Source organism: Dryas octopetala, chromosome 7 (assembly GCF_963921425.1).
Source record: "Dryas octopetala chromosome 7, drDryOcto1.1, whole genome shotgun sequence".
Lineage (NCBI taxonomy): Eukaryota > Viridiplantae > Streptophyta > Magnoliopsida > Rosales > Rosaceae > Dryas > Dryas octopetala.
This window is the reverse complement of record NC_141372.1, coordinates 20,726,149-20,792,411: the sequence shown is the minus strand read 5'-3', so window position 1 is coordinate 20,792,411 and position 66,263 is coordinate 20,726,149. Positions and strand designations below refer to the sequence as shown.

The window sequence follows — 66,263 nt, the reverse complement described above, 5'->3', positions numbered from 1 at the left end:
CCCCAAAAATGATGGGATTAAATAATTCATCTTCTTCTTTCAAGTTAGAAGACATTATCCATGTTTTTCCTTGAGTACACATGAATTTAGCTATTATCCTATTCAATCCTATCATATGCACCAAACGAGGCCTTACAGTTGATTTTGTATACTATTGAATTATAATTTTATTGTTGTATACTATTGGGCATTGCAACTATTATCACATAAGAGATCAGGCTTGGACTCTTAATCAAATGAGGTCTTAAAGACCTCAATCTTATGTATAGACCTTTAAATCTTTATACAATTAAATAAGGATTAGAAGATTTTCCCAAATGAAGACTTGAAGTTCCTCGATATTTATAAGTAAATCAGAATTCGAAGTTTCTTGATTGTTTTTATGAGAACTAAAAGTTTTCATATTTTATCAACACCTGAAATCTTTGATTTATTTTAAGGAGACTTCCATTTAGGTTCTTTAATTTTACAATTTACTGACTAAAGCTTTATGGCTTTTAAAATTCTAATTAAAGTCCAACAATATTTTATTGTAATGTTTTACAATTTTTGCTTTAATTGTTATATTTAATTCATGGTTTAATTCTTAACTTTAAATTACTTCATTTATATGGACTTGCAGTCCTAATTAACATCAAACTTGATGTTTCGTGTACTCATGTAATTAAATAAGGACCTGAAGTTTCTTGGATCTTGCTATGTGATCAAATCATAAACTTGCTAATTTTATTAAAGGACCTGAAGTCCTATGAGGTTTAAATAACCAGATTTTCAAAATTAGACCTATATACATATTTTAGAACTCTGAACCTGACGTTTCGAAAATATGTGGAGTTCATGTTATGGTTTTTGTAGGATTCTAATGATGAAATTCAAAATATTTAGAACCTGAAGTTCTAATCTAAACCCCAAGCTTGAAGTTTCGAGTACATTATTTTGGCCCAAATTCAAAAAATGAATCTCATTAAATACTAGAAGTTTCTAACATCTATGGCCATACATATGAAAGTTCCAATAATCATCTTTGATTATTTTCCTTAGCTTTGATATGAAAGTTTATTGAGAGTTAGTATATAAGATCAAATTTAGTCGGCATACTCAAAGGATCTGCGACTAAAGTAAGTATCACGAAAAAAAAAAAAAAAGAGTTTTAGTTCTAGTCTCCTACAAATCAAATAGTCTTTTGCTTAGTAAAAAAAATAAATAACAGTTGAATATTTACTTCCAAGGGCGCTGCCGCCATGCTAATCCGTTTTGAGCTTCAAATTAATTATTAATGATTCTTATCTAGTTTTTGATTTGATGAAGTTTTTTTTTTGGTTGGTTAGATGTTAGATATATATATGGATACATATATGATATGTGTGCATGACCATTTCAACGTTTTAAGTGCATCTTTCTCCTTGTTCTATTTGGAGAACCATATTAAAACTATCGGCTTATTTAATGTCCATAGATTATGTACTCTCTGTTGTCTTATTTACTGGTTCTCTATTAACATGATCATTTACTTCATAGCAACTATTAATATTTATAGAGTCCATTAATAAACAGGTACTGACAATTTTTTTTCTTAATCAAACACACTCAAAGCTCCATTATTTCTTTGCGGGCCATATTCTATAAAAATCCAACAGCTCATTCTTCTTTTGCGGGCCACATGCTACAAACTTACTAGATCCCTGCGCAACCTTGTTTCACCTGCATCTACACATAATCTGCAGTTTCACCTGCATCTACACATGATCTGCAGTTGCAACTTCAATAAACTGCAGTTTCAGTTCACTTATAGCGTTCCAGAAATTGCAGTTTCAGAACTAAGCTTAAAAAAAAAAATACAATTGCAATTAGTAACTGCAACTGCAACTGCAAGCTTGCAATTCCAAATAAACTACAGTTTCAGAAACAGCAGTTAGTAACTGCAACTGCAAGTCTGCAATAAACTGCAGTTTTACTTGCAATTAGTAACTACAACTGCAAGCTTGCAACTCCAATAAACTGCAGTTTCAGTTCACATACAACGTTCCAGAAATTGCAGTTTCAGAAACTGAGCTTAAAAAAAAAAAAATCAAGAACTTTCTACTGATAAGAAATCAAAGTAGGAGTCTACCACGAGCTGTGATCATGCCCAATCGAGGAGAAGTCGGAGTGGTCAGAACAGATCCAAAAGGCTTCGATCGAGCTCGGAGCAGATCCATTGCTTCTTGGTCGGCATTGAGATTTTCAAGGCCGTTGACAGCAGCGCTGCTCGTGGTGGTGGTGTTCGTCTCAGAGGTGCTTGCTCTGCGAAGAAGAAGAACAAGAAGATGATGAAGAGGAAAGAGAAGAGAGACATAGCAGTGGGAGAGAGAGAGAGAGAGAGAGAGAGAGAGAGAGAGAGAGAGAGAGAGAGAGAGAGAAGAAAGAGAAAGACAAAAAGGAAATAAAATGGCAATTGATCAGATTTCAAAACAAGCTATCTAAGCTGCAACTTACCTTGTTGTTAAATAAAATTAATTTGTGTACTGGAGAGTAAAAACAATAAGTAAAAGGTAGCCTAAGATAATTAATTCATATTTATATAGTCATTGGTACATCTAAATCCATTATGGTATCACTTTTGTTGTTGGTGCCGATCATGATGATGTGTGGCTGGTTCATGAACAGGTAGGAATGTTTTGTATTACTTCAAATATTATAAATCTGAACTGACAGTTTTAAAAAACTTATTTTCAAACCTGAAGTTTGATTGAGTCTTGTGCCAATTATTTGTTTTGTTAAGAACATGACGTTCTTTACAATTTTATGTTTGTGATTTTATCACACAATAGAACAGGTCCATTTAGTTGGATGTCTGAATTCCAATATATATTTTTGATATGAATCTAAAGTTATTATCAATGATTAAATCGAAGCTCGAGATTTGAATCCATATGTTTTTCAATATAAGAACCTGAAGTTCAGATTATACAAGTATAAATCCTCATCTTTACTCATTATGATGGAATTGAAAGACCAAACTTAGTTTTTTAAGAACATCTTCAAAACTTATTCCATTAAATTAATATTGGAACCTGAAGCTAGTTCCTTAATTTAAAGCTTGAACCAGAAGTTCATAAAATTCATGTGGATTCGATTTTTCTTATTCTTATACTTGATTAGAACTTATCATTCTACATTACACAATCAAGTCGGAACCCGAAGTTCCTTGATTTAATTAAATGTTTTATGTTATAAAATTAGAAGTTCTTTGATCTATCATTACAATTAGAACTCAAATTTTTCACAACTTAATAATTTTTTCTTATCAACTTGAAGTTTTTGATCAATTTTAGATTAACCTGGAAGTCTTAATTCATATGATTCATTACAACCTGTAGTTGATAACTTGAAGTTCTGCCTATATTTTATATAGAAACTTGAAGTTTCATGGCTTTTAATGAACTTGAAGTTTCATAACTTCAATTTCAATCATGTTGGCCTATGTTCATATTTGTTCTCTAAATTCTTACATTTTTTTTATTATTATTCAGTAATACCTCATTGTATGATTATTTATCTATTTATTTGTTGTTTGTATCAATTTCTTATTTTTTTTCTCATAAATATGTAACTATTTATTATCATGTTTAATATTTATCTAGAGCAATTGTATAGATAATTAAGAGAACAAATTTAATGAAAAATATGAGACCTTATGGTCTTATATATCTCTAGTCATCAAAGAGTCTATAAATAGAGACCTTATGGGCCGTTTGCTTCACCTTCTTGGATTAAAACTAGTGGGTCTTTGTGAATCCCCTCTAACTTAAATGAATTCTTAGGTGGGCTTAGTGAAACCCATGAGAAAGTGGAGGTTTATCTAAGAAGCTCCTTGGCTTGTACTAGCTCAGACGCACCCCACCCGATTGCATGTATCCCCAGCCCATCCCTCGCTCCTCCCCCCAACCTAGCCCCCCAGTCGCACTCTGCCCACCCAGCTCCGGCCCCATCGCACCCTCCATCCAGGCCTCCCTCTGTATATATATATAGGAGTGCTGTAAAGCTAACTAGTTAGCAAGTTAATACGAAGCTAACCATGTTTTTGGGCCCACTACATCACTACCGAACCATCAATTATTTATGTCCTACATCAAAGATCATCATTGCAAAAAATCAACTAAATCGAAAATCATGTAGTTATCTAATTGGGATCAAATAAATAGACGATCAGTATCTTCGATAAAAGCATAGAAATAGTTGTTATTATAATTAAATGGCTAAATGATTTTCGATTTTGGAGATTTTTTTACAAGAATAATCTTTGAAGTAGGGCCTAAAAAATAAACGGTTCGGATTTTGAGATTACATTGTGCAGTGGGCCCAACATGGTAGTTAGTTTTGTATTAACTTACTAACTAGTTAGTTTTAGAGCATTCTTGTATATATATATATATATCTCTCTCTCTCTCTCTTGGACGAGCTTGGAGATGAACAAGTGCCCGAGTCAATGTGGGTGGCGATGGCAATTGGGTATTCGAGAAATGGGTATTTGGTTGAAGCTTTGCTTGTGTACTGTGACATGTTGTGCAGGCTAATCTGGCTGGGTAGTTTTGCGTTTTCGATGGCCTTGAAGGCGTGTGCGGATTTTCCGAAGTTGAGGGCTGGTAGAGCAGTCCATGCCCAGATTGTGAAATCCGACGAAGAGCCCGATCAAGTGGTGAATAATGCTCTTTCTCCTGGGTTTGTTTGAGGTAATGTAACCATTTTGGATTCAATGTCGGGTTCGACGCACCCATTTTGTTGCAAATGAAAATGGGTGTAGAAAGAAGAGAGGTGCATACATGAAGAGAGAGAGAGAGAGAGAGAGAGAGAGAGAGAGAGAGAGAGAGAGAGAGAGAGAGAGAGAGAGAGAGAAAGAGATGGAAAGAGAGAAAGAAGAGGAGGAAGAAGAAGTGATCGGCATGGTTGTGACTGTGGGTAGGTGGGAGGAAGAAGTGGGTGGTTTAGATAATGTGATTGTGGGTAGGTGGGGAGGAAGAAGACACGGGGCTTATGGGGGAGTTTTGGTTGATTAATTGTTTTTAAATTTTTTAGTTTTATTCTTTAAAGTGTAAAAGATAAATTTTCATTAAAAAAATAAAATGCAGATGGGTGGGGTATTGGTTGATTAATTTTTGTTTAACTTATTAGTTTTATTTTTAATTTGAGTTAAGTGTAAAATATATAGTTTCATTAAAGAAAATTATTTAGAAATACTTTTCTAATTTTCTAAACAAACCTAGAAATAGTTTTTAAAAACATAATATTAATTATCAATTTGTTACTTATGCACTGCACCAAATATAGGACAGTACTATTTTAATTATCCAGTTTGTTAGTTCTACACTTTATCAAACATAAAGGCAGTTCTTAACTAGTTTAGTCCATGCCAAGCCAGTCCCTATAAATAGTTCATGTCAAGACAGTCTTGTGATTTCTCCCTACTTCTCTCTTTCTTGTGCTCTTTTATATTTTCTCTTTTCCTTTTATTTTATAACAAATACATCATTTTTTATTTTTAGCAAATTACATTTAAATAAATAAAACATTTCAATATTACATAATGGTCAATGTAAATTTTATTTTCCTATAAAGGTCAATGAGTTTTGAAATAATATCTCATTTTAATCACTAAACTCTTCCAATTGAGAATGAGATGGACTTTAACAAAGAACACAGGAAACCTGCTTCATCAGACTCCCTTTTACAGCAGAGCGAATGACAACTGTTCGATTCTATCCTCCCAACAGGTGGTTTGCTCATTCTTTTTGTCTTGATCGAGGCTGCAATCCAAGCTCTCATTGTCACTGGTCATGAAGATATCAAAACTTTTGAAAAGAAAAAGGCCATAAGTATAAAGTAGAACCAAAAAGTATTTTAAGCATCAACTGCCTTCCAACTTTTGTTTTTTATACTGCAATCAGTAATACTAAGTTACTAAAATGGTTGAGCAGGTAAAAATGAAAAAAATAAAACATTTATGACTTTGTAGTTGGTCCACAGTTTTGATGTTAGTCAAGAATTGTAATTCAAATGTGCATCCCACATGCATAAGCTTTCTTCCACCAATTGATGACAAAAGAAAACAAAGAAATTGTTTTGAGTTAAGTTTATAGTGTTTTCCCTTACTTACAGGTATTTGAATATGCTCAAAGCTTGATTGCTCATAGTGTATCAGCCAGAATAGTTTCATTCTTCCAATTGAGAATGAGATGGAGTTGAACGAAGAAAACAGGAAGCGTGCTTTGCCAGACTCCCTTTTACAGCAGAGCGAATGGCAACTGCTCAATTCTAACCTCCCAACTGGTGGTTGTGCTCCAATGGATATAAACAAAGAAAACAAGAAACGTCCTTCATCAGAGTCCTTTTTACAGTGGAGCCAATGGCAACTGCTTGATTCTATTCTTTTGATCTTGAGGCGGCAATCCAAGCTCGCATTGTTACTGATCCTGAAGATCTCAAAACTTTAGTAATCCATCTGATGGAGAATACTGGCAGCTTACTCTTTCCTTTTGTGTATTCTACAACAATATCACCTGATTTGGAAACCAGGTGTAAACTTGACAAAAATGTTGGATGCAATGTTAACTAATGAAGTAGGCAGAAAGGCATCGATTACACAAGGGTCTGCATTGATGAGGGTGGTTGCAGCTGTCTATTCAGAAATACCATCTCTTAAATCTATAAGGGAAGCTTCTTTAAGTTCTGGGGTGGCTTCTTTTCACCATGCTCCTATATTTGGGTTTATATGTGGACTGCTTGGGTTAGATAGCAGTACTTCTCAAAGAGCCTACATGTTTATTACAATGAGAGACATTATTTCTGCTGCAACAAGGCTCAATTTGGTAGGACCCCTTGGTGCAGCTGTTCTGCAGCATCGGATTGCTCCTGTTGCTGAAGCTATACTGAATCAATGGAAGGACCGTTCAGTTGAGGAAGCATGCCAAACTGTTGCTTTGCTTGACATTGTGCAGGGTTGCCATGGTTACCTGTTTTCTCGACTGTTCTGTTCTTTAAGTCCCAAATAAATGCATCAACTGGTGGAGCCTGCTTGAACTTTTTATTCTTCATAGGAAGCTGAAAACTCCATCTTATAGGAAACACTGGATGAACTATACGGTTGGCACTGTTGGTACGCTCTATACCTTATGGGTGATTGCATTTTGTTTTGGAGTCACTGAATGAAATCCTCCGTTTCTTTCGGAGGTAAGGAAATACTTGATCCAAAACTTTTATTTTCTGGATGTCATGATTTATTGATTTCCATGGTTTGCTATATATTTAAAAAGGAGACAACATAAATTTTACATCAATAAACATATTTTAGATTTAATGAGAGAAAAAGGATTCATGAGAAAAGCTGGCTTATCAAGGAACAACTTTTGATATTTGAAATGATGGTTCATACAACTGTATGTCCATATTAGAAGGCTGTGTTAATGTTTTATATCGAAAAGTATAAGGATGTAGTACATAGCCTTCTATGCACTTGGAAGGAAACCTATCTGCTCAAGTCTAAACAGTGCTAACTATTAGAGTTGATTAAGGCATTTGCCTGATAACCAAGTTTTCTGTTTTTAGCTTGTTAATTAAAGTGTCGTTGCTTAGTTGGCATTGCCTCATTGGGTAGTGCTTGTATTGCTGTAAGAGCTCATAGGCTCGTGTGTGGCAACGGTCATATTTGATTGATACTATGTCGTTTTGTATAACAGAATTTTGGAATGGAATATAGTTTTTGCTGGTGTGTGCATCTTGCACATGTGAGCATGCCTTTCTCGTGCATCATCTTCTTCCTTCTCTCATTGCTCTGAAATTCTCTCTGTAACCCCAGTACCATTCTTGCTTACATTCCTGGTTACATTCCAGGTACACTATTCAGTAAATTCAACATGGTATCAGAGCCAGGTTGGTTCTGTGACTGGGCGTTGTGCTGTGTGTGTGAGCTAGAGTGAAACAGAGGTACAAAACCATCTAGATCTAGGCATGGCTGGGTCTGGGAGTGGTGAGCTACGAGCTCCCATTTTTGATGGTACTGAGTATGAATTCTGGAAGGTGCGCATGGTGACTATCTTCAAGTCACATGGCATCTGGAAGTTAGTTGAAAAAGGGATTACAATCCCAGAAGCAAAGAAGAGGAAGGAGAAGGCTAAGAAGAAAGGAGACTCCAGCATTGATGAGGAGGATGAACTGGAAGCTTACATGGAGGAGCAGAATATGAAAGATGCAAAGGCATTGGGCATCATTCAAGGGGCTGTATCCAAAGAGATTTTCTCTTGGATTATCAACCAAGACACTGCCAAGGGAGCTTGGGATCTTCTACAAGCAGAATACCATGGTGATGAACAATCCAGGTCAGTTAAATTGCAAAGTCTGAGGAAGGAATTTGAATACATGAGGATGAGGGAGAGTGAAACCTTGTCTGAATACTCTACTCGGTTCTTTGATTTAACTAACCAAATGGAAAAATATGGTGAATGTTTGTCTCAACAAAGAATGGTGCAGAAGGTCTTGATCAGTGTAACTAAGGGCTATGATCCTATGTGTGTGGTGCTCGAAAGAACCAGTGACTTAAACTCTGTGTCTGTAAATGAAGTTTTTGCCTCTCTCAAAAGTTATGAGTTAAGGCTAAGCAGGCATGAAGAAGATGATGAGAAGGTGGAAAGGGCTTTTGCTAGTATGAATGTTGGCTCCAAAGGACAGAACAATCAAGCAAAATCTCAAAATCATGATGGGGGAAAAAGAAACTTCAAGAGTTGGAAGGGAAAACCAAAGAAATGGGATAACAAGTTTCAATCTAATTTGAGACCAGGAGGTGACACTGGGAAGGCAAAGTGCAAAGTGTGTGGTAAAGCTCACTATGGAGAATGCTGGTTCAAGGGAAAAGTGAAATGCTACAATTGTGATAGGTTTGGGCATGTAATGAAAGATTGCCATCAACCACACAAGAAGGGACAGATTGCTAATTATGCAAACCAAGTCCATAAGCCTGCCACCATGTTCTATGCATGCCACAAAGCCTCTGTGGAGAAAGAGCAAGGTGTTTGGTATTTAGATAGTGGCTGCAGCAATCATATGACTAGCCATGAGTCACTTCTGATCAACATTGACAGAAGTATGAAATGCAAAATAAAGATGGGGACTGGAGACATTGTGGAATCAACTGGGAAGGGAGTCTTGCCTGTGCAAACTAAGGGGGGAACAAGGTATATCACAGAAGTTATGATTGTGCCAGGATTAGATGAAAATCTTCTCAGTGTTGGACAGATGGTGGAGCATGGTTATTGGCTGGTATTTGGTGAGTACATGGTGACCATTTATGAAGATAAGAGTATGAAAGCTCCTGTGGCAGCAGTTCAAATGAAAGGGAATAGGTGTTTCCCACTTGTACTCGAGGACATAAGTCCAATGATGGCAAAGAAGGCCACAGTGACTGGTTCAAACTGGAAATGGCATAAAAGACTTGGCCATTTGAATTTCGAGAGCATGCTGCAATTGCAGGACAAAGAAATGGTGATTGGCTTACCAAAGCTCACAAAAGGAGAGCATGTTTGTGAAGGATGTGCTTTGAGCAAAAGTCACAGGGAAGCATTTGATAAAGGGAAGACTGTTAGAGCTATTGATCTGCTAGAATTGGTTCACACAGATGTCTGTGGACCAATGTCAGAAACCTTGGGAGGAAACAAGTATTTCCTCACATTCATTGATGACAAATCAAGAATGTGCTGGGTATACTTTTTGAGACAAAAGTCAGATGTGTTCTCTGTATTCAGAAAATTTAAAGCAATGGTGGAACTTCAGTGTGGTTACAAAATGAAGAAAGTAAGAAGTGACAGAGGGGGAGAGTATACCTCAATGGAGTTTGAGAAGTTTTGTGAAGACTTTGGAATAGAAAAGCAACTCACTGTTGCTTATTCTCCTCAGCAGAATGGAGTGGCTGAGAGGAAGAATAGGACAATTATGGAGATGGCAAGGGCTATGTTGCAAGAGAAGAAACTACCTACTTAGTTTTGGGGGGAAGCAGTTAACACTGCTGTGTATCTTCTAAATAGATGCCCTACTCGAGCCTTGATTGGTCAAACTCCATTTGAAGTTTTCAGTGGAAGAAAGCCAGGAGTGAAGCATCTGAGAATCTTTGGTTCAATGTGTTATACACATATTCCTACTCAATTGAGACACAAGCTGGATGATACAAGTCAGAAAGGAATTTTTGTTGGATATGGAACTAGAGAGAAAGGTTATAAGGTGTTTGATCTCAAAAGCAATAAAGTGATAGTCTCTAGAAGTGTGATTTTTGAAGAGACAGCAATGTGGAATTGGGAATCAAAGTCCACTGAATACATATCAGTTCCTTGGAGTGATGAAGAGGATTCTCCTACTGCAGAAACTGATTCTGAGCATGAAGTCTTGTGTCCAACTCCACAGAGTCCTTTCAATCCAATTGCATCTCCTAATGCTAATCTAAGTCCTAGTACTTCACTTTCATCACCTGCTGCAGCAACTGAAATTGACCCTGCAAGCATATATGACTCTACTCCAAAGAAGTGGAGAAGTCTTGATGAAGTATTTGCTCACTGTAAAATGAGCATTGTGGAACCAGAAACCTATATTGAAGCAGCAAAAGACAAGGCATGGCAGAAGGCTATGGAAAATGAAATTGAAATGATTGAGAAAAATCAAACTTGGCAGCTGGTTGATAGGCCAGGGAACAAACCAATTGTTGGTGTAAAATGGATATTCAAGACTAAACTCAATCTTGATGGGTCAATACAGAAGCACAAGGCTAGGTTAGTAGCCAAAGGTTATACACAAAAACCAGGGATTGACTTCAATGAAACATTTGCCCCTGTGGCAAGGCTTGACACCATTAGAACCTTAATTGCTTTATCAGCTCAAAAGGGTTGGAAGCTCTATCAATTAGATGTCAAATCTGCTTTTCTAAATGGAGAGTTAGAAGAGGAAGTTTATGTAGATCAACCTGATGGTTTCACTATTAAAGGCCAGGAAGACAAAGTATATAGGCTGCACAAGGCTCTCTATGGTCTAAAGCAAGCACCAAGGGCCTGGTACAGCAACATTGACACATATTTGATGCAGTGTGGATTCGAGAAGAGCCCAAGTGAAGCTACTCTTTATGTTAAGAACAAAGAAAACCATGGAACACTCATTGTCTCACTTTATGTGGATGACATAGTCTATACTGGCAGTAGCATGAACATGCTTGAAGACTTCAAGGCAGAAATGATGAATAGGTATGAGATGACTGATTTGGGACTGCTACATCATTTTCTAGGAATTGGTGTAATCCAATTAGAAGGGAGCATTTTCATTCATAAAAAAAAGTATGCTCAAAGTTTGTTAGAAAAATTTGGTTTGAGAGATTGCAAGGCTGTCTCTACACCTCTAGCAACAACTGATAAACTCAAGAAGAATGATGGAAGCAAGCCAGCTAATGAAGAACAATACAGGAGAATGGTGGGAAGTTTACTCTATTTGACAGCTACAAGACCAGACATCATGTTTGCTGCAAGCCTCTTAGCTCGATTCATGCATTGTCCATCAATGAAGCACATTGGTACTGCAAAGAGGGTGCTGAGATATATACAGGGAACTTTGGATTTTGGCATCCAGTACAAGAAAGACACTGCTGCAGTCCTAATAGGGTATTGTGACAGTGATTGGGGAGGAGATGAGGATGACATGAAGTCTACCTCAGGTTATGCATTCTCATTTGGAAGTGGAGCTTTCTCTTGGGCATCTGTGAAACAACACAGTGTGGCACTATCGATCAACAGCAGAGGCTGAGTATGTCAGTGCTGCAGAAGCAACAACACAAGCCATATGGTTGAGATTTGTGTTACACGATTTTGGTGAGGAACAAATGGAAGCAACCCCACTTATGTGTGACAATACATCTGCTATAGCTATGACTAAGAATCCTGTTTTTCATCAGAGGTCCAAACATATTAAGAGGAAGTACCATTTCATTAGAGATGCCATTAATGAAGGAGAGATTGAGTTACTGTATTGCAAGAGTGAGGAACAATTGGCTGACATTTTCACCAAGACTCTTCCTAGAGAAAGATTCTATGAACTGAGGAATCACCTTGGAGTGATATCAGTCAAATCCTTAGAAGGGAGTATTAGAGTTGATTAAGGCATTTGCCTGATAACCAAGTTTTCTGTTTTTAGCTTGTTAATTAAAGTGTCGTTGCTTAGTTGGCATTGCCTCATAGGGTAGTGCTTGTATTGCTGTAAGAGCTCATAGGCTCGTGTGTGGCAACGGTCATATTTGATTGATACTATGTCGTTTTGTATAACAGAATTTTGGAATGGAATATAGTTTTTGCTGGTGTGTGCATCTTGCACATGTGAGCATGCCTTTCTCGTGCATCATCTTCTTCCTTCTCTCATTGCTCTGAAATTCTCTCTGTAACCCCAGTACCATTCTTGCTTACATTCCTGGTTACATTCCAGGTACACTATTCAGTAAATTCAACACTAACAAGATATGAACTTTCAACTGTATCTCTATAATATATAGTGTTTCTTCAAGGTCTGAAACTTATCTGTCATATCAAAAACACATTTGTATGGCTTTATAAATTTTTTCTTTGATAATCGGTGATTACAGTAAAAGAAAACACAACATTAACCATTAATGGGGGTTCCGCATAAGTAAATTGGTTCAAGTTTTGTCGTATATCTGATCGGCTACACATATTTAAGAAATATTTCGATAAAACATGCAGTGATAGGGCGTTGCTAAGTATAGGCAGAGCCGCAGAGGCTTTTCATAGGATGTATCCCACTTGAAGCTGCAGCTAGTGATTTCTGGTTGCATTTTATTTTGGCCATGTACTTGATGTTATCTTCACAAGGTCAATGGATTTTCCTCCAGAAGGTATTGTCGTAGTTATTCAAACTTAACTAGAACATTATTGTAAGCATTTTGTATATCTTTAAAACAGTATCCAGATAATGGTCTTGTGCTTTTTTATAGTATAAATAAGAGCAATGTTTTGCAATGTTAATAATTTGCAGCATGTAATTCAATTAAAGTTTTGCCTTCTCCAGAAGTCTAAGTCTATTGTGTTTGAGTGGTGCTGTGGCAGCTCAAATACAAAAGTTGTGCAAGTGTAGTTCCAATTCTTACAGATCCATGGGATGCAAGAAATAGGTAAGACAACAGTTCTCCAACTGTTTATGATCAATTTTTTCAAGCTTTTGACCCTAGCTGGCATTTTTTTTTTTTTTTTTTATTTTATTTATTTCCAATGTTAGAGAAATGTCTAAAAAAGATGGTCTAGTTTCTTTTCAAGCAAAACTTCTCCCCAGGGTTCTGATGGAAAAAATTGGAAACATAGAGGATGAATATCCCGGAGCTGCTATGATAGAAAAATGGTTATGATAAGGTTTCTTATTGTTGTTCATGATGCAGATCAATGAAAACGCTTAGAAAAATTGGCTGGAAATTGTAACTGGTTTGGTGCAGGGAGTAGAATTATCATGACGGGTACTGATGAACATTTTTTGAAGACACAAGGTGTTGATTGAATATACGAGGCTCCTGGGTTATATTATGATGAAGCTCTTCAACTTTTGGGTTTGAAAGCTTTTAAGAACAGCCGCCCACTTGAAGTTATTTGGAGCTGTGCAGCTATATCGTCGCATATGCTCATGGCCTTCCATTAGTTCTTGTGGTTATAAGTTCCTTTCTATGTGGTAGAAGTACCAACACATGGAGAAGTGCAATAGATAGGCTAAAGAATAAACCAGAAAGAAGAATTATCAATGCGATTCAGATAAGTTTTGACGGACTAGGGGAAACAGAAAAATAAATTTTTGTACAAGGGGAAGAATAGGAATCATGTAACTGAATTACTAGAGCATTGTCAGCTTTACCCTGACATCGGTTTTAGTATTCTCGCTGATAAATATCTCATTACTATTTCCAACAACGAATTGTGGATGCATGATGTGCTCTACAAGAAATGGGGTGGGAATAGTTCGTCGAAAGCTGTTTATGGTCCAGGAAAACGTGGTAGGTTACAGTCTCATGATGACACCTACAATGTGCTGATGAAAAATAAGCTAAGAGTTTAGTTATGTGGGAAAATGTAACCATAAGCACTTTCATTTCATTCAAGTAATCTCCTTAGGTCCAGTGGCATTTTCCTTGTTCTTCATATATTCTTAGGGAATAGAAGCAGTTCAAGGCATAGTTATGAACTTTTTATAATTAGAAGTGGCTCATTGGAACCCAGGAGCCTTCTCAAATTTGTCTCAATGTTTTCTCTAAATTCGTAATGTGCGCCTTCTCCAAGGCCTCAGTTTTCTTTCTAATTCCTTGAGACTCCTCAAATGGAGTGGGTAACTCTTAAGATCTCTCCCACAGAATTTCCAACCAGACGAACTTATTGAACTTGTGCCACAGCAACATTGAACGACTTTGGAAAGGGAATAAAGGTATGACTAGTTAACAATCTACTATTCTTTTTTTCTTTTAACAGTAAATTGTCTGTTTTGTGTGGTGGCTCACTGTTTTGATTTTATATGTATTGAGCATTATTTTGACAAGTTGGAGTTCATCAAATTCTGCCAGTCTCGAAACATTGTTAGACCTCAGACATTTGCAGGTGTTCACAATCTTGAGGGTATAGATCTTGAAGGATGAAAAAATTTAGTTGGATTCATCAATCCCTTGGAGTTCTCAAAAAAGGGTTATTGTCTTGAATCTTAAAGACTGCGAAAGTCTTAAGAGTGTGCAGAAAAGTGTGGGGGAGATGGAGTGTTTGGAGAAGAATGATGTGAGTAGAACTTCTGTAACATAACTGCAATGATCTTTTAAACAATATTAAAGATTTATTTTCTCATGGATGTGAATTGTGATGTGGTTTGGGGGTCTTTAAGTAAATTCTTGTCCAGATCTATGAAAAAAGTGAGTACAGAGCCAATGAGTTGTAGAATGGTAAATGACCCCTCTGCTGTTATGTGGACTTTTGCATTCTTTATTTTCTCTGGCCCTCTTGTCTGAAGTTTAACTATTAGGTCACCCTCACTCTTGTTTCTATTACAGGGACGTTCATTACTATATAAGATAGCTCGTATCTTTGCAGCATAGTGATAGTGAACTTGATCAGAAACATATTTTCAAAAATACTCTAGTTTTACTTGCAAAACTAGCATTCCGATATGAAGTTAATAAGTATTTTCTAAAAGAAACCAAAAGCATTTCATATTTTTGGTAGTAATTCTAGATTATGTACGCTATCAGTACCCTTGCACTGTTACAATTATAATAAAATGATACTTGTACAGTATGGACTGTTGTGTTGTTATAGAGAATTTTAAGGAACACTAAGTTGTTGTAATTTGGTGCAAAATTAACCTTGCATTGCATTCTTAGCAGATTTCATTGTTGCCTTGAGTAACTGAATAATGTGTAACTACTTTGGTCAACAACTTGATGCTAGTACAATAGCTATACTATGAACCTATATCTCTCACATGTGTTTGGTTTCTTATATATTTTTATATACTTTCTTCAGTTTACACAGTTTCATGGTACATACATAAGCTATCCAGAGGAACTACAATTATATCAAGATCATAATGTCTTGTGAAGACCATGCTAACAGGTAAGGTAGCTGCATTTCTTTATGAGCTGTGGCCTGTGGGAACCAATATTTCAATTGAACCATATTACCATCACTTATGAACTGAAAATTAAGTTTTTGGGGAACATGTGTACCCAATGCAGAAACAGTGGTGAACGATGTTTTTACTTTAAAGCACATGAATTTGATGTGCATCCTGAAGCGGTCTCTAATGTGCATTTGAGGGGTGAAATTAAAGATCCACTTTGCTTCGCCATTAACTAGGACCTGATCACTGATTTGAGCGTCATGTAATATTTTGATTCCTTGTTAAATGAAGTTGATGCAGGAGCATCTGCTAGGGTTTCCAAATTTAGTAACTTTCCAATTTTCATGTCCTAGTTTGATTAGGAGTCTAGTTTCTTGATTATTAGATGTTAATCATTAAGGAATTGCCTTTATGTTTTCCTAGTTAGTTTAGGTTTATGCTTTCCTAGTCATCTTAGGTTTATGTTTCCCTATATAAGCTAAAGGCTTAGGTTGTAATAGACAGTTTATGCATTATATTTTTTCTGAGAATTCAGAGATGAGAGTTTCTTTTGGGCTCCTAAACCCTAGAACTCATCTATCAATGTTCCATCTTTGATTCTATAGCTTAAATCTCTATTATCTCTACTGTTTGTTGCTGGAAGATCGACCTGTTCTAGACTTTTGCCCCAATATAGCAGCAAGACAGCAGCCCTTGCTTCTGTCCTGCATCAGAAGTGCATGCATTTTTTTTAATGAAAATTTTGTGTTATATATATATAAGGGGACCATTTTCCCATTTTACCCATTTGAACTTTGCATCCATTTTAACTTTGCTATGTCAGTTATGTTTGTCACATTGTCTTTTAAAAATTAGAGTATTTCTGTCTTTTTATGTTGGTTTTATATTGTTAGAGAAAAAAAAGGCAAATACTTGAGGTGATGTAGGGCAATTTGTTTTTGGGGATCAACTAATATTCTAGGAAAGAGGAAGTGATGCAAATGGTGGTATTTGGCCCTTTGGCAAAAGGAGGAGCTCATGTGACTCGAGTGGGACTATGGTGGCCAATTGTTTTGTCTTTTAAGTTCTTGAATGGCTGGATTACGGTCGGTTTGCCAAGATGAATAAGGGATTTTTTGATGATTGGGTGGGTTTAAATTCGAGATCTCTAGCAATACTCAGATTCATTTATGGTTGAGTTTGGTTGGGTTAGAATATCAAGTAGAATATTAACTAAAATGCCTTTCAAACAAACAAACAAACACCAGCACTAATTGAACGAGAAACAGCCAAGGACAATGATGCTAAGGAAAGAGAGATGGTTTTGATGAGAATACAAGCCACACCGACAAAAAGTGAGTTCAGTAGAGTTTTTTAACAATCTCTCATTCTCAAAACTCAAAAGTGTGTGGTAATGTGAAATCAAAGATTCCTACGGAAAAGACCATTTAAGTGTTTTGAACTTTTACTCCATTTTCAACCAACAAAATTAGTTAAAAATGGTTATCAATGTAGCAAATTTCAAACAATCAAATATAGTAATAATGTAATATACAACACACAATAATGCTAAGTAAAGAGGTATGATTTTTGTAACCATACAAGGCACCAACCTAAAGTGACTTTTTAGTAGAATTTTGATATCTCATTCTCAAAAGTGGTGTAATTTGTAAAATGGGACATTCTTTTCAAACAACTTTCTTCGCATAGAAAGGATTACTTTGGACATTCTTGATAAAAAGTTGAAGAAACATTTTCAAGATTTAAAATAAGCATATGTATCGCTTAATAGAAAATTTATTTCACAAATATGGAAAGTAGGCATGACCTGAGCTATCAAAGTAAATTACATTAGATGTTGGAAAATGGAGTGGTCACAAATGACGTAGCCCATTTTGGAGGGTTAATTAAGTAGCACAAATCAAGGGGTATTATTAAAGTGTGGACTAATGATTATTCCCCTTAAAATGTAGTTAAGTGCTTGATACGTGGCCATAATTTATTGGAAATTAAATCTAGCAGTTAAGAAACATTCAAAACACTAAATAAAAATTTAGGGAGGAAAGTGGATCATTTTAAAATTTAAAGGGCAAATTGAGGAGACCACAATTGACGACCATTAATTGACACCACTAATTGATCGAGGCAACTTGTAACTTTGCCTTTGCCAGGATAGGAGGTGGAAGTTGCCTTGAACTTGATCAGAGGACTGTGGAGGACCCCACTAAACCCTTCTACCATTGACCAAAAGCAAAAGCAAAAGCAGTATAGATATATGTCAACGTCCTCTTGATGATCAGTTACAACAATTACATGAGTGTTATTCTGGAAACCAAGGCTTTTGGGTTGTTCATACATTTTATTGATCAGCTTTGTATCTTTGGAGCATAGTAACGGTGGACTCATCAAAAATATATACTCTTAAAAACAACAAAACTAGCATTCTGGTACTTAATGGGTAATCGTCTAATGATTCGAACCGTTTAACTATTAGATTTTTATTAAAAAAATAATCTTGTAAAAAATGAACTAAGTCAGAACTCGTTTAACTATATAATTATGATCATAAACATTTCAGTGTTTATTGAAACACTACCAATACAAATTACCTAAATTTTATTTTATTTTTGGTACTGTTGTGGTGGGCCTAAGCCCCGAAAAGAAAAGTTATTATACATCAATGCTATATTTTTTAATCAGATTTGTTTTCTATGCAAAAAACCCACTTGAGGTGTGAATTCAGACCCTGTTTAAGTATTTAGGTGGCGGGCCATGCCTAAATATTGTTCGGATGATAGCTCACAAGTTGCAATAAGAAGACAGTAAACCAAGTCATACAAGTGGCCTTGAAAGATATTAATTATTGTAAAGCTCTTTCCACGAAGATGCCTGCAACTTGACTTGAGAGAAACCCCTCTGCTTTTTGTACCTTTGACCAAAAAGAATTTAACATTCCTCTGCATCTCGGTTTCTCATTAAGTCCCAAAGAATTAATCCTACTCTTACCCATTTCTTTTAGGCAATCACCAACACGCAACACAATTAAGCTACCTCCTCACACAACACACAACACACACCACAACTTCACTTGATCAGCTGCTAGTAATTCACAGATCTCCAGGAAAGCTAAAGGAACTTGCAGCCAGCTTCCAAATTGCCAAGAAACCCAGTTTAGCTTAAGCTCCAACTAATTATCTCCCTAATAGCTAACATGCCTAAGCTATTTTTGGTTCTTTAATATACATCTCTGCATATACATGTTTTGCTAATTTGCTCTTTCATTCCTTTCAAACTTAAGCCTTTTCTCTAATTAATATACATCGTCAATGATGTATTGTTAGCTTGATGTCATACTAGTGAATAATATATGCTTTTTTTCAGCTGTACTTAAATGCTTTACTGTCTTCATTACGTTTCTTGTTTCTACCTTTCGTGTGTCATATGTCTTTGGGTCTTGTTGTGTTCTTCTTTTATTTTCATATAAGTTTACTACAAATTTAATTCATAACATTTTCTTACAGTTTGCTGCATCCAAATTTTATGAATCGATTTCCACCATTATAAGTAGCAATTTTAAGTTCCAATCTTTTATTACAGAAATCGGGTGCTTCCAATGTTTTAGTACTTGCAACTTTAAATTCTAATCCCAACGTCCGAAGTCTCTTACACGTCTGACGAGTGACAGGTAAGTTCTAAATATTGCTCTAATTTTTTTCCAATTTATTTTGTCTTACTTTTGTGTGTCTTCTGTTTTCGGTTTTGTTGCGGTTTTCTGTTATTTTCATATAAGTTTATTACAAATTTCATAACAACTTTCTTATATTGGCTGCGACCAATTTTTTGATGTGATCGACCGGATTAGAGTGCTGCTATCTGCACACTTTTTTTTTTTTTTTTTGCACACCCTTTTCTCCTACACATCCTTTATCCTCTTTTAAAATTGAAATTTCTCTTTAACACACACCTCTCACTACTAAAATATCCCTATCTCACCAAATTTCTCATTGCACACCCGGCACACTCATCAAACACCACACACCCCACCAAACAATCAAACAATACACACCTCTCACAAAAAACCAGCAAACACACCCACCACCGTGCGCAGCGCCCCAACCCCACTTCTCTCTCCTACCTCCCTTTCTCTCTCTGGCTTATCAACCCAGCCACTTTCTCTCTTTCCTCACTTTCTTTCTCTCTCCCGAACCCACACTCTCTCTCGCAACTCCACCTCCCAGCAACACCACCTTTCCTGTAAGCTCTGCGAAGCCCAACTGCTTGCTCCAACTCCTTCCAGCCATCGCGTGCAGCACTGAGCTCAAACACTCGCTCGCTCAACTGCTTGGTTGCACCGTCGAAGCTGCCCGCGCTGTTCGACACTGGTATGTCGAAACTAACAGTTTCGTTCGACAGTCATCCGCCGAAGAATGTGAGTTTCGTTCGGCAGGTACCCACCAAACATTCACGACCCGTTCGGTAGGTGCCCACCGAACCAGCTGCAATTTTTTCGAGGTGGAAGCTCGACGGTGCGCGCTGATGGAGGAGCTGTCGCTGATGTCGGCGGCTCGAGGGAAGCTGGGAACTTCTCCGATGTGGAAGAACAGCTAGAGGCACTTCTGATGTTGATGGAGCAGCTAGGCACTTCTTTGGGGTGGAAGCTCGAACGGTGCGACGAGGGAGTGGCGCTGGTGGCAGCTTGGCTCTGTTAGAGACAAGACAGAGAAAATAAGGAGGTGACCGGTGGTGGTCTCACCACCTGGTTCACCGGTATTCGCCGTCGGGCAGAGGAAATCCTAGAGAAAGAGAGAGAGAGAGGTGATCAGTGGGTTGTCGAACATTGGGAGGTAGATGAGGTAGGGTGGTCTTGATGTTGTTGACGGGAGAGTTGCAGACAAAAGAAAATAAAAAGGAGGAAAAAGTTGCAGACTGCCAAATGAAGAAGGAGAAGAAAGAAGGAAAAAAAAAAAAAAGTTGCAGTCTGCAAACACGAAGGAGAGGAAATAAGGGAAAAAAAAATAAAAAGGAAGAAGAGAGGGGTGTGTTGGGAAGGGCTTTAGGGTATTTTTACAAGAGAGCTGCTATTTACACACCTTTTTTTTCTTTTTGCACACCCTTTCTTAAAAAAAAAAAAAAAAAAAAAAAAAAAAAAAAAAAAAACTCAAGGGAAAAGACCTTATACCCTATCCATTTTTCTTTTTGCACACCCTTCCTAAACAGAGAAAAAAAAACACACACACACACCCAAAAATCACACACCCCATCCCCATCTCTCCCCCCCTACACACCCCCTCACCCAAACACCCCATCCTCACCTCTCCTCTCTCCGGCACACACCTCACCCCCGTGAGTAACCACCCCAGCCCCGGCCCGCCCCACTCTCTCTCCTTCCCTCTTACCCCGCCGACCACCGCACCCCCATCCCCTCATCTTTCTCTCTCCCCGAAACCCAACCCCAGCCCCAGCCCGCCCCACTCTCTCTCTTTCCCTCTCCCTCCTCCGGCCACCACCAGTCACCCCACTGGTCGGAAAATACTCCCCAGATGCCGGCCATCACTCTCTAGAACACCCCTTACCGGCCAGCCACCCACACCCACACCCACAAAAAAATTGCAGCGGGTTCGGCGAACCAGTGCCAAACCCGGTGGTTTCGTTCGGTAGGTACCTACCGAACAATCCTATTCTATTCGGCGGGTACCTGTCGAATGAAACCACCGGGTTCGGCATTGCTGTCTGCTTGGGCGGTGGTGCATGCAGGGAGGAGGGGGAGGAGGGATTGGGAGGTGGCAAGAGGGAAGGGGGTGCAGTGGTCGGCGGGGTAAGAGTGAAGGAGAGAGAGTGGGTGGTGCATGCAGGGAGGAGGGGGAGGTGGCAAGAGGGAAGGGGGTGCGGTGGTCGGCGGGGTAAGAGGGAAGGAGAGAGAGTGGGGCGGGCCGAATAGAAAGGGTGGGGGGTGGGCTTCGACGGTGAGGTGTGTGCCGGAGAGATGGGGATGGATGGGATGTGTACCGGGGGGGGGGGAGATGGGGATGGGGTGTGTGGGTGAGGGGAGGGCCAAATGGTCTTTTTTCTTGAATTTTTTTTTTTTTTTTCAGAAAGGGTGTGCAAAAAGAAATTTAGAGGTGTGCAAATAGCCGCCTTCTTTTATAATAGGGTAAATTTGTAAATTCATTAATTAAGTGATAGGGGTGTGCAAAAAGAAAAAAAAGGGTGTGTAAATAGCAGCACTCCCGGATTATGAGTGGACAGCAGATTTACATGTTTAAAATAATGTTAATAAATATACATGTGTTATATAATTAATATATGTAAATTAATAACACTATGTGGTACTGTTACAGTCACACTAATAAATTACTCATAAACATTTAATTATTAATAATTTCGTTATTTATAGTGTGTTTTTTTTGGTTAATGCAGTTTTGCCTTTAATCAATTTTCTTAGTGTTATAATTAAGCTTATAATTTTAGTATATACACATGCGTATAGCTAAATTATATGCTTATTATATTATTATATCAGTATGTGTGTATATATATATATATGTATATCAGGCTCCATCTATTGAGGTATACTTCAATTTATTTATGTTGAGGTATGACCTTGTTGGAGCCCACATATATATATGTATATACTTATTGCAGCAAATACTATGGTTCTTTTAGTAAATTCTTTTACATATGTTATAATTAAACCATATCGTTGCATATGTTCATGACCTTCTATTAGCTCTTGTGGTTATAGGTTCCTTGTGGTTATAGGTTCCTTTCTATGAGGTAGAAGCACTAACGTATGAAAAAGTTCAATAAATAGGCTAAAGAATAAACATAAAGAAGAATTATCAATGCGCTTCAGATAAGTTTTGATGGACTAGGGGACACAGAAAAATAAATTTTCTTACATATTGCATGTTTTTATAAATTTTCTTACATATTACATATTAAAAAATATTTTTTACAAAAAATGAACGAAGTCAGACTATATAATTAAGATCATGATCATGTCAATGTTTATGAAGAAGATTACAAATACAAATTACATCAATTTTATTTTACTTTTGGTACTGTGGTGGGCCTAAGCCCCGAAAGAAAAGTTATTATGCATCAATGCTATATTTTTTAATCAGATATGTTTTCAAAGCAACCACTTGAGGTTGAATTCAGACCTTGTTTAAGTATTTAGGTGGCGGGCCATGCCTAAATAAGAAGACAGTGAACCTTGGCCAGAGACCAAATCAGTGGGCCTTGAAATTTATTGTAAGCTTTTTCCAGGAAGATGCCTGCAACTTGACTTGAGAGGAACCCCCAATGAAGTTTTGACCAAAAGAATTTAACATTCCTCTGCATCTCGGTCTCTCATCAAGTCCCAAAGAATTAATCCTACTCTTACCCATTTCTTTTAGGCAATCACCAACACACAACACAATTAAGCTACCTCCTCACACAACTTGATTTGATCAGCTGCTAGTAATTCACAGATCTCAAAGAAAGCTAAACCAACTTCCAAATTGCCAAGAAACCCAGGTAATCATCTAGCTAATAGACTGGCCTAAGCTATTTTTGGTTTTTTACTTTACATCTCTGCACATACATGTTTTCCTAATTTGCTCTTTCATTCCTTTTAAACTTAAGTCTTTTCTCTAATTAATATTATTGGTTAATGATGTATTGTTAGCTTGATGTCATACTACGGAATAATATATGCATTTTTCAGCTGCTACTAAATGTTATACTGTCTTCTATATATGAATGCACCACCCATCATGTTCTGATCGAGGTATATATAGTCTTTTGAGTTTAGAAGGATGACAATAACCAAAAAGTTAACACACACACACATATGAAGAGTGAGTGTGTGTGTGTGTTTGTTTGTGTATTAGATTCCGGAGCAAGATGAAGCAGAGCCACAACAACAACCATAGAAACCAAGAAAGCAACTGATGTTCGCAACTTCATAGTACAATTATACAACTGTTTCTAGAATTAATCGATCAAAGTAGTTCCAATGGCGATGAGCACACTTGGAATGTCTACATCTTTCCCTTCTTCAACTCCTCAATGGAAATATGATGTTTTTCTGAGTTTTAGAGGTGAGGACACCCGAAAAGGTTTTACAGACCACTTATACACTGCATTAGAGCAACAAGGAATTATAACTTTCAAAGATGACCCTGAACTTCGAAAAGGGAGATCTATTGCTCCAGAACTTATGACTGCAATTGAAGAATCAAGGTTTGCTCTCATTATTCTCTCAAGAAAATATGCTTCATCAACGTGGTGCTTGGACGAACTTTTAAAGATTCTTGAATGCATGGAAGCAAGAAAAACAGTGATGCCAGTTTTCTATGATGTCGATCCCTCAAATGTACGAAAACAAACCGGGAGTTTTGCAAAAGCCTTCACTAAACCTGAAAAAAGGTTTAGGGATGACACAGAGAAGGTGAAAAGGTGGAGATCAGCTTTAACTAAAGTGGCAAAAATCTCTGGGTGGAATTCAAAGGATTGGTATGTTTTCTTATTTCTTTTATCTTTCTTTCCATTGAAAAGGTTTTGAGAAAGTTAGAAACAAAATGGTTCAATGTATGAGGATTAATGGAAGTAGATCACCAATTGTATTTACAGGGCCGGTTAAATGAGTGGAATCAATATAAGATTTTGAATATTGCATTACTTAACAACATAGTAGATTTCGGTGTTTTTCATTGTGTTACAATTCACATGGGACATAGCTAGGTAGATGACCAATCTGAATTCTGAAGCTAAATATCATTAAACGAATAGGAAAGAAATTGAATACATTGCAAAGATATATGTTGTGTAGTTATTCATTTGATCAGCTACTTTGACCAAATTTCAAGTTCCATGATAAGAACTAGTAAAAGCAGATCTACGTCAATTTGATTAATATTCATATATATGAATAACATGCTTTTTTTTTTTATCCATTTTGTTGTAGGTACGAGTCAAAGCTCATTAAAAATATTGTTAAAGTTATATGGACAAAATTGGGCCGTACATTATTTAGTAATATGGAGAACCTTGTTGGAATTGATTCAAGATTGGAACCAATCAATATGCATTTAGGTGCAGGGGAGGATGATGTTCGCTTTATTGGTATATGGGGGATGGGCGGGATTGGCAAGACAACTGTTGCCAAAGTTGTTTATGAGAGGATATCTCACGAATTTGAAGAAAGTTTCCTTCTTACAAATGTTAGAAATTCTGTTGAAAAAAGTGGCTTAGATAACCTACAGAAGCAACTTCTTTCTGGGATATGGATGAAAAAGGATGCCATATTGGACCTTGACCAAGGAGCAACGATAATGAGCAGGTTTTTACGTCACAAAAAGGTTCTTCTCATTCTTGATGACGTGAACCATCTGGACCAATTAAAATATTTGGCTGGAAATCAAGGGTGGTTTGGTCTTGGGAGTAGAGTTCTCATTACAACTAGAAATGAGCGTTTGTTAGTCGAGCATGGAGTAGAGAGAAGAGTAAAGATCGAGGGGCTAGATAATGGTGAAGCTCTTCAGCTGTTTAGTTGGAATGCCTTTAAAAAACAGTACCCAGAACAAAATTATCTTGTTCTGTCTAAGTGTGTTGTGAACTATGCCAGTGGTCTTCCTTTAGCTCTTGAAGTCTTGGGATCTTTTTTGCATAGGAGAGGTCTAAGTGAATGGAATTGTGCGTTGAGAAAACTAGGAAAAGTTTGCAACTCGGAAATTTTTGAAATACTTAAAATAAGTTATGATGGTCTAGATGATGAAGAGAAGAAAATATTCCTAGACATTGCATGTTTCTTTAACGGAGAGTACAAAGATCATGTAATAAAAATACTAACTGCTTGCGATCTTTCTGCAATTATTGGAATAAACGTTCTCATCGAGAGATCTCTCCTAACTGTTTTGGATGAAAGGCTGTGGATGCATGATTCTCTACAAGAAATGGGTCGGGAAATTGTCATCCAAGAATCTCCTAATGAGCTAGGCAGGCGCAGTAGGTTGTGGCTTTGTGAAGATGCCAATTATGTCTTAAGCAAAAATACTGTAAGGGATTTAAGTATAAGAATAAGTTTATAATTGTTAATATATTATGTAACAAGGTACTGTACTAACCATTTTTCTTGAGTTATGAGGTTCACTATTTTGTATTCTTGTTTAATAGGGTACAGAAATACTAGAAGGCATAATTTTGAAGTCAACAGATGGGCCAAGAGTAAATGTGGACGCGAGTGCCTTTTCAATGATGAACAAACTGAGATACCTCAAAATTAATAATGCGAGTCTCTCTAATGAGCTTAAATATCTTCCCAATAGTTTAAGGATTCTTGATTTGGTCGGATATCCGTTAAAATCTTTCCCATCACATTTCAACCTAGAGAAGCTGTTCGAGCTTAACTTGTGTAATAGTTGCATTAAAAATTTTCAGATGGGAATAAAGGTATGTATCCTGTTACTTGTTTAATCTTATGTTACCTATAGGAGTTGTTAAATCATGGAAACTAATTTTCTATGCTTTTACTTGACAGCCTTTATACAATTTAAAAGCCATTAACCTCAGTCACTCCCTGAATCTTGTGAGCACCCCAAACTTTGAAAGTATGCCAAATCTTGAGCTTCTGATTCTTGAAGGATGTATACAACTGCATGAGGTTGACCAGTCAATTGGAGTGCTTGAAAGACTTACTTTTTTGAACTTGAAAGATTGCAAAAACCTTGTGGGCCTTCCCAACAGTGTATGTGGCTTAAAATCTCTCGAAGTTCTTAATATTTCTGGCTGCTCAAAGGTTGATAAATTACCAAATGACTTGGGCGATCTAGATTGTTTGGAGGAGCTTGATGTGAGTGGAACTGCCATTAGAGAACTACCTTCCTCTATTGGAATGCTTCAACGACTTACTTTGATGAAATTGATAGGTTGTAAACATCTTGTGCGTCTTCCAATAAGCATATACGGCTTAAAGTCTCTGGAAGTTCTTGATTTTTCTGGTTGCTCAAAGATCAAACTTCCGGTAGAGTGTTTGGAGGAGCTTGACGTGGGCAATACTACAAAAAGAGAACTACCTTCCTCTTTTGGTTTTTTTGAAAAATTTAAAGATACAATTTCTCATGGATGTGAAGTGGTTTGGGGATCTTTGAATAAGTTCTTGCCTTCCGGATTTATGCAAAGAGTGAATACAGAGCCAATGAGTTTCCAGTTGCCGTTATCTGGTCTGTGTAATTTAACGGATCTAAAACTAAGTAACTGCAATCTTGGGGAAAGAGCATTTCCCAACGGTATTAGTTGCTTACCCTCTTTAGTGAAACTAGATCTGAGTGGAAATAATTTTGTTCTTCTTCCTTCAATGGTCCGATCATGTCTTAGGCTTGAGTTCATTAACTTGGAGAATTGCACGAGACTTCAAGAGTTGTCAGGCCTTCTTACAAATAGTTCATTGCATGTAAAAGGAAATGGTTGTTCTTCACTGGAAATTGATGCATCCAATTTCAATAAATTGGACAAATCGCATTTCTATTTCACCAATTGCTTCAAAATAAATGACAACATAGCATTTGAAATGCTGAAGACGTTCCTTCGTCAGGTGCGTGCTCCTTAGATATCTGTTTTGTGAGTGTGTGCGTTTTTGTACAAACACAGACATTAACACCCTAATTTTTATGTCACAGGGAATCACTGACGCAAAGGAGGATTTTCGCATTGTAATTCCTGGAAGTGAAATTCCTGAGTGGTTTAGGCATCGAAGTGTTGGGAATTCAGTAAGTGTAAAGGTACCTCCAGGTTGGAATAATAGTGGGTTTATGGGATATGCTCTGTGTGCTGTTTTTGTACTCCATTCGTCTGATCAGCCTGCTATACGTCAATTCGGCACCTTTACTGATCACCTTTACTTTAGTGGATGCTGCCTCAAAGCCGATGGAATAAAAGCCGATGCATTTTACTTTGGAATAAATGCAGAATTTTGCCAGGTTGGGTCAGATCACCTTTGGCTAGTCTACATACCCCGTGATGGTAAATACTTTGGAACAGAGTGGCATACCAGTTGCAGTGAGATTGAGTTCTTCTTTGAAACCGGGGGGCCAGGTCTGAAGGTAAAGAAGTGCGGGGTCCATTTGATATATGAGCAAGATGTGCAAGAGTTGAACCAAATAATGACGCAATCCAGCAGTAGCATTTCTCCGGAAACATTCAGGCAGAGGCAGAGCAACAACGTTAGCATTTCAGAGAAGACTGTGGAAATATTTTCTGATTGTACTGATTTTGAGAACGCAGCTGCTTCTGCTGCTGTACCAGTATCGGCATCTGGTGCCATTACTACCACCAAGCGAAGCCTTGAACAGGTTGATGATGAAGATGATGATGGTGGGGCAGCACTAGCAGGACCTAGTAAGCGGACGAAGTGCTTGTATTGAATTTGATGGGTGGAGACTGGATGTTGTTTCCAGCTGCTGTTGGATTTTAAAATCCACAAGCTTTATGCTATGTTATGTGTTCATGGACTATTTAGTAATTTTTCAATTCTTTTATTTCATATATTTTTGGTCCAAACTGCTTAGTCGCTACTCCTTAATCCTTATAGAGTTGAAGGTGGAATTTTCAACTCTTTAATTTCATACACCACTGTAATTAGCTATTAGTTGGTGGATTTTTCTTCCACTTCGTTGAAATAGGTTCCAAGTTTCTTTAGTGAATATGAATGGGAATATGAAAGGGTCAAGTGGGTTTCATCCGTCCTAACATGAAATTTGTTTATTTATTTTTAGCTGTCTGGTATGGTTTCTTCAAATTGACAGGTGTTGCAAAATGATTTGTTCACATCAGATACTGACGATATGGGAGGACCAAAACACTTCCCTTCCCTGCTTCGCATTGCCATAGCTTTTCCTAGCCACATGTTTTATAGAAATATCAAGGATATTTTCTAGTATATTTGGACATGGGGTAGTAAATTTTATAGACCTTTGTCTACTATTATTATAGAATTGTGTAAACTTTTCTACGAAAGTGCATTAACTTTTGACAACTTCTATTCACAAAAGAGAAGTTGTCATTAGTTTCGTTTTATTATTGTGGAGGCAACTTCTTGCTTTGACTTTCGTCCGGAATTGGAAGGTGCCTGGAAGTTGATCAGAGGACTGAGGAGGCCCCCTCACCATTAAACCCTTCTACCATTGACCAAAAGCAATATAGATATCTATCTAAGCTCTCTGCCTCACATAAAGTCCCGTTGAGTCCTACGGAATGTAAGTGTTACCCATATCTTATAATTAGCACTACTCAGTATACATGTACGTAAGTATACATTTCCTCCTCCATTAAAACTGGCCTTGAAAAGTATGTCGTCGACACCTTCTTCTTCTTCTTCTTCTTCTTCTTCTCCTCCTCCTCCCCGTCAATGGAAATATGATGTGTTCCTAAGTTTCAGAGCGGAAGACACCCGATCGAATTTTGTGAGCCATCTGTTTGCTGAACTAGATCGGAAAGGAATTGTCACCTTTAAAGATGACCGAAACCTTGAGAGAGGAAAGTCCATTCATCCAGAACTTCTTAAAGCAATTGAGGAGTCAAAGTTTGCCCTTGTCATTCTTTCACCAAACTATGCTTCTTCATCATGGTGCTTGGATGAGCTTGTGAAGATTCTTCAATGCAGAGAAGAGATGGGGCAACTAGTCTTTCCAATCTTCTACCAAGTGGGACCCATCTAGTATACGGAAGAAAAAGATAAATTTTTTGCAGGCATTCACGGTAGACCTGGCAAACGGGTCGTTTTTTGCGGGTTCGGGTCAAACACGACACGACCCGTTAAGCTTAACGGGTTAACACGACACGACCCATTAAGTAACGGGTGACAAAACCCCCAACACGAACACGACACGAATTAAAACGAATAAACACGACACGACCCGTTCTACCCGTTAAGAAAATTAATATTTTTTAAACAAAATTACAATTAATATATATCTTACAATACTTACAAAAATTACAGCCCAAAATTCAATTTATGCAATATTCCAAAATAAGTAACAGCCAAAAATTACAGCCCAAAACAAAATTCAATACATATATACAATGTTCCAAAATGAATAAACAGCCAAAACCAAAATTTATCACAATGTTCCAAAATAAAACAGCCCAAAATTCTCTAATTCTCCCCAAAATAAACAGCCCAAAATTTATCACAATCTTCCAGCCATAAACAGAACACCACTTCAATTAATGATTAATTCCACATTGCCACACCAAGAACTTCAATTAATGATTAATGCCACATTGCCACACAAAGGGAGTGATACCTGCAAGACATTTGGTTCTTTAGACAAGGAAGAGTAGCATAAAAGAATTACAATACAGTATTTAGTGGCTGCGTAGCAAGACAATGTCTTAATGAGGTGGTGCAAATTATGTTGACACATCACAATGACACCTAATAACAATTTCCAGTTTTAGAAGAAAAGATTGGAATGAGATCAAAGAGATCTTAACTAACTTATTCACAGCAGCAACAAAGCTCACATAGCCTATAAGTAGAAGGGAACAAAACATTCATATAGATCAGGCTGATCAGCTCTCCCGAAAGACCAAACTTTTAATAGTTTTACTTACAATTACAGTGCCCTATAATAAGAACTAAGAATATATGTGATTATTTTATAAAGAAAATGAGAATTATGATCCTCAACACCCATGATGGGGAGCCTGTGTATAACTACTTTCCCTATTATATATATCCACAAGAATTTATAACTAGTAGATTTAAATGATTCAAATAGAGAGCCAGAGTGGCTCTTCTAAAAACTAATGATAATGTATGTTTCTATATTTTTCCATATCAACATTGTCAGTTCCATTAATATTGTGCAATCAAATGCAAACAGAAATACATATAAATTACAGCTACAACAATAAAAATACAGCACCTTTCATCAATCATCAACAGAAATGGTATTAGAACACTGTTCAGATCTGCTTCCACTATCCTCAATGGTCAAATTGAAAACATCTTCACTAAGTACTTCCAAGTCAGCATGTTCTTTATCAAACACTAAGCACAAAAAAAAAACACTAATTACAAATATAACTTTATGAGAATAAAAGAACATAACAGTATAATGGCATGTAAAATTTACCTCCCTTGCCAAAAATCCAATCTCGAGTACATAACAAAGCTTGAAAAGTTTCAGGCAATAATGAACTGCGATATTGATCTAGTACTCTACCACCAATACTAAAGGCTGATTCGGATGCAACAGTGGAAATAGGAATTGTTAGCACATCACGAGCTAAATTAGAAAGAATAGGATAACGAAATTGCTCCATTTGCCACCAAGAAAGAACATCTAACTCTTGCTTTCTGTCTAGCCTTTCTTCATCAAAATACTTATCCAATTCAGTTTTTGTACTTGAAGCTACACCACTGTTATAACTATTATCAAAATCCTACAAAGGATTAAAAAAAACATGAAATTATCAAACAAGCACTTATAAAAAAAGATAAACAATTATCAAACAAGCAATTATGAATTATATAAAAAAAACCAGCAATTACCTCAAAGATGGTGTCTCCATCTTCCGTGTGACTAGCTGTCTCATTCCTTGGACGATTTGAATTAACAAGATGTGACAAATTTTACATGTACAAATCAAAAAGAGAAGACAAGGTGTCACTAACACGTTTGAATTCATAAGAATCTTGACCATAAAGCTTGGTATAAGCCCATTCTACAAACTGCAATTTATAATGAGAATCCAAAATAATTGCAATTGCAAGAATTAAACTGTAATCTGACCAATACTTTTCAAACTTTAAGTTCATAGAAGTTCCCAGCCTTCTCATGAAATCATTCCTATCTTCCATGGCTGTTTTGATACTGTGTTGGATTATGAACACTTTAGGAAAGAACAAATTTGATGTGGGGTACTTTGTTCCAGAAAATAAGCAAGTAACTTCATAAAAATACCCCAAAAATTTTGAAATCTTTCCTATTTTATCCCACTCTTCTGTAGAAGGGCAAAAAATGAAACTTGAATCACTTAATCTTAGATTGATAAAAGCACGCTGATAAAAAAGTGCACTGTCAAGCATGGTATAGGTTGAGTTCCACCTAGTAGGCACATCTTGTCTTAAGCCTCTCCTATTACCTACTATCCCTACTTGTGCAACACATTCAAAGAACTTTTGTTTCCTCCCAGCTGAACCCCTTATGTATTTGATACATTCACGAATCTTTAAAACAGAGGGATCAATTTCTTTAAGTCCCTCTTGAACTATCAAGTTTAAAATGTGAGCACAGCAGCGAACATGAAAGAATTTACCATTCATTAATAGTAGACCTCTAAAGTTCAATTGATTTTTCAAATGATCAACAAAACAATCATTTGCAGAAGCATTATCCAAAGTAATAGAAAATAATTTCTTCTCAATCCCCCAATCAGTCAATAATGCATTAATTTTTTCACACAAAGCAACACCAGTATGTGGAGGGGGCATATGACAAAAGTTTAAAATCCTTTTATGCAATCTCCATTCTTGATCAACAAAATGGGCTGTAAGAGTTAGGTATCCATCAGTGGTCAAAGAGGTCCATAAATCAGATGTTAAGCAAATCCTTCCTGGAACCATACTTAACAAATTACCAAGTTTAAGTTTTTCCCTTTTGAACATCCTTAAAACACATGCCTTAACAGTATTTCTACAAGGCAGCTTGATATCAGGAGATATATATGCAAATAAAGCTCTAATGCCCTCATATTCAACAAAGCTAAAAGGTAAATCATGTTTGATAATTGCTTCTATCAATAAATCTCTAAATTTCTCATGATCAAATTTTGGGGAACGCAATCCAGACTGTGATAACATTAATTGCTGCAAATCACCATGTGTTTTCTTAGGACAATTTTTCATGTGACTCAACATATTACCCGTCCCACATTGACTATCTCATATATATATATCACACCACATTGTCTACATTTAGCACGCTTCTTTTTATCTGGTTCCATAGGCAATGGTTCAAACAAAGTCCAAGCAGGAGATCTTAATTTACGCTTACCTACTGCCATGCCTCTTGCCCTTTTCTTTGTAGGGCTTTTATCTGCTGTATCTTCTACATGTTCAGCACTTTGACCCACATTGTTTCTCACTGAAACTTCACCAGACTCCTCAACAATATTACTTGTAGGACTAGGATTCATCTGCATTGAACATTTAATAAGCTAGTTATATATAAAAACAAAGAGCCAGATTAACAAATTCCATCAAATATTGAACTAGTAAAAACCAGGTGGCTAGCTAGAAATACACCAATCAATTCCATTCAAATATTGAAATGCTTATATATAAACTCTGCTCTGCATATAAATATATTCATCATAAGCTAGGTAATATTCCCAATAGTAGATAATGTTCATACTCTCCATACAAATTACACAAAGAAAATAACCCTATTTTCAAAATCGTTAAAAATTAAAACTCCAAAAATGAACTCGAAAAAAGTTTGATTTGAACATTTCTTAGGGTTTCAGAGTACAAATACAAATTAAAAATAATCATCTCATCATTAGAAAATATAAAATATAAAATATCAAACAAAAAAGAGGGTTTCGAAAATCGGAGTACCTTTGAGGCTTTGAGGCTTTGAGTCGAGCTGAGGGTCGATGGAGGCTGAGGGTCGAGACTCGAGAGGGAGAGAGAGAGAGACTCTGTGTGAGATCGCAAAGACTAACTGACTAAGGTTTGATTGCAGACTTGCAGAGTGAGATCGCAAAGGGAGGGACAAGAGAAAGAGAGAGATGGCAGCGCCAGCTGGATCGATGTCGGTGGAGGCAGAGAGGTCGATTGCAGAAGCAGCAGAATGCAGAGTAAGATCGCAGTCTTCGCAGAGGGAGGGAGAAGAGAAAGAGAGAGAGATGTTGATTGTTGGCAGCTGGGTTGATGAGGCTAAGGCTGAGGGAGAGAATCTAAGAGGCAAAGAGGCTGATGGATGGAGGCTAAGGCTGAGGGAGAGATCGGTGATGGATGGAGGCTAAGGCTAAGGGAGAGATCGGTGATGGATGGAGGCTAAGGCTGATGTCGGTGGAGGCAGAGAGGTCGATTGCAGAAGCAGCAGAATGCAGAGTAAGATCGCAGTCTTCGCAGAGGGAGGGAGAAGAGAAAGAGAGAGAGATGTTGATTGTTGGCAGCTGGGTTGATGAGGCTAAGGCTGAGGGAGAGAATCTGAGAGGCAAAGAGGCTGATGGATGGAGGCTAAGGCTGAGGGAGAGATCGGTGATGGATGGAGGCTAACGCATTTCGCAGAGATAAGGTGAGGGACTGAGGGGTGAGGCGGCTGAGTGAAAAAGTGAAAGTGTGAAAGTGAATTAGATTAGGGTTAGCCATTTAGCCGGTTAGGAACTTCAACTTAGGATATTTTGACTTTTTGTTAAGTGTAGAAAATGACTTAAATGCCCTTATTCTTAACGGGTCTTAATGGGTTTCGCGGGTTGACACGAACACGACCCGTTATCTAAACGGGTTGTTATCGGGTCTACACGATTTGAACACGACCCAATTAGCTCAAACCCAAACGCGCAAATTTGCGGGTCGTTCCGGGTCGTGATAAATTTTGCCAGGTCTAATTCACGGAACATGAAGAAGTTTATTGGGAAAATAGGGACAAAGTCAACAAGTGGAAGACTGCTTTGATAGAGGTGGCCAATATTTCTGGGTGACATCTCAATCGCTTCGGGTAACTGTTCTTTCCTTATACACGTAGTAGTAGTACTGTTATGTTTTCTGATTCAAAATAAAAGTATATATATATATATAGTATCAAAAATTTTCTATATGACATTATGTAAATTTTTAGACCATTTTTTACAAGATTCAACATGTGAGGGTATAGAGTTCTATATTTTAGGGTATAAAATTATTGTTCGAAATTATATTTTAAATTTTAACTCTTGAGGAACGGAAACTCAAAATCATGAGAGTTAAAACCAAAGAATAAGTTTTAATTAATAATTTATACCTTAAATAATTAAATTATGTCAAATTTAAGATCAAATGGTAAAAAAAAAAAAAAAGCTATAAAACATATGCGTCCGACGTCCTCCAAAGAGAATTTCTGATATATATTTAGCAGTACTTCCTACGAATTAAGAAGTTGATTTATTGGGAGATAGAATAGGTCGGGACCAAGTAAAAAAGTTGAAGCCTGCTTTAAAAGAGGTGGCCAATCAGATTACAAATTTACAACATACAATATCTTATTTATCAGATAAAACAAAGTTGTTAGATATCAGAAAATGTTACAAATCAGATAAAGTTAAAAGCTGCAGTCTCCTACTTAATTATGAAAGTGGGATTAGCTTATCACATATAATGATATATCTGGATTCAATATATTAGCATTTTTCATATATTTAATATTTGGCTCGATTACAAAATGCACCTATCAACTATAAAGGGTATTTCAAATTGGTTTACGAATAAAAAAATGTTTCAAATTAATACACTAACTAATAGAAAGTTACAAATAGCACATCCGTTATGAATTCTGTTAAAAAAGACAATTAAATGCCACTTTGGACAACGATGACGTGGATTTTTTGAATGATGTTTACATCAAATTTGCTTTACATGAATTTATAATGTCATATTGATAAAAAAAACTACAAAAATTTTTAAACTCTTAAAAATAAAATAAAATATGACATCATTAATTCATGTAATGTAAATTTAGTGTCCACATTGTTCAAAAATCCATGTTAGCACTGTCTATACTAGCATTTAACGCCCTTATTGATAGAATTTGTAACTGATGTACTACTTTGTAACTTTCTATTAGTTAGTGTACTAATTTGAAACATTTTTTTGTTCATGGACTAATCTGAAATACTCCTCATATATAGTTGGTAGATGCATTTTGTATGGTGGGTGCATTTTGTAATTGAGCTTAGAGGGTGTATTCAATTCTGACTCACCACTACAATTATATAAATAGACAACAGTAAATAGACAACGGTTAGTATTTTATCCGTTATCTTAATTTAATACACAACGGGTATTAAGAAACCGTTATATAATGGTATCATATCCAATGCTATTTGGTTGGATAGATTTTTCTAAATTATTAAAAACAATAGTTTTAGGAAAATCCGTTGTGTAGGGCAAGTTACACAAAAATTAAAAATTTGCGGGTCTTTGTATTGTCAAAGCGCACGCCCGCTTTAATGAAACCCTTTTGGCGCCTTAAGTCTTTTTGGGTCAAACCCTCTTGACTTCAGACAGAACACTTAGCCCCCATTCGAGAAGCATGCACTGGGACTGAAGAAGCACTCAGCGCCATTGAACACTTCAACTGCATCCTCAATCTTCACTGCAGCCCAATTCGTACACTCATCGCTCAATCTTCACTCATCACTGGGACTGAAGAAGCACTCGTCGCTCAATCTTCACTCATCGCCCAAGTTTCACTCATCGCTCAATCTTCAATACTTCTGCCATCTTTCTCCTCCTAGCTCCTTCCTTGTCGCCCATTTGTGTGCCCTAATTTCAACACTAATCGACCAAAGAAGCACTCCCGTTCATCATCTTCGCCTATCACTCAGGTAAATTTGGGTTAGGGTATGAAATTTGTTAAATAAAAACAGATTTCAATATGGGTATGAAAAATCAGATTTCGAACGGGTCTTTTCCTCTCTAAATAAAAGCCCCAAATTTGGGTTAGGGTGTGCACTTCTGTTTTGTGGTTAGAAAAGCACCAAATATCGGGGTTTTTTTCCTGCTTGGTTTTGTGCTTTGTTTAGATCTTGATAACTTGTATAATTAATTTCCTATATATGACAGCATTAGTTGAAGAGGTGAATTGCTTAGTGAGCTTGGGGATTGTGAATATAGGCTGCGCACTGATTGGATTGGAAAGGTGAGTTCATCAGGCTGGTTTTCATTTTATTTTTCTTGTTTGGTTTTTTTTTGTTTTCCCTGTTTTGTTGGTTCTGGCATGTAGTTAGGTATAGTTTAGGATTACTCACTACTTTGTTTGAGCTTGGTACTTGCATGTTGAATAACTACTTTGTTTGGTACAGTTTTATTTTTAGACTATTGTAGGGATTGTGTTGATTTCTTGATGCTATTCACATTACTTTTGTTACACATTATAGAAAACATACTTGAATTTGATGGGAATAATAGTTAGGAGTTTGAAATTTTGTATTGAAGTGCATATATAGCTGCTGCCCCTCCAATACCCAAAAATATGTGTGTTAAAGGTACAAGGTTTATGGGTTCTGGTATAGTGGTTATGTTTAGTTTGTGTTAATTTCTTTTTGTTTTGTTTCAATAGAGTCAATATTTGGTATGATTTTATAAATGATATGTTTGTTTTTGGTGAAAGATGGATAAGTCATGGATGTATGCGGATAGGAGATCAAGGGCATATGAGTTAGGGATTCAAGAATTCTTCAATTTTGCATTACAGCATGCTAGAAACCCAAACCTCATTCATTGCCCTTGCCAAAAATGTGGAAATATGAGACAATTTGAGATTGGAGTTATAAGGGATCATCTCTATTTAAATGGGGTTGACCAAAGTTACCAAACTTGGATATGGCATGGAGAAGTTTCAAGTACATTTGCGAATGTAGGTAGATGTGTGGAGGAACAAGATACTAATTTTGTTTCCGAAACAGTGGATATGGTAGATAATGAAGAGGAAGAATGTTCAAATGATTGTAACGATTTCATTAATTCGGTTGGGGATGGCGATGAACCTTTATATCCTGGTTGTGATAAATTCACCAAGTTGGGAGCACTTGTAAGATTGTACAATTTGAAAGCAAAGCATGGATTGAGTGATGCGAGTTTCACTGACTACTTGATTGCCTTTGGGGATTTTCTTCCATCAGGTAATAAAATACCCATGTCTATGTATGAGGCTAAGAAGACTTTGTGTGCATTAGGTATGGACTATGAGAAAATACATGCATGCCCTAATGACTGCATTTTGTATAGGAATGAGTATGCTGATGAGGTTAATTGCCCCAATTGTACTGTGTCAAGGTGGAAGTTAAGTAAGGATTCAACTGTTAAGGAGGGAGTGCCCGCAAAGGTGTTGTGGTACTTTCCAATTATCCCAAGGTTTAAAAGGATGTTTCAGTCTAGTAAAACATCTGAGAGTTTGACTTGGCATGTTCATGGAAGAGTGAATGATGGTAAGATGCGGCATCCTGCAGATTCCCCGTCTTGGAAGTTAGTGGACTATAAGTGGCCTGAATTTGCTGAAGATCCTAGAAACCTAAGACTCGCACTTGCAGCTGATGGTTTCAATCCCCATAGCTCTTTAAGTAGTAGATACAGTTGCTGGCCTGTTCTACTTGTCACTTATAACCTTCCACCATGGTTGTGTATGAAAAGAAAGTTCATGATGATGAGTCTATTAATTTCTGGTCCTAAACAACCTGGAAATGATATAGACGTTTACCTAGCACCTTTGATTGATGATTTAAAAAGGCTATGGCAGGGAGTTGCAGAAGTGTATGATGCATACAAAGGAGAGTATTTCACTCTAAAAGCTGTACTTTTATGGACAATAAACGATTTTCCAGCCTATGGTAACTTATCTGGATGTGTGGTAAAAGGATATAATGCATGTCCAGTATGTGGAGAACACACAAAACCCCACAGGTTGGTTCATGGTAATAAATGCTCATACATAGGCCATCGAAGATTCTTAGCACGACATCATCCTTATCGAAAGCAAAAGGCTGCATTTAATAATTGTCAAGAATTTTCTCCACCTCCTGTGCCATTAAGTGGGGAAGAAGTATTGGCAAAGGTGGAAAGCCTTAATTTCTTACCTTTTGGGAAGAAAAAGTGGCCCCGTAACCGGGTGGAGGGTGATACAAGAGCGTGTTGGAAAAAGAAGTCAATCTTTTTCCAACTCGAATATTGGAAATCTCTTCATGTTCGGCATATTCTCGATGTTATGCACATTGAGAAAAATGTATGCGATAGTATTATCGGTACATTGTTGAACATTCCTACCAAAACAAAAGATGGGCTTGCAGCTCGTTTAGATCTCCTGGACATGGGGGTACGTACTGAATTAGCACCTATTGTTGGAGAAAAAAGAACTCATTTGCCTGCAGCTAGTTGGAATCTTTCGAGGGAAGAGAAGAGAACCGTATGCAATTCTTTTTTTGGTATGAAAGTCCCTGAGCAGTATTCTTCAAATGTTAGGAGTCTGGTATCAATGGAGGATTTAAGACTTGTTGGCCTTAAGTCACATGATTGTCATGCCTTCATGCAACAATTACTACCCGTGGCCATCCGTTCAGTTTTGGAGAAGCCTGTGAGATATGCTATAACCATATTTTGTTTCTTCTTCAATGCTATATGTAGTAAAGTGGTGGATACTTCTATACTAGATAAGACGCAGGAAGATCTAGTGGTTACACTTTGTTTGCTCGAGAAGTATTTTCCACCATCATTTTTTGATATTATGGTTCATTTAACGGTGCATCTTATTAGAGAAGTTCAGTTATGTGGACCAGTTTACTTTAGGTGGATGTATCCGTTTGAACGGTATATGAAAGTGCTAAAGGGGTATGTTCGGAATCGGTATCGACCCGAGGGTTGCATTGCCGAGTGTTATATTGCTGAAGAAGCTTTGGAATTTTGCTTTGAACATCTTTCTCGTGGCAGTACTGTTGGAATCCCATCAAGACACAATCAGGGATCTTCTAAGGAATGTAAGCCCTTATCCGGTGCTTCTATACATAGGGTTGATCGTGAGCTTTTGGACCAAGCCCATCTGTTTGTATTAGAGAATACAAAGGAAGTGACACCTTATATCGCGTAAGGGAAATCTGACTTCATTTTCATGTTCATTAATTAAGTCTTTGAGTAGCACAACTGTCAATATTAATTGAGGATTCTAACATTTTTTGTAGTGAGCATATGAGCTATTTGAAGGCTACACATCCTAGGTTCAAAAAAAATGAAAAGTGGCTGCAAGATAAGCACAATCGCACTTTCATTCTTTGGTTAAAGAATCGAGTAAGTGTTAGTTTCTTAAAAGGATGCACTAAGCTATATAAGTAATTCCTAGCTTGTATGTAAATGAGTGTTTATCCTTGCAGGTTAAATCTGACCTCAATTGTGAAACTAATGACATACCAGACACGCTGAGTTGGCTAGCTGATGGGCCATGCATGGAAGTCCCGAAATTTAATGCTTATTCCATTAATGGGGTTCATTTTAATACTAAGACTCGTGATGCAGTTCGGGCTGTTCAAAACAGTGGCGTGTGTTGGGTTGGTGATACAATGCAAATTTCTAGTGCGAAAGATAAAAACCCCATAATCACAGATATGTGTTTCTATGAGGTGATTCAAGAAATATGGGAACTTGACTACTTCAAGTTTAGAATTCCTATCTTTAAGTGCGATTGGGTTGAGAATACAAATGGAATTAAAATAGATGATCTAGGCTTTACTTTGGTCAATCTTAGTAGGATAGGTTTCAAGCATGATCAATTTGTTTTGGCTAGCCAAGTCAAACAAGTCTTTTACGTGGAAGACCCTGCAGATGCTGCATGGTCTGTTGTTCTATCAACCCAAGATAGAAATTACAATGATTGCGATTATGATGATGAGTTAGGGGATATTATAGTGGATCATGAACCTTTTACCAGAGATCTTCCATCCATTGAGACATTTGATGACATTGTTAGTGAAAATCCTACAAATTGCATTAGACCTGATGGTGAGGGTATATGGATTGATCAGTAGTATCAAAAGGGCATTTATCTAAGGTAACTGGTTTTTTTGTTTTGCTTGAGCCATGACTGTGTGTTTATTTTTAATGTGTGATTTTTGGTTAAGTGTTTTTCTGGTTATATAAAGCTTTTAATCCATGTATCTGATTATATAAAGCTTTTAATCCATGATTGGTATTGTTTTGCAGGTGCTTTACTGCATTCTTTGCATTCTTTGCAAAATTTAGCAGAAACTACAGATAAGTAAAGGTTAGTTCTATTAATCTAATTGGAAGGATATGTAGCATATCTCTATGACACTGCCATTCATGAGTTTTTACTTGGTACTGAAAATTAAATCTTTAGTAGTAAATTCTATAGGTTTCAATCATTTATTTATTTATTTTTTACAGTAATCAAAATCAGCTGAGCCCACTTCAATGGGTGCAAAGGCAGTGGCTTCCTCCAAGAAGAAGACCTCCAAATCAAAGGCAGCTGAGCCCACTTCATCTCAATCGAAGGTGACAAAGGACACTGCCACCACCGAGAGCTCAGTTAATGGAAAGAATAAGAGGGGGATGGTTACAATGCCTCGCATTGTAAAGCGAAAAATAATGAAAGTCAAAAAGGCGGTGGAGTTCAATGCAAAAGGGCAGCCACATGGGAAGGCAGCGACCGAGATGCAGTCTTACATTGGGACTTTAGCACGTACAAAGGTCCCAATTATCATAGACACTTGGAAGAAAGTGGATGATCATGTAAAGGCCAAAATTTGGGAAAATGTAGAGGTAAGCAACATTTGTCCCACATTTATATGACTAGTACATTATCATACTAAAACTTTATAAAATTACAGTTTTATTAAGATGTAAATTGTGTAACGTGTGTTTCTCTATGCAAGTAGATGGCTTTTGTGCTACCTGCTGAATGTAGGAAGATGGTGTTAGCATCTGCATCATCTAAGTGGAGGGAATTCAAGTCTAGACTGACTACTAAATATGTACTCCCTTACAAAGACCAACCTGATTTATTAATTGACCCTCCTAAAGAGTATGAATTTATTGAGAAGGCAGATTGGAAGGTCTTTGTGAACTCTAGGATTTCGGATCAGTGGGAGGTAAGATATTAATTATGCCTATTTTTTCTTGTTTGAAAATGCATGTAACTGAAGTAGGATAGGGTTACAGATTATATTTATAGCAGTTTTTGAAATACAATGTGTGGCTTCTAAAATGGTTTAAGAAATTGAAACCAAATTGTGCATCATAAAAACATGCATGCACCTGCAAGTACACAACATACAGCCACAACAACCACACAATTCAAGTCACAGGCTCACAGCTATTAGCTACATATGCATTAATGTGCAACTAATGCAGATAGCATATTACTGTACCAGTAATAAATCCTCCCTTTCTGTCCTGGCTCACAACTAATGCAGCTGTTTTTGTACATGTGTATTAAATCCTCCCTTTCTGTCCTGGCAAGTGAGCTGCCAGGACTTTGAATTGGGATGACCATGCAAGTGATCCTTGGCCTGGTCTGCATGTCAGCTTTTTCTTTTGTTTTATTTCTATAAAATTGTTGTTTTTAAACTTGTAAATAGAGTCCTCACTGTGTGGAAATATTCTATTTTGCAGCAACTTCACAACGAACAGGTGGATAGGATATCTAAGCATGAGTATCGTCATAGACTATCGCGTAAAGGGTATGCTGGTTTGGAGGATGAACTGGTTAGTGTGAATTTTAACTGCCTTGGTTGAATATATATATTAAGATGTTAATCAAGTTTATTAACATGTTAATCATTTGTTTGTTTTAAAGCTGAAAACAATGCCTGATGCGGAGTTTGATCGGGCATCCCTTTGGATTAAAGCACACGAAGATAAAAGTGGGAAGATCCCAAATGCAAAGGTAGCGGAGACTGCTGCCAGAATTGTAAGTAAGCTACTGATATTGTATTGATTATAATCCTACCAATGTTGGATCTGACAATGTTGACTTCTTTTTAAATTTGAAATCAACTTTATTTGTCCTTGTTTATTTATAAGACATATATTGTTTCAGGAGGATTTGAAGAAACAGGTAGCTGATGGCACAGTATCTATTTCTGGTACCACTGATGTGCTAACAATGGCATTAGGGACCCCTGAGCACTCGGGGCGAGTTAGAGGTGTGGGAGGTTATGTAAAGCCTAGTTCTTACTTTAGGCTCCCTCCAAGAAAGAGTATAAAAGACACAATCAGAGATAGTGTCAAACAGATCATGGAAGAGGAGCGGGAGAAGATAATAGCTGAGGAACGAAAATATTGGATGGAGAAAATTCATGAAATAGAGGAAGGGAAGAATTCCAAGGCTGAGGGACCAACCCCTGAGATGTTAGCCCCTAATCCCGGTACTCCATCAACTCCTCATACTGTTGGATATGGCTCTGATAAAGCAAGCACCAATGCAGTCAAGAAGACTCTTATTCTGAACAAAGTTGAGGACAATATTGAAGAAAATGTGGAGAAGGAAATGAAGAAGAATGCTGAACAGCAGGTGGACAAGAAAGACACGCAGAAGATCGATGTGGATGCTGATTGTGTCCACCTGGAATCTGGGCAGGACAAGAAAATTGTTTTGAAGGTATATATTTCATCCCAACTTATTTGAATTCACATACAATAATTTGACTATAAACCTTGTTTCAAAGTATTATTATAAATTTATAATAATACTTGGCCATTACCCCTCTCTGCAATATGCATTGTATTCATGAGATCAATTTCTCCCTTGCCTAACTACAAAGCTAGCTAGCACTTAATTTTTCTCATTAAGTAACCATGAATATGACTCATAGACACTCTTTTATAATTTGACTCATAGACGACACACCTTGGCAAGCTGGCAGCTGCTGCACGTACAAATTAAGTAGTCAACTAATACAACATATTGATTTTTGATGATTATAAGTACTCCATTGAGGTTTGAATGAATTGAAACCCAGCCCTACAATTAATTTTTATAATGTTATATGTGCTTTGGATGTGTGCTGGGCAGGACAAGATTGTGTTGAAGAAAGCAAAAGATGAGAAGCAAGATAGGATGAAGGGAATTGTGTTGAACCTGCAAGCAATGCCTACGCCACTGAAGTTGTTGTGCATGTATGCACAAAATGTAATGAATGAGGGATTAACAATCAACTTTGAAATAGAGGCGGACGTTTTTGGGGCAGCTCGTAGAACCTACATACTGTCCGAAGATATTACCCAATTTGGTGGCATGGTTGAAATATCAGCCAACTGTATTGTGGTTTACATGAGGTAAAAAAAATGAATAGGGGATTTTTACATATTAATATCCAGCAAAAAAGATGAGATTATTCAATCATGCTAGCTATTTGACTTGCTAAATATTTTTTAGGTACTTGTACAATGTGGTGAAGAGATCAAAGATGGTAAACATGGTTGGTTTCGTAGACCCTGCTCGAACTGGTGCAATAGGGTGTGGAACTGTAACGGAAAGAACACGGCACTTGGCAGATAGGTTCGCCACGTCTTCTAACGATAAGATTTTTTTAGTCCCTTACAATTCCGGGTAAGTTATTCAATGTTAAAATATCTTTGATTGTCAATGTAAATACACATTTCCAGCCATGTAATGTATTTAAAGAGAATTTTAAATGCGTAGAAATCATTGGATGTTGACGGTTATCAATCCGGAGAAGGAGATTGTCTATTTTATGGACCCAATGAGAAGGCGTCTGATCGGTGATGAATGGAGAACTGTTGTGGACAAGTAAGGCTGTAATTTTTTTGTCATCAGTTTATAATTTCACTCCATATCTCATAAAGTGTTGAAATCATTTGGTTTTTCGATCATGCCACAGCGGGATTAAAATATTCAATGCTCAAGTGAATAGGCAAGGGCGTAAAACAATAATTTGGAAAAATATGGCGGTAGGTTGGCTTGTTTGCTTTAAACATCAAATAACAAATTGCTAAATGAACTATATATGTGCTCATTCTAATTAATGTTTATTTGTATTTAGGGCATTCCTCAACAACCAAGTGACAAGGAGTGTGGTTATTTTGTTATGCGCTTTATGAAGGAAATAATTGAAGATGAGGGCTTAGCTTTTGTGAATAAGGTATGAATTAGTCAGCCAACCTGACATTATGTTGGTCATGTTTTTGGTATGAGCAGTGATATGATAATTGTCTTTTACTTCGACATTTTGAACCCTTGCTACTCTTAGGAGCTATATAATATCATGTCAAAATGACTTATAAATTGTTTAGACGTTGCTGGGCATTTATAAGCACGTATTCGAATCTTGAGAAAGAAGTTAATGTATTGTTGCAATTTATAATGCTTTAATTTGTTTTGTGGCTGAAAGCTTGGAAATGTAGTTGAAAGCTTGGAATAAAAGGAAAACAAATTGTGGCTGAAAGCTTGGAATAAAAGGAAAACAATTTTGATGATCACTTGTGTTAATATATTGGAGCTTGATTCTGGATATAGGCCCCTATTTTATCTTGTGGATGCTAACTATATATATAGTTACTTTTAAATTTTAATCATGGTGTTGTTTCTACTGTTTGTTGCAGTCTCTGTCTCAAATTATATTTCACTTTTCATGATTACTGTTTCTACACAGTGGCCCTTCTGGGTAATTTCAAATCTCTGCTATGTGATGCTGTGTGGAGCTTTGAGCTTCACAATGTAATAATAGAATATGCTTGCTCAAGTTTTGGAAGTGTTTGTTGGCGCCACCTTGATAGTCCCAGGAACCTCAACTGCTTTCAATTAACCGAACAAAGATGGGAAATGGGTCTTAGAAATAGATGAATTTTAAATTGAGACCATAGATTAACAAATGCCTCTTACCCCCCCCCCCAAAAAAAAAACAATATGAACATGCAAATGAAATGCAAGCAGGGATAGTGACATGCCATCACAAATATAGAGGGCCAGGGAGGTTGGGACATTGAGATTTAGAACTAATCCTCTTCTTTCTATTTGTGGTGTTACATCATTATCTTTGTTACATAAAATTTTTGGTTGAATTTTATTTTTAATTAGTACTCCATGTTTGCCTTGTTTCAGTGGGAACGAAGGCAGGACAACACTTATACCCAAGAAGATATCGATGAAGTCCGGGCTGAATGGGCAAACTTCGTGGGCCAGTTTATGTAGACATTTCTGGTTGGATTTTTGCATGACACCTTTTTTACGTAGGCCATATGTTTAGCTAGACTAGCTTTGGGTATATATGATATATTGATTACTTTGCTAGATTAGCTTGGGATGATTGATAGGCTAGCTGCTGGATAATATTTTGATATATATATGGCAGCAATTAGGTTGATTCATTAGATTGATGCCTAGTTTTTTGGAAAGGTATATATGGAGGGTTTTTGTTTATGGCATATATGGCTGGTTTTGTGAATGAAATTGGGTTAAGGGAGCAAGGTACATATATATATACAATTACTACCTTTAAATATCTTATATTATTTGGTTATATTAGAAATTCCAATCCTTTATTATTGTGAATTGGTATTTTGTAAATGTATAATTTATTAGGAATGTTAATTATGAAGGGAATCAATTAATGGTTGTACCAAAACAACCTATCTCATCAATCAGATTCTGCATTGTTTGTTCATAATTGCATTGTGGTCAAAGACAATTGGGAGTTTCTAAAAACAGATGTAAACAGGCACATTATACAACAGTTTTTCGATCAAAAGCGTGGTCTGTGCCCTTGACTTACAATGGTTCAATATAATAAACCATTGTCTAATTCTTAAGCATACCACACAAATCTTAAGAAGCCATTGTGCTAAGTACCTTCATACAACAGTTTCTAATCCAAAAATCGATGTACCAAATAAGTATATACAACGGTTATATGGTTAATATTTAATTTTCTTAATGCATGAATACAACGGTTTCATATAAAACACCGTAGTTTGAAACACCTATAGACATGGCAATACACATATTATTCAATAGATTAGACAACGGTTTTGAACAAAAACCCGTTGTTTTAAGGGCTATTACACCTCGTGTTTCTACCTAAAATAGTTGTAAAACCAATTCTTTACTTAACATAACCGTTGTTTAACATATATATACACATCGGTTTTTAAACATAAACGGATGTTTAAATTGGCACTCAACAACGGTATCTTCCTAATCATTGATTTTAAAGGTTGTATATACAACGGTGGTACATCTATAACCGTTGTGTAGGTGCACCAGGACAACGGATTTTATCCGTTGTCTATTGGGGGTATGAATAGACAACACTCGATTAGACGACGGTAAATTATAAACTCAGACAACGGTGAATACCCGGTAAATCATTGATTGCTATTTTGTAGTAGTGACTTTTAAAGACTTTTGTTGAATACAAAAGTCTGAGTGTATTTAATCATGACTTTCATAGACTTTAGGGTATTCAAAATATCAATGACTTTTAAAGATTTATCTAGACTATAGACTTTTGTGGGCTTTTAGGTGTGAAGTATAAGAGAAAAAAGTCATTATTTCTCTCTCATTACCTCCAAAGACTTTTGTAGACTTTCATAAGAGAAAAAAATGAGCAGACTTTTTGTATATCCTTCTCTATTACTCTTCTCTCTTTCTCTCTTTCTCTCTCCTTCTCTTTCTCTCTTTCTTTCTTTTTCTCCTTTTCTTTTCTCTTCTCGTGAGCTCTCTGGGTTTTGCTGGGTTTGCTAGCCAAATCCAGCCCTTAACACAACACACACACTACACCCACCGAACACACACACACTGCATCCACAGAATATTATTATTTATTTTTTTAAAATGTAACCTTGCATTATGTTAGATAGGAAGCACTCATGAATGTAATTTACCACTAATAGTTCAGAGTCCAATTCTCTCTTCTTCTTGTAAGTATTTTGTCTCAATTTCAGTGACTACACCCATGCTATGCTATTTGCAAACTCCGAATACTCCCAGAGCTATTAATTATTTAAAACCAACAACATAAACATAAACATAAAAGTAACATAAATTTGTAACCTTCAGAACAACCCCAAAAAACAATGTGCGTACCCTTCCCTGTGGAAAGTCAACACTGAACAATGAGTTATACAAAATACCACTTCTCATTATAATTAATATAATTTTATCTTACAAAATCTAGGTTATTGGCAGATGGAAAATAGAGAAATTAAGTGGTCTTTACGGTGAGGGGCGTAGAGGACAAGATTTGAATCAACATGCTCCATTAAACCAACCCATTGGGCACTCTTGAAAATTTGAAAAAAAAATTTCAAACTGGTAGAATACAAAGATGAGATCTAAGAAAATAAAAAAAATTGTAGCGCAAATGAGTGTATGTGATATATAGAAAAAGGAGAGATTATAAGAAAAAAATTTGTTGTTAACACCTTTCTTGTACTCCATGACAACCATATAATTTATTAGAAGTCATTGAAAGTCTATTAATCTCTATAAAAGTCTTTTATATAAAACTCTATGCAAGTCTATAAAATCATAATTCTGTAAAGTCTATAAAAGTCTATGTAGTCCATAAAAGTCTGTCACTTAAAAACAGTCTTTAAAAGTCATGATTGAATACACCCTTCTTAATGTTTCTTTGCCCAACATGGTACATGCTAATGGGCATTTTATTTTTTCTTCTTTTCAGGGACGAGGCAGGTTTCATCAGAAAGGTTGTTAAAGAATTATCAACACATTTATTGTATAAATTGCCAAATGTTGACAAGAGCTTGGTAGGAATAGATTCCCGCATTGATGATTTATTAGGTAATTACTTATGCCCATCCTTTGGTGGCGTACCCTTCATAGGGATTCATGCGATGCGGGGAATAGGTAAGACAACGGTTGCTCGAGCTGTTTATGATAAAATTCGTGAACATTTTGACCGTAGCTGCTTTCTTTCCAATGTTAGAGAGATGTCTAAAAAGGATGATCTAGTTTCTTTACAAGAAAAGCTTCTTTCTAGAATTCTGATGGAAAATATTAGAAACATAGAGGATGAATATACAGGAACTGCTATAATAAAAAGACGGTTATGTAGTCTCAAAGTTCTTGTTGTTATTGATGATGTGGACCACCTAACACAATTACAAAAATTGGCTGGAGGTCATGACTGGTTCGGTGAGGGGAGTAGAGTTATCATAACCAGTACCGATAAGCATTTGTTGATGGCACATGGTGTTGATGGAATATACAAAGCTACTGGGTTAAATTATCAAGAAGCTCTTCAACTTTTAAGTTTGAAAGCTTTCAAGGAAAGCCACCTTCCTGAAGAATATTTGGAGCTATGCAACCATATCATAGGATATGCACAAAAGCTTCCATTAGCCCTTGAGGTTCTTTTCTATGTAATAGATCCATCAACGAATGGGAAAATGCAATAGAGAGACTAAAGAATATACCAGAAAGAGACATCACTGTTGTGCTTCAGATAAGTTTTGATGAACTGAGTGAAGAAGAACAAGAAATCTTCCTACATATCGCATGTTTTTATAAGGGAAAGGATAGAGATTGCGTAACAAAAATACTAGAATATTGTAAGCTTTACCCTGTTATCGGTTTATGTTTTCTTGTCGATAAATCTCTCATTACTATTTCCAACAACCAATTATGGATGCATGATTTGCTACAACAAATGGGCTGGGAAATAGTTCGCCAAAAATCCCCTAATGATCCAGGAAAACGTAATAGACTATGGTGTCATGAAGACATCCACAATGTGTTGATGAAAAATAAGGTAAGAGTCTAATTATGTAGAGAAATATAAGCATAGGCAGTATCATTTCATTTCAGTAATCTGTTTAGATCCAGTGGTATTTTCCTTGTATTGTGAAATACTTATTCTTTTTCCTTCATAATTAGGGAACAGAAGTGGTTCAAGGCATGGTTATGGACACTCCTAAATTAGAAGTGGCTCATTGGAACCCAGCAGCCTTCTCAAATTTGTCTCAACTTGGTTTCCTCCAACTTCATAATGTGCAACTTCCCAAAGGCCTCACATGTCTTTCTAATTCTTTAAGGCTCCTCGAATGGAGTGGGTATCCCTTAACATCTCTCCCACAAAATTTTGAACCAGATGAACTTATTGAACTTAACTTGTGCCACAGCAAAATTGAACAGCTGTGGGAGGGAATAAAGGTATGACTGTTAACAGCCTACCGATTTTTATTTTTTAAAGCATAGTGTCTGTTTTTGTGGTGGCTGACTGTTTTGGTTTTATGTATGTATTGAGCAGTATCTTGACAAATTGAAGGTCATTAAACTATGCTATTCTCAAAACCTTGTTAAGACCCCCAGACTTCTCAGGCGTTGAAAATCTTGAGAGTTTAGATCTTGAAGGATGTAAGAATTTAGTTGGAGTTCATTCATCCTTGGGAGTTCTCAAAAGGCTTAAAGTCCTGAATCTTAAAGATTGCGAAAGCCTTGAGAGTCTTCCAGGTAAAATTGAAATGGAAGCTCTTGAAACTTTTATTCTTTCTAACTGCTCAAAAATCAAGAAGATTCCTGAGTTTGATGGAAATATGCAACATTTGTCGGAACTTCACCTCAATGAGACTGCCATTGAGAATCTACCTTTGTCAATTGAACGCCTAAGTGGCCTTGCTTCTTTGGATCTAAGTAACTGCATAAACCTTGTTTGTCTTCCAAGCACCATTCGTAGATTGAAGTCTCTTAAAAGTCTTAATCTTTCTGGATGCTTGAAACTTGGCGAACATAAAAAAAGTGTGGGTGAGATGGAGTGTTTGGAGGAGAATGATGTGAGTAGAACTGCTGTAACAGAACTGCCATTCCTTCGATGTGAAGTGGTTCCGGGATCTATGCAAAGAGTGAATACAGAGCCAATGAGTTTCCAGTTGCCTTTATCTGGTCTGTGTAGTTTAACAAATCTAAACCTAACTGATATTAGTTGCTTACCCCCTTTAGTGGCACTAAATCTGAGCGGAAATAATTTTGTTAGTCTTCCTTCAAGCATGCGATGGCTTTTTAAGCTTGAGAACATTAACTTGGAGAATTGCAAGAGACTTCAATCATTGTCAAGCCTTCCATCAAATAGTCAATTGGATGTAAGGGCAGATGGTTGTTCTTCACTGGAAATGTTGTTGGATGCATCCACTTTCAATAAATTGGAGAAGTCGTATTTCGATTTCATCAATTGCTTCAAACTAAATGATAATTGTTGACTGTGCTTAAGCATTTGACAGACTAAGTTAGCTAATTAATATTGCAGTTATGTTAGTTAATTAGCAAGTTACTTTGTTTATGCAATTGAACACGTGTAAGTGTCTCATAGGACACCAAATGAATGGTAGTGCTGAGCTCATAGGCTCACGCATTTGGCATGTCTCAGCAATATGGTTGCTGTCCTTTTATGTAACAGATTTTGCAAAAATGAATGCAACAGTGGCGTGAGCACTGAGTTATACTAAGAGAGATTGAATACATTTTCTTCCTCTTTAATCTTCAATGCAGCTTCCTTTTCTTGCCTCAAATTAATTAATGAACAAACTCTCCTTAATTCTACATGGTATCAGAGCGTAGGATAGGATCAAGGGGTACTGGGGCGTGATTTCTGTGAAGAAAAACAGAGTGAAACGAGCAAGGATTCGTGTTTGCAATGGCAAGCTCTGGAGGTGGTGAGCTACGAGCTCCTATCTTTGATGGTAATGAATTCGATTATTGGAAGGTCAGAATGATTACTATCTTCAAGTCACAAGGATTGTGGAAGCTAGTAGAAAAAGGGATTACAGTCCCTGAATCAAAGAAAAGGAAAAGTTCAAAGAAAGAAGAACATGCTGAAGGTGTAGATGTTGATGAAGAGATGGAAGCATATCTTGAAGAACAGCACATGAAAGATGCAAAGGCATTAGGCATCATTCAAGGAGCAGTCTCCAAAGAGATCTTTCCTCGAATTGTAAACCAAGAAACTGCAAAGGGAGCTTGGAACTTATTGCAGGAGGAGTACCATGGTGATGAACAAGCTAGATCTGTGAAATTGCAAGGTCTACGCAGAGAGTTTGAGTATATGAGAATGAGAGATAATGAATGTCTTGCTGATTATTTTTCCAGGTTCTTTGATTTAACAAACCAGATGGAGAAATATGGTGAGATCCTCTCTCATCAGAGAATGGTCCAAAAGGTACTTATCAGCTTATGCAAGATTTATGATCCAATGTGTGTAGTGTTAGAGAGAACTTGTGATCTGAATTCAGTTTCAGTACATGAAGTTGTTGGATCCTTGAAGAGCTATGAGCTTCGATTGAATAGACATGAAGAAGATGATGGACATACTGAGAAGGCTTTCTCTAGCATGAGCATCACTCCAAAAGGCCAAAACACACAGAATAGGCCATATGCTCATGATGGAGGAAGGAAGGGACAAAAGCAATGGAAAGGAAAACCAAGGAAATGGGATGCCAAGTTTCAAGTTGCTGGAAAACAGGAAAGAGGTGCTGACTCTGGGAAGCAGAAATGCAAGATTTGTGACAAGCTTCACTATGGTGACTGTTGGTTCAAAGGAAAGGTCAAGTGTCACAAATGTGACAAATTTGGTCACATGATGAAGGATTGCCATCAACCTAACAGGAGGGGTGAAGTGGTGAATTATGCCAATCAAGTCCAGGACACTGCCACAATGTTCTATGCATGTCATATGGCATCTGTGCAAAAGGAACATGGGGTCTGGTATCTTGATAGTGGCTGCAGCAACCATATGACAAGCTGTGAGTCACTCCTTATCAACATAGATCGAAGTGTGAGGTGCAAGGTCAAAATGGGGACTGGTGACTTAGTGGAGTCTACTGGCAAAGGCACACTGGTGGTTGAAACAAAGAGAGGAGTCAGACACATACCTGAAGTGATGATTGTTCCTGGTCTGGATGAGAATCTGCTCAGTGTTGGACAGATGATTGAGCATGGATATTGGCTTGTTTTTGGTGATTTCATGGTTTCCATTTTTGGAGACAAGAACTTGCAGGAACCTATCACTACTGTCAAAATGAAAGGAAACAGATGCTTCCCTCTTTCATTTGACAGTGTTACTCCTTTTATGGCAAACTCAGTGACCACTATTGGGTCAACTTGGAAGTGGCACAGAAGGTTTGGACATTTGAACTTTGGAAGTCTGAAAAAGCTACAAGAAAACGAGATGGTATATGGTCTACCAAACTTGACTGACAGTGATCACATGTGTGAAAACTGTGCAATGGGAAAAGCTCATAGGCAACCCTTTGACAAAGGCAAAGTCAGAAAAGCCTCTGATCTTTTGGAGTTAGTACACACAGATGTGTGTGGTCCCATGACAGAAACTATTGGAGGTAACAAGTACTTTCTCACCTTTATTGATGACAAGTCAAGAATGTGTTGGGTTTATTTTTTGAAGTTCAAGTCTGATGCATTCAATGTGTTTAAGAAATTTAAAGCAATGGTTGAATTGCAATGTGGATTTAAACTCAAGAAATTGAGAAGTGATAGAGGGGGGGGAGTATACCTCTCATGACTTTGAGAAATTCTGTGAGGAGGTGGGAATTGAGAAGCAATTAACTGTTGCTTACTCACCTCAGCAAAATGGTATTGCTGAAAGGAAGAACAGGACCATAATGGAAATGGCCAGGACTATGCTCCATGAAAAGAAGCTGCCACAGAGTTTTTGGGGAGAAGCAGTCAATACTGCTGTCTACCTATTGAACAGGTGTCCTACAAATGCCTTAGACAACAAAACTCCATTTGAGGAGTACAGTGGGAGGAAGCCAGGTGTTAAACATCTAAGAGTCTTTGGTTCAGTATGCTTTACTCATGTTCCTGCACAAAATAGGCAGAAACTTGATGAAACTGGTCAGAGAGGCATTTTTGTGGGGTATGGAACTCGAGAGAAGGGTTATAGAGTTTTTGATCTAAAAAGTAACAAGGTTGTTGTCTCTAGAAGTGTGATTTTTGATGAAAACTCACTGTGGGATTGGAACTCTAAGGAAACTGTTTATATAACAGTACCTTTGGAAAGAGAGCAGACAAGCAATGCTGCAGAAGGTGAGTTTGAACCTGCAACACCTGTGCAGTCTCCAAGAGTGTCTAATGAGGCTGCAAGTGCTGAAAACTCATGCCCAAGTCCACTCACAGAAGGCTCAAATGGTGAAATGAATATGACAAGGTCTGATGCTGCAACTGCTACAACTGAAAATGAATTGTTGATGTCTGATACCTATGACTATACTCCAAAGAAGTGGAAGAATCTCAATGAGGTGTTTGCTCAATGCAAGTTCAGTATAATAGAGCCTGAGAATTTCACTGAAGCTGTCAAAGACCAAGCATGGCAGAAAGCAATGTCAGAAGAGATTGCTATGATTGAGAAAAACCAAACTTGGAAGCTTGTAGATAGACCAAGTGACAAGCCTATTGTGGGAGTAAAGTGGATTTACAAGATCAAACTTAATCTGGATGGCACAATTCAGAAACACAAGGCAAGATTAGTTGCTAAAGGCTATACACAGAAGCCAGGAATTGATTTTAATGAAACCTTTGCCCCTGTGGCAAGGTTAGACACCATTAGAACACTGATTGCTCTAGCAGCTAAGAATGGCTGGAAACTTTTCCAACTTGATGTCAAATCAGCCTTTCTCAATGGAATTCTAGAGGAGGAAGTGTATGTAGATCAGCCAGATGGCTATGTTGTCAAGAATCAGGAGCACAAAGTGTATAAACTGCATAAAGCCCTCTATGGCCTGAAGCAGGCTCCACGAGCTTGGTATGGAAATATTGACAGTTCCTTGTTGGAATGTGGTTTTGAGAAAAGTCCTAGTGAGGCAACTTTGTATGTTAAAAGCAAGGAAGGCCAGGGCACACTTATTGTATCAATCTATGTAGATGACATTGTCTACACAGGGAGCAGTGACAGTATGCTAGTGGAATTCAAAAGGGATATGATGAACAGATATGAAATGTCTGATCTTGGTCTGCTACATCACTTTCTTGGAATGGGAGTGATCCAGCTAGAAGGGAGTATTTTTATCCACCAAAGAAAGTATGCTCACAATTTGCTAGAGAAATTTGGCCTAAAAGATTGCAAACCTGTGTCCATCCCATTGTCAACAACTGAAAAGTTAAGGAAAGAAGATGGAAGTGTGCCTGCAGATGAAGGTTTATACAGAAAACTGGTTGGTAGCTTGTTATATCTAACTGCCACAAGGCCTGACATTATGTTTGCAACAAGCTTGCTAGCTAGGTTCATGCATTGTCCCTCTGCTAAGCACTTAGGAACAGCTAAAAGGGTGTTAAGATATGTGCAAGGAACCATTGACTATGGCATACAGTATAGGAAAGGAGATTCTGTCATTCTCATAGGCTATTGTGACAGTGATTGGAGTGGAGATGAGGATGATATGAGATCTACATCAGGATATGCATTCTCTTTTGGAAGTGGTGCATTTTCATGGGCATCAGTCAAACAACATAGTGTTGCACTCTCTACTGCAGAGGCAGAGTATATGAGTGCTTCAGAGGCCACATCTCAAGCTATTTGGCTCAGGTTTGTTTTACAAGATTTTGGAGAAGAGCAAGTTGAACCAACTACCCTACTGTGTGATAACACATCTGCAATAGCAATGTCCAAGAACCCTGTCTTTCACCAGAGGTCAAAGCACATAAAAAGAAAATTTCATTTCATAAGAGATGCTATTCATGATGGAGTGGTTGATTTGGTGTACTGCAAAGGAGAAGACCAACTCGCAGACATTTTCACGAAGGCATTAGCCAAAGACAGGTTCTGTTGGTTAAGGAGCAAGCTTGGTGTCAAGTCTGCCAAATCCTTAGAAGGGAGTGTTGACTGTGCTTAAGCATTTGACAGACTAAGTTAGCTAATTAATATTGCAGTTATGTTAGTTAATTAGCAAGTTACTTTGTTTATGCAATTGAACACGTGTAAGTGTCTCATAGGACACCAAATGAATGGTAGTGCTGAGCTCATAGGCTCACGCATTTGGCATGTCTCAGCAATATGGTTGCTGTCCTTTTATGTAACAGATTTTGCAAAAATGAATGCAACAGTGGCGTGAGCACTGAGTTATACTAAGAGAGATTGAATACATTTTCTTCCTCTTTAATCTTCAATGCAGCTTCCTTTTCTTGCCTCAAATTAATTAATGAACAAACTCTCCTTAATTCTACAATAATATGGCATTTGAAATGCTGAAGATGTTCCTTCATCAGGTACGTACTCTCTAAGATTTCCTCATAATTATGTAAACACAGACATTAATCAGTTAGCATACTAATTTTTACGGTACAAGGAATCTCTAATGCAAGGGAGACTTTTCAAATTGTAATTCCTGTGTGGTTTAGCCATCAAACTGTTGGGGTTTCATTAACTGTAGAGCTACCTCCACGTTGGAACAAGAGTAAGTTTATGGGATACGCTTTGTGTGCTGTTTTTGTACTCCATGAGCATCGTTTGGTTGATGAACTTGATACACATCAATTCAAGCACTTTAACGCCACACATCATCTTGTATGTTGCCTGAAACTCAATGGAATAGAATTGGAAATATGTGGTAGACAGCCTGCATTTCGCTTTAGCGAAGAATTTTGCCAGGTTGAGTCAGATCACCTTTGGCTATTCTTTGTATCCCGTGATAAATATTTTGGTACAGAGTGGCATAACAGTTGTAGTCGGATTGAGTTCTTATTTGAAACCAGAGGGCCAGGCCTGAAGATAAAGAAGTGCGGGCTCCATTTGATATATGAGCAAGATGTACAAAAGTTAAACCAAAAAAGGACTCGACCCAGCAGTAGCATTTCAGAGGAGGTTGAGCAAACATTGAGGCAGAGGCAGAGGCAGAGCAACGTTAGCATTTCAGAGGAGGTTGTGGAAATACTTCCTGATTACACTGATCTTGACCTTGACAACACATCAGCTGCAGCTGCATCAGTATCAGCAGCGGGTAGCATTACTGCCTCAACATGAGGCCTTGAATGATGTTGTTGATGATGGATGTTGCTTGCCGGCACAACATTTAGGCCTATACTTGTTTGCGAGAATAAGTCATGCATTTTGATTTAAAAATCCACCAGTTGTATGTATTAATGTATATATGCTATGTATTAATGTCATTGTCATTAGTCATTACCCCATATAGAGTTGAAAGTTTGAACTTGCATGAATGCAATTTTGTCTTTCTAGCCCTGAGAATCTTTTGGGAGAAGAACCATATTCGCATAAACCCACACAATTTTCAATATAGTCATTTGTCAATTTTATTGGTGTGAAAAATTAATGGTTTCATGTAATGTTATGAATATGATTCTTGAATCTTGATTTGTATACAGTGCAGCTACAGGATATGTTAGTGAAGTAGGTACATGTGTACGTGCGTGGCATATATTTTCCCATCCCTTTTCTTTGGTCATTGCAGTGCCTCAATATGCTAAGTACTATGTTCATGGCCATTTCCTTGATGCTCAGGTGGGGCATATAATCCTTCCTATATTTAGAGAAGTCTGATGTGGGTCAGTTGTGAAGAGTCGGAGAATAAGGTGTTTTTTGAGCTCGATCTTTTCTTGGTGAGTTGGTGGTATCTTGGCAGGTGTGGTTTGAACGTAATACCATCTTGCATGGAGCCCTCCTGAGGTTATTCTTGGAATGACTGAGCGATACATGCAGGAACTGAATGAGGCCGCTTCCTCCTGCAGTTCAGCTTCTGTTCAGGCTACAGTTCCTAAGATTGTGTGGTGTCCGCCGGAAGGGGATCTTTTGAAAATTGAAACTTAATGTTGACGGTGCGACGAAAGTGGAGAATAGGCTCGTGGGAGTTAGGGCAGTGGTGAGAAACCATGATGGGGGATTGCAAGCTGCTGCTGTCACGCCGATTGTGGGTTGTTTCTAGCCTAAAACAACTGAGCTCTTGGCCATCCTCCATGGCTTGCAGATGTGTTTGCTTTGGGGCATCAACCTGACCTGAAACTGGAGATCTTTACTACTTATACTATATTGTATTTAAAAAAAATAAAAATTCATTCCAGTCACAACTTAACTGTGACTGTCTTGGTAAATTGAAAGAGACAACTCACACCACTATACTATATATTATTTTGAGTAAAAGTATTGATTTGATCTCTATTTATACTATATTGTAGTATACTTTCTCTAAAAAAAATTCAATTAAGTAACAACTTAATTGTGACCGTCTCACAACTTAGATGTGACTCTCGTTCAGTCACAATTAAATTTAAAGTTGTGAGTGTCGTACAGTCACAACTAAATGTGAAGTTGACACTATATTAGCAAATTTTCAAAATAATATAAAAGCCTCAAGGACAATTTTGTCAAAATCTTATAAATTTTAACTAACACTCATCATATGTGGGTCAAAGGATAAAAATGTCAAATAGAAAAGGCTCAAATCAAAGGGGCCAACATATTTGTGACCTAATTAAAAAACTACATTTAAATTTGGTAGTTCAATTGAAATATTATATGGTGTTTATGCTATACCAAAAAATTATTTGAATTTAGTATTTAATCTTAATTTTCTAAAAATTTATTGATTTTTTTTTTTTTGTATATGTGGCATTTTTTAAAGGACGTGTGCCACATACAAATCAAACACAATAGAAAGTAAATAAATAACCTAGTCAACATAGGAAACCTTTTAGCCTGGGCAGTTACCAAATTGCTTATGAACTTAAATTGGGATCTAGGATTTGCTAGTAGCTGCCAAAACATAATCAAATCTCAAAAAATTGGAGATTTCCCTAAAAATTTTCCCAAATCAAGTTAATTGAATGGATTTGGGGTTCCCTAAACTCTCTTCAAACTCCAACTGTCAACTTTTAGACCAGAGCCTCAAACAAAACAAAACAAAAAATTACTCGACAGAGCCTCTGAACTTCAAAAATAGAAAATGAAAGCTCAAATATTTCACTCTACCTTTTCATACGACAACCCACTGCAAAAGGAAAAAATTGAAGACAACCCACTGCCCACAAAAATTCTCAAAAATGAAATATTTACCTGGAATATAATCTTCAAACTGGAGCCAAACACTGTCTGCACAATTCCATCAACATGAAGCTGCGCTGCCCTAAATTTAATTTTCTCTAAGATTCTAAAGTGGGTTTTCGCTTTCTTGTGGAGTGGTTTCTCAATCCATCAAAATATTTTGCTTCGATCAGGGAAAGTAAAGAGTTTTTTTTTTTTTTTTTGTTGAGGAAAAGTAAAGAGCTTTGGCAAGGAAGCGAATGATTTTTGTTTCTCAAGGGCGAAAGTGTTGTTCGTGTTTTTGTTTTGGTCTCGTACGTTTGTGTGTGCATGAAAGTAGGACAATACTTTGTTTCCTGGTTGGGATGCCTTTGTTTTACTTTTAGAGTCTTTTTATTTTTTATTTTTTTAGAGCCTCTTTTTTATGGTTTTGGCCCTTTTGGGCCTGTTGGCTCTATTTGTTTTGGGAAAAATTTAACAAAAAGTTCTCACTTATATCTAATGTCACAAGTAAGTTCGGATATGTAAATGGACTTACCAATTCGAAAACTGAAAAATTTTGATTTTCAACATTTAATGCCGATTACCGAACCGACTTTTTTTGTTATTCGGTAAATTTCAGATGTTTCGAATATTTATTATTTTTGGTACTTAAGTTTTTCGGTCAATTTCAATTTCAATAATTGAACTATGATCAACAATCAACAATAATTTTAATCCCAATTTGCAATTCTCAAATGAAGGTAGGTTACACCAAATCTACAATTCCCAAATCTACATATAAAACATATTTATATTAGAAGTTGTAATATAAAAGTAATGATTTGAGAATATTTAAATTCAAGTGATTCCTTTTTTAATTGCCTTTGGATCCTAAGACGTTTCACATTGATGCTTTTCGTTGTAGGCACAATCGGACACATGCATCTACATCAACGGAAAGAGCATGGAATGGGAAAAAAAAAAACCTAGCTAACCGAAATTGCCACCATCCTCCACCAAATTTGCCAAAATCTGGCGAAGGAAACTTGCAGATTCTAGGGTTTGAACCGTCGTTTGAGGTGGTCATCAAGATGATCGAAGGATACCCTGATACTCAGCTCATCAAGATGGACCTTTTGGTACTGGTCCGTGTTGGAAATATTCATGGGACTAATTGTGAGATTTCGGAAAAGTCTTTAAAATCTATTTAAAATTTATTTGAGAATTTTTAAAATTTTGAATTTATTTCCTATTACATATTTTATTAAAAATGATTTTATTTGTTATAAAAGAAATTATTTTATTTTACAAATTTATTTAAAGTACTTTATTTGAAAAAAAAAAATTAAATCTTTATATTTTACATGGGTTTTTGGCCTAGTTGGATAGAGATCGGGACTACGAGCGCATAGACGCAAACGGAGCCTAAATCTGAGCAAGAAAGAAGAAATTATACACGTCTGAAGTTGTATGGGTAAAATTGGTAATTTCCCCACCTAGGGTTTAAGAGTATATAAACCCCATTTTAGAATTTCTACCCCTTCTTCTATCATTTTCTCCCCGTCCATCCACCCTCTCTCTCTTCTCTCTCATCTGCTTTGAGTCTTCTTCGGCCACTCCATCTGCACCTAGCGACCAACGACGGTGATACTGCCACCAAAGAACTTATTTCTCTCCTCTCTTTCTTCCTCTTTCCTTCTCTGACCCAAATAACCAGCCATAAATCTGATTTGATCCCAGATAGAGCCGGTCCTCATCTCTGTTGATTTTCCAATTCTGGTGACCTCTCACTATCAAGTTGGTCTCAAAAGCTTCTCGTAGGTAAGCTGAGTCCGATGGTGTCAACACCCAGACCATTGGACCATCATAGGCGGTGATTAGAAGCCTTAGAAACTGCAACTGCAACTGCAACCTTCCTCCATCGTTTTCTGGCGATCTTGGTGGTGAATGACGATGTTTCCAGTCTTGTTTTCTTCCTCTCGTCGTGTAGCACCCCAGATTTTAATGGTCATGGTTTAAGGGTGCTACTAAATTAATTAACTAGCTTAGTGCTAATTCTTACATTTTGAAACTAAGGATGTGGATTTAATGCACAAGTTTAATTTTATGAAAATTATTTTTTCTCTATAATTGTCTATTTACTATGCATGCACTTATGTTAACTGTGATTAGCTTGGATCAAAGTTTGATTTATTTACTTGGTTAACATTTTCGGATTTAATACATATTTCATGTTAATGCATTTATACAATGATTGTAAGCTTGGTTCAAAACTTTACCCAAGTGTTTGATTAGAATTTTGAACTTAAGGCATGGTCACACATGCACAACCTTCATGCTTATTTACTTGTGCAAAGGTTGTGTAACGACCCGACCCAAATTTTCACTAGAAAATTTAAATTTTGTTCAATTATGGTTTTAAGAAGTTTTAAAGGATGTTGAAATGTATTTTAAAGATTTTGAGATTTATTTGGAAAATAAAAAGGTTTCGATTTAATTGTTAATTTTCATTTTTAATTTGAGTTTGACCCAAAGTTGACTTTTAAAATAAATGGGCTTTTGATTTTGACCTTGGGTCCGTTAGATAGCTTTTGAGCCCACGATTTCATAGACACGTAGCACGCGTCGATTCGAGTTACGGTTTGGAAGATACGGACGTGTGAAGTGAGGGGCAATTTTGTAAATTTATAAAAGTGGGATTTTAAATAACCAAAAATCAGAAAATTTTTTCTGATCTCTCTCTCTAGAATTTTCTGGTATATTCTCTCTCTCTCTCTCTCTCTCTCTCTCTCTCTCTCTTTTTATTTCTCTCTCCCCGCACACTCTCTCACTCGATCTTCTCTTCCCCCCGCAACCACCCCTGCACCAGTCGACCACCAGCACCACCACCTCGCCGTCGACCACCCCTCACCGACCCGACCTCACCGGCGTGCCTCCCCGACGCCGGCCAGCTCGTCAGCTCCTCCTCCAGTTAGCCCAGCCCCCCTGTGCGACCCCTGCTCAGAGAACTCTCACAGAGACGCCGGCCTTAATTCTTCAAATTTTCGGCCAGTTTTCGCCACGAATCTTAGAGGATTTTTAGTGGGTTTTCTCATTTAGGTATGGGCCTCCCTTTTTCTTCTGAGTTGGTTGTTAAATTTTGAATTTTAGTGGAAATGAAAAATCTTGGGTTTAAGGTCAATTTCGGGTTCTCTTTGAATCTCAGAATTAGAGGCCATTATTGTTGTTTCCTTATACAATTACATCTCTAAGAACCTCATTTGTTGTGTAGAACCAGAAATTTAGAATAAATTTAGAGAAATTTGAGTTTTGGGAAGTTTGATTTACAAGTTGGAACCCATTTCGGGTTTGCTGAGGGTTGGCTGAAGCTTGGGGTAATTTTGGTGTGGTTTGGACAATCCCATCTTTAGGAAACCCAAAAATTTAATACTAGATTTGAACGAATGAGAAATTTTTGAGAAGTTTTTGTATTTCGGTTAATTTTGGGCTGGAAACAGCCACCTTAGCGCAGCAACAATTGTGATTTCGAACCCCTGTGAATATTCCATGATTTCATGAGTATTTGGGACTACTTTGTGGAGTGGGTTATCGATCTAGGTTATGTTGTTTGTGGTTAGGCTGAGCCGAGGAGCTTTTGAAGTGTTTATGGAGGAGGTTTGGATCTACGAGTAGATGTTGGGAATCGTCGAGTTAGATTGAGAGTCGGGTGTAAGTTGAGGACATATTTATATTTAAGTGTCTCGAGTCGGAACTAATTGTATTTATTTGATTGCTTATTTTATAGGCGACACGGCTGTGACTCGTGACGATCCGATGGAGGATCAAAGTTAGGACTTTTCACTGTGAGTGGACTTTAATTTGCAAATGCTTTTCTAAATTCATGATTTCTTCATCTGGTTATTGAATTTGTTTGAGAGATAATAGCAGTTGAATTGGATCTTTGATTTGGAAGTGTTTTCTTAAATTATGATTTTATTATTTGGTTATCACGAGTCTTGAAAATAGAAATATGGTTTTGAGTTACGAATTTTATGAAGATAAATGAGTAGTTTTAAACCGTCATATTAGTACCCCCCTTCAGCAGGTAAATAATTGCTCTGCACTCGCCTAGAGATGACTCGGCGGTGTATGACCAGCACAGGTACATAATTGCTCTGCACTCGCCTAGAGATGACTCGGCGGTGTATGACCAGCACAGGTACATAATTGCTCTGCACTTGCCTAGAGATGACTCGGCGGTGTATGACCAGCACAGGTACATAATTGCTCTGCACTTGCCTAGAGATGACTCGGCAGTGTATGACCAGCACAGGTATACAATTGCTCTGCACTCGCCTAGAGATGACTCGGCAGTGTATGACCAGCACAGGTATACAATTGCTCTGCACTCGCCTAGAGATGACTCGGCGGTGTATGACCAGCACAGGTGTATATTTGCTCTGCACTTGCCTAGAGATGACTCGGCAGTGTATGACCAGCAGTTTCCCGGGTACTAGTGTGGCGTGAGTTTTCAATTGGGAAGTATTTTGAGAAAATATATTACACCAGTAAATGTTTTAAATGACAGTTTCATTAAGGCAGTGTATTTTATTTTAGATGTTTTAATAATTTTACAGCTTCAAAGTATTATGTGTTTTTCAGAGTTTGATTTACAGTTTTGAGATGATTTAAAAAGGGATTTGTGAAAATGTTTTAAAATTGGGGAATTCTAGAGGAAAAATCAAATTTAGAGTTTACGAAGAACTACATGCTATTAAAACTTCTATGTCCACTCACTGAGATTTTCTCTCACGTCTTATTTATTTTAAAAATTTCCCCAGGTACGAGCGGTCGAGCCAAGAAGAACGTCGAGGCACTTTGAAAGCGTGTGAAGACCTTGTAGGCTTTTAGAGTTTTCTTTTAATGCTATTTGTATAAAGATAAAATCTAGAATGGCTCTGAGAACCTATGAGAATTAGTTGTATTTATCTTTGGACGGGTCTGAGACCCTTATGTGCTTGTGGTAGAGGTGGCTGAAAGACTTAGAAGTGCTTTTGACAGGTTTTGAAATTTTGGGTTAGTCCATTTTCAGGGGAGGTTCTGCCAAATTTTCGGTAGGATTTTCCTTGATTTTGGATTCCCGCAGGACCTCTTCGGGTTTCAGGGTGAAATCCGGGGGCGGCCCTGTCAGGTTGATAATTTATTTGCTTAAAAAATTTATTCACTTGAATGGTGTTTTCAAATACAATGCATGCTTATACTTGTATACCTATGTGCTTGTTGCTTATGCATGAAAGAAAGGAGAACAAAAGACTATGGATTTGACCACTTGAACCCTAGTAATATTCGGCTATGTTGACTAGGACTAGAAACCTAGGATTATTTGGAGAAAAAGAAAATAGGATGGACTTGGCAAGGGAAAATGATGATTTAAATGGAGTGTGGTTTTGGGTTTTGAGAGAAAAGAAAATAAAATGATGAAGGTTAATTAAGAGAATTAAAGACAAGGAAAGGCCATGGATTGGCTAATGGGCTGTTAAGCCTAGTCCAATAGGTTAATTATTCACTTTAATAGGCCTAACGAGATTGGTTAAACTAATTAGAGCCCTTTTGGGAAACTAAAAACCTGACAGCCATCTCATGAATCCTTTTCCATGCCAAAACAAAAGACTGAAGAGGTGACTCTTCATTTTCCCTCCAACAACCATATCTTTTATAAAAAAACCTCATTTCAGACAAACATTTCCTACATTAATTCAGAAACCAACGAGAAAGAAAGAGGAAGAGAGAGATGGAGAATGGAAGAGAAGGAACCAACTTGCTAAGAAGAAGGGAAGGAGTGCAGCCAGCACTGACATTCGAAGGAAACCTCGGTAAGAGCCTTAATCATGTTCTTTAAATTCTGGAAGAGTTAGTTTGTGGGATGTAAGTATTGGTTGATTTGCTAGGGTTAATGGCATTTCGAGAAATCCAAAAGGGTTTACATGTTTTGACCCTTGTTTGGTAACTTTTCTATCTTTTGACCTTAGATACTTGTTTTCAAATTTTGTATTGTTTTAGAAAAGCTTTGGTCTTGATATTTTATGGGTTGAAACTAGACACCCTAACCTTTATTTGGAGTCAAGAAACACTTGAATCCAATCTTTTATGGATTTATAATGGATTTTACAATTTGGCTTAAAATACTGCCAATTCCGCAGAATTTTCATTGAAAAAGTGTTAGGTTTTTGTGCACGAATTTCTTAATGCTTGGACTTAAATCTGAAATTGTTACAGTAGTTCATAGGCATGATTAAAAACTTTTCCAATTGGTTTCACTTGATTTGGATCAGTATAATAAAAAATAGCATTTTTGACCATATGAACAGTGTTTAGCTAAAAATCAGTTTTCTGGTGTGAGATTGTGCTCTTCGAAAATCCTATTTGCACAACTCCAAATCCTATTTTAACATGTCTACTAACTTTCTGGGTAAAATATTGTTCAAATGATTTTTTTTCAATTTTATAAAAATGGTAGAGCAAACACTGCTCTTTTGACCTTTTTGAAAAACTGATTTGGTACAAAACTTCAAACTCTTGTTTTAAAAGCTTTTTAACTTGTGCTCATGGGCTGAGCAAGTCACATTTCATCCCTAAGGATGCTTGAAAGGCAGAAGGGATCCTGTATACAAATAAATCAAGATGTAGATTGGTAAACATCTTGCTTTTGAACTTAAACCTTGAAATAAATTTCTGCAGCATACATCTTTTGCTCTTATGACTTTTTTTTTTATTTTAAGCTTTGAAATATGACTTTGTACATGATTTGAAACATGTGTGAAGTCAGTGGGTGGTTATTAATGGATTTGGGAACTCGAATACAACCTAACTTAGTCAATAAGCCATTAAACCCTAGGAAACTTTAAGTTTGATTTGTAAAGGCTAAATCTGATTTCTTTATACCATGAACTAGGACAACATTCTACTTGGAAGTGCAGCAAGGACAAAGATCTCATTTCAGGTAGGGAGAGCTAATCCACTCAAACTTTATGCTTTAGATATACTTTTATGTATATGTATATGTGCATGTGAATGGATTTGGTGCTGTGTACTCAGTAATGGATTGAATTCGAATAATCTAATTTAATTCATGTTCTTCTTGCAGTAAGATACCAAGTGATTATGCATAAGAGATTACGTGGCCCTAGTTTGATAGTTTCAATGCTTTTCATTTAATTATTGTTGATGGTTGCTCACTTTGTTTAAGTAGATCAACATGTGAAAGCATGTTGATGATTTCAAATCTGGTCTTGATATTGTCAAATAAAGAAGACTGCCAACAAGAGCATGATAACGCCTAGGGTCTGGGAGAAGTGAACCTTCCTCATGCCTTTGCTTTTCGTTTGTATCGAGTGGAGTGGACCGTTTCTTAGAAAGCTTCAGCCCAAATCTTCCAATCAGCTTTTTAGCATAACGCTCTTGTGACAAGAAAATTCCATTTTGCAAATTTTTCACTTAAAAACCAAGAAAATGGTTTAGCTCACCCAAATCCTTCATGTCAAAACGAATAGAAAGTTCTGCCCGTAACTTAGCAACCTCATCCTCATCACTTCCAATTATAATCATATCATCTACATACAAAAGAACCACCATGTGTAAGTTTTCATCCTTTTTAACAAATAAACTTGAATGTAAATCTGAAGTGCAGTAATCACAAAACTTTAAGAATTCAGCAATTTTTTCATACCATGCTCGGAGAGCTTGTTTTTGCCCATAAATAGCTTTCTTGAGCTTGCACACAAAGTCTAGATGAGTTGTTGAAATATAACCTGCTGGTTATGCCATGTAAATATCTTTGTTAAGATCACCATATAGGAAAGCGTTCTTAACATCTAGCTGCCATAATTTCCACTCTTGAGATGCTGCCAAGGAGATTACAACACGAACAAAAGTCATTGCTACGGGACTAAAAGTCTCTT

General features: G+C 37.0%; 4 protein-coding genes and 4 pseudogenes across 6 annotated transcripts; 7 read left to right on the top strand and 1 right to left on the bottom strand.

Annotated features, from left to right (window-relative positions):
• Positions 1–5,645: 5,645 nt before the first annotated feature.
• LOC147280450 (urease accessory protein F pseudogene) lies at positions 5,646–15,731 on the top strand (annotated as a pseudogene). Its single transcript, XR_015123265.1, has 4 exons — positions 5,646–5,750; positions 6,136–7,206; positions 12,750–12,901; positions 15,549–15,731. The product of XR_015123265.1 is annotated as an urease accessory protein F pseudogene (transcript).
• On the top strand, positions 13,193–14,947 carry LOC147280451 (disease resistance protein RUN1-like; annotated as a pseudogene).
• Positions 15,732–22,059: 6,328 nt separating the features above from the next.
• LOC147280449 (TMV resistance protein N-like) lies at positions 22,060–28,348 on the top strand. Of its 2 annotated transcripts, XM_086249941.1 has the most exons (6): positions 22,060–23,145; positions 23,468–24,126; positions 24,578–25,667; positions 25,786–26,061; positions 26,150–27,202; positions 27,288–28,348. In XM_086249941.1, exons 2-6 carry the CDS (start codon positions 23,627–23,629, stop codon positions 28,029–28,031), a joined length of 3,663 nt encoding a protein of 1,220 aa, XP_086106067.1. In that variant the 5' UTR covers positions 22,060–23,145; positions 23,468–23,626; the 3' UTR covers positions 28,032–28,348. The 2 variants fall into 2 exon arrangements, with proteins under 2 accessions (XP_086106067.1, XP_086106066.1); XM_086249940.1 differs by having other exon boundaries at positions 22,060–24,126.
• Positions 28,349–28,955: 607 nt separating this feature from the next.
• Positions 28,956–29,324, top strand: LOC147280448 (toll/interleukin-1 receptor-like protein). Its single transcript, XM_086252214.1, has one exon. The coding sequence runs from the start codon at positions 28,956–28,958 to the stop codon at positions 29,322–29,324; it is 369 nt and encodes a 122-aa protein (XP_086108340.1).
• Positions 29,325–30,388: 1,064 nt separating this feature from the next.
• LOC147280447 (zinc finger BED domain-containing protein DAYSLEEPER-like) lies at positions 30,389–32,881 on the bottom strand (annotated as a pseudogene).
• A 1,364-nt stretch (positions 32,882–34,245) lies between these two features.
• Positions 34,246–56,331, top strand: LOC147280444 (disease resistance-like protein DSC1; annotated as a pseudogene).
• On the top strand, positions 36,993–40,389 carry LOC147280446 (uncharacterized). The gene is made up of 3 exons (XM_086252213.1): positions 36,993–39,454; positions 39,550–39,655; positions 39,739–40,389. Exons 1-3 carry the CDS (start codon positions 36,993–36,995, stop codon positions 40,387–40,389), a joined length of 3,219 nt encoding a protein of 1,072 aa, XP_086108339.1.
• On the top strand, positions 40,796–45,810 carry LOC147280445 (uncharacterized). Its single transcript, XM_086252212.1, has 11 exons — positions 40,796–41,143; positions 41,260–41,472; positions 41,996–42,088; positions 42,180–42,293; positions 42,423–42,983; positions 43,398–43,660; positions 43,761–43,934; positions 44,028–44,135; positions 44,227–44,296; positions 44,389–44,487; positions 45,447–45,810. Exons 1-11 carry the CDS (start codon positions 40,796–40,798, stop codon positions 45,534–45,536), a joined length of 2,133 nt encoding a protein of 710 aa, XP_086108338.1. The 3' UTR covers positions 45,537–45,810.
• Positions 56,332–66,263: the final 9,932 nt, after the last annotated feature.

Bases quoted from the DNA above. Each gene is read 5' to 3' on its own strand.
- LOC147280449 (XM_086249941.1), top strand. From the start codon at position 23,627: ATGGCGATGAGCACACTTGGAATGTCTACATCTTTCCCTTCTTCAACT. The intron at 25,668-25,785 runs GTAAGGGATTTA...CTTGTTTAATAG, and splicing joins ATGTCTTAAGCAAAAATACT to GGTACAGAAATACTAGAAGG. The intron at 26,062-26,149 runs GTATGTATCCTG...TTTACTTGACAG, and splicing joins ATTTTCAGATGGGAATAAAG to CCTTTATACAATTTAAAAGC.
- LOC147280448 (XM_086252214.1), top strand. From the start codon at position 28,956: ATGTCGTCGACACCTTCTTCTTCTTCTTCTTCTTCTTCTTCTCCTCCT.
- LOC147280446 (XM_086252213.1), top strand. From the start codon at position 36,993: ATGGATAAGTCATGGATGTATGCGGATAGGAGATCAAGGGCATATGAG. The intron at 39,455-39,549 runs GTAAGGGAAATC...CATTTTTTGTAG, and splicing joins GAAGTGACACCTTATATCGC to TGAGCATATGAGCTATTTGA. The intron at 39,656-39,738 runs GTAAGTGTTAGT...TTATCCTTGCAG, and splicing joins TTCTTTGGTTAAAGAATCGA to GTTAAATCTGACCTCAATTG.
- LOC147280445 (XM_086252212.1), top strand. From the start codon at position 40,796: ATGGGTGCAAAGGCAGTGGCTTCCTCCAAGAAGAAGACCTCCAAATCA. The intron at 41,144-41,259 runs GTAAGCAACATT...CTATGCAAGTAG, and splicing joins AAATTTGGGAAAATGTAGAG to ATGGCTTTTGTGCTACCTGC. The intron at 42,089-42,179 runs GTTAGTGTGAAT...TTTGTTTTAAAG, and splicing joins CTGGTTTGGAGGATGAACTG to CTGAAAACAATGCCTGATGC.